General features: G+C 34.3%; 1 protein-coding gene, 1 non-coding gene and 3 pseudogenes across 2 annotated transcripts; all 5 read right to left on the reverse strand.

Moving 5' to 3' along the window:
• Window positions 1-2,322: 2,322 nt before the first annotated feature.
• On the reverse strand, window positions 2,323-8,063 carry LOC120588207 (60S ribosomal protein L34-like; annotated as a pseudogene).
• A 14,344-nt stretch (window positions 8,064-22,407) lies between these two features.
• Window positions 22,408-24,333, reverse strand: GK2 (glycerol kinase 2). Its single transcript, XM_039844969.1, has one exon. The coding sequence runs from the start codon at window positions 24,245-24,247 to the stop codon at window positions 22,583-22,585; it is 1,665 nt and encodes a 554-aa protein (XP_039700903.1). The 5' UTR covers window positions 24,248-24,333; the 3' UTR covers window positions 22,408-22,582.
• A 2,877-nt stretch (window positions 24,334-27,210) lies between these two features.
• Window positions 27,211-27,507, reverse strand: LOC120587968 (10 kDa heat shock protein, mitochondrial-like; annotated as a pseudogene).
• Window positions 27,508-35,567: 8,060 nt separating this feature from the next.
• On the reverse strand, window positions 35,568-35,686 carry LOC120588396 (5S ribosomal RNA). The gene has a single exon (XR_005649241.1). It is a non-coding gene; the product is annotated as a 5S ribosomal RNA (ribosomal RNA).
• A 24,211-nt stretch (window positions 35,687-59,897) lies between these two features.
• Window positions 59,898-60,016, reverse strand: LOC120588419 (uncharacterized; annotated as a pseudogene).
• Window positions 60,017-72,089: the final 12,073 nt, after the last annotated feature.

Here is a 72,089-nt window from a genome sequence, read left to right on the forward strand (position 1 = left end):
GATACCTCAGGATATTACATTTTCTTTTTTGCATGCACTATAAACTATTTTTTTTTCTTATAAACTACTTTTGAAGTTCTATGGTGTTGACTGGGTCAAAGTTATTATTTTTTCTTGTTTCTGTCATGTTTCTACCTTTATTATTATTATAATTATTATTCATTTATTTATACCCTAAAAATTATATTTGTATGATTCTGCAATAATCATCTAAAGAGCTATTAAAATGTAGGTTACTAGGTTTCAGTTTATACACAACTGATACCAACTGAATCAGAATCCTTGGGAATCTACATTTTTAATCATCATTATAGGTAATTCTATGTACCTTAAAGGTTTTTTAAAATTATTGGAGTGACATTAGTTTATAAAATCAAATAAGTTTCAACTGTATAATTCAATAATACATCATACATCTATTGCATTGTGTGTTTACCATCTAAAGTTAAATTTTCTTCCGCCACCAAATATTTGACCTCCCTTACTCCATCTACCTTCTCCTTCCCCTAAAGTTTGAGAAAAACTTCTCCAACCAAATAAATCAAAGATAAATGTATATTACCTTTCTTTGTTTATTTTATGCACTTCTGCTGTGTTATTGAAAAATATATGCAGTTGAGGATTAAATACGATAGCAATTATAAAGGACAGAAAAAAAGCTTGTTTGCCACTTCAAAAAGCAAAAGTATATGTATGTTTGCACTTATAAAAATAAAAATGTGATAGATTATAGGATGTATATTTCTAAAACTAAGTGCCTGAAAAGTGAAATTCTCAAAAAATAGGAATAATTCTTCCTAAAAGCAAAGAAAGTCTCTGTAGTTATTTTACTGTTATATACCAGCGACTAAAAAACAAAACAAAACAAAACTGGGATACAATTGCAGCAATAATTGTAGTAGCTTGTAGTATCCAAGTACACTTTGGAAGTACTTTTATGTACATTATAGAATTTTTTGGATTTTTTGCATTCGATCTAATTCCTTACTTGTATTCAGTTTAATTTCTTATAAAATCATTATTTTATAAAATTTTTGTTTCTACTAAATCTCTTTCTCTAGCTTAGACATTGTTAACCTATGACCAAATCTTCATTAAGAAAATGAGCCTTGAGTCAAGTGGATAAAGGTCACCATGATTTTTGCTTCTGACTCTTGGAAACTTTACTTTTTTCATGGTATCTGTGTTTGGCTGGAAAAGCCATATGTCCTATGAAATGTTCACAAGTCACCTAAAACTAATCCTCAGAAAACTGGAAAACTGTAACTTTGGACTGTAATGGCCACACACTGCCTTACATCAGCCAAGAAAACCACAATAGCCAAGCTTTTTATAATGATTATAAATCCATGATTATATCTTCTCAGAAAGTCCTGGTGGTAACACGTAAATCCTGAGGATAGGCCTCATTGACCCTCTAAAAACATACTAATGGGAAATTCTACCTTACCAACTTTTTCTTAAAAGAGTATTTTTCTTTTTGATTTAGGGAGTTGTTTTTAAGTGGTAGTTGAATCAGCCATGCAATCAGTCTTATGATTTAGTTGATTCTGCAACATTTGAGATTTCATTTAAAAGATCCCCAAGATTTTTGCTGTCTTCCAAATGTCTTCGCCTTGTTTTTGTTTCTCCCATTGTGGTCTATCTTGGTGAGAAAATCTTTCCCTTGTAGTAGTTATTCACTTAAAAAGCCTTCAAAATATTAACCAGTCGCTGAAGGTTCTTTGAAGAAAAATATGACTGCTCGTGTAAACAATTAATGGTTGTTAAGCATGGCAGTGTATATTATGACAAACAACACATGCTACATTATGCCAGCTGGTGTAATGATGTGATAATGGCTGACTCATTAACTCTGGCACACAGTTTACGATGCCCTTCTATGACAGGATTAATTGATTCACACATACATTAAAACAAAAATAACTACACTGAAATTCAGCTGGAAGCCTGGCTCCTCATTTGTCATAAACTCTGCTGTTGGTGATAGCTGACAAAGACCTGAATGCCGAATATGTTGAGGTTCCTGTATTGACTTCACCTTTGCTTCTGACTGAGAACAAGAGCCTAACAAAACAATTATTATTAAAGAGTGTCTTACCTTTGAGAAATATAGTTACCATGCTTTTCCAGAAAATTAGCTATTTAAAGAATTTCTTTCGAATAACTTATCAAATACTTCTCAGAGGGCTTTTTGGAACCATAACCAATTCTGACTAATATTAGGCACAATAATAAACAGCTCTCACCAGGGTGCTAACTTTTCTCTTTGGCCTCAGCTGCAATTTTATCTCTTTATTGAATTCTGAGAATTGGTAAAGCTTAAAGTTTGAGCTTAGGCAACTCTTCTTCACCTAAAACCTAGAAATGTAATAATAGTCGTATTAAATTTGAAGGCTTGCTCATTTTCATATAAAATCTATAATTTTTGTTATTCTAGAGCAAATTCAACTAAGAACTAAATTATTTCTTTACTAAATGTTCTTTATTTCAATTGAGAACATATATAGTATTTCAGAATTTCTAGTTGTTTCATTAAATAAAAACTGAATCATATGATATGATTTTCATTTCAAAAGTGCTTGAGATATACCATATTTATTATCATCATCATCATCATTATTATTATTATTTCTAGCAATTACGACATAACTTTTGGAGGATATAGAAAACCCAGCAGTTTACCTGAGTGTATTTTATTCAAAATACTAAAAGATAAAATGTACTAGAGGTAAAAAGTGCTCACTTTTAAAAAAATTATAGTTCTTTGATTATTTTCATAAATTTTATTCATTTTACCATTTTGAGTTTAGAATCCAAGGAGGCACACACATCTCTTTTTTATATTTAGACTGAACATTATTTTAAGCGGTCAAATACCCACATGATCAGCTAAGGTTAATGAGAGTTAAAGCCTAAAGAAAGGCTTAGGAGTCATCTTGGAAGAAAGAAATGAAATGATAAATTTACCTCTCCTTTTACCTTGCTTTCCATTTTAGCATTAAGGCAGTAGTTCCAAACTTTTTCATTACCAATGGCTATTTTCTATTTTTAGTTCTACAGATCACTTTTTAAAAAATTTTGTTTGTCCTTATTATAAAACCTATTTCTAATGGAGACAACTTAGAAGATTCTATGAAAACATCAAGAAGAAAATTAGAGATCATGCATAAATTTCATGACCCAGAGATAATCACAGTTAACAGACTAACATATTTCCTGTCATAGTTTATGTATATATTATATATTTTTTTCTAAAATTGAGATAATGTAAATGATTTTACATCCATTTTTCTTTCTTCTTATGATTATACCTTAAACTTTTTATGTTCTATTAAATGTTTCAAAAACATTATTTTTAATGGCTGTTTAACATTTTCTTCTATTCCTCAATATTGCTGGACATTTACATTGATTTTAAATTTTCATTTATTATAATAAGATATGATATAATGAATATGGGCCCCTGCTTTGAAAAGTTTGGTCTATAAAATAAATTGAATTTGTCAACAAATAATTCAGATGCCATACCACGTAAAAGTTAATCAAAATCATAGTAACTGCCATCCAGATTTTCAGATCAGTGTTAGAAATCAGTGTTGTCACCTCAAATTAGTAACATTTCATCCAAAGTGGAAAGGAAAGGTTATGTTTATTTGTTTCTATGCCATTTGTCAGGGGAACTCATGCTCTAACTTAGATCTGTCAACATATGAGAAACAGCTCTGAGACCTAAATATTGACAACTACTATACCAGAAGATAATTGGGATTAATGAGTGATATCACTTATTTTCCCTACTTTAAAAAAAAAAAAAAAATTTTCCAAAGAAGTGAGTGTGACTATGTAAACCACAGCAATGGGAAGAGAAGCAAAAAAAAATATATATATATGTATATATATATGATAGATAATATAGACAGATGATAGATAGATATACAGACAGACAGATAGATAGACAGATGATTAAGTATGCCTTCAGGATGGAGATATTTATTATGTGGGACGAATTGTGTCCTTCTTGGTCAGAAGTGTGATGTATTGCTCCTTTGCATACTGCTTCTGCTTCATAAAGCCTTCTTAGTGTTTGGTTGTGGTTAATAGTTTGTGGTTTAGCATTATAGTAAGTTCCTTCTTCACTGAGATTAGTGCATTGTCTCTGTTACTCATACTTCATTTAGTGTGTGTGTGTGTGTGTTAATGTGTGTATATGATATATTTTTTGGTTTGTAACTCAGTTGTTTTTAGTGTTTGACTAACGATATTGAGAAAAATGTCTCAGTATATGATCTTTAAAAGGTTGTATTTTTAATGTAAGAAATAGACTGGCTTATCAAAGCTGGTATACTTGTAATGTCATATATCTGATCCCTGTGGGCACTTGTATTTCAATTCTTGTTCTAAGATTGAGCTTGGTTGAGGAAAAAAATAGTGAATGGTGAATTTGATACTGCTAGAATAATAGAATGAAGGAGGAAGAAAAAATAGTAGGCCAGTTGCAATGGATATAGAGCATTTTTCTATGTGTAACACTGGCTGTAAGAATACTCAAGGAAAGCGTTCCAATGGTATGAGAAAATAATATATTTTGGGAGGAAGTGTTGGAGACAGCAAGCCCAAATGAGTTTGCTGACAACTTTGGCTTGCTCCACAATTCCCTCACGGCCACACTGCTTTATAATCTCCAGTATGTAGCTCATCTCATTGCTTCACATTTGACTAATAATTAGAAATGCGCAAAAAAAAAAAAAAAGTAAAATAACATATTCAAAGCAAATAAAGCACATATATTAAGATAATTAGCATAAAGTGTTTAGAACTTGATCTGAAATGTCTGCAAATAGCAAACACTCGGTGAGCGTTAGACATACATCACAAAAGTAATCATCCAAAGAGACACAGTAATTGTCTGACAAATAATTGTCCATACTATCAAAGAAATTACAGGGTTCTCTCTCTCTCTCTCTCTCTCTCTCTGTGTGTGTGTGTGTGTGTGTGTGTGTGTATGTGTGTATATGTGTATCCCAAACAATAAGAAAGATCTGTGGTGGTTATTGAGCTCTGCAATTATCACAGTAAATTAAGAGATGCCTTTAGAGTCAGACAAATACTCTGGCTGCCCCTTAATATTTGTGTAACTTCCCAGGCACTGTTTCTTAACAGTAAACTGGGGATACTGTAGTCCCCCCTTATCTACGGCTTCCCTTTGTTACCCATAGTCAACTGTGGTCTGACTATATTAAGTGGAAAATTCCAGAAATAAACAGTTCATAAGTTTTATATTACACGCAGTTCTGAGTATCATGATGACATCTCGTGCCATCCTGCTCCATCCCTTCTAGGATGTGCATTCATCTCTTTATCCAGCATACTCACATTGTACACACTCCCCATCTGTTAGTCACTCAGTAGCCCTCTTGGTTGTCAGATCTATCATTGTGATTTCACAATACTTGTGTTCAAGTAACCCTTATTTTACTGAATAATGGCTCCAAAGTGCAAGAGTAGTAATTCTGGCAATTTGGGTATGCCAAAGAGAAACAGTAAAGTACTTCCTTTAAGTGAAAAGTTATGTATGTGTAAGAAAAAACAGAATATATGCAAACATAATATATATAGGATTCAATACTATCTGAGGTTTCAGGCATCCACTGGAGGTCTTGGAACACATCTCCTGTAGGTAAGGGAGGACAATTCTAAGGCAGGTAAGAGATTAAGAGAAATAGCGTATATTAAATTCTTAATATGTTGTGTAGTTCAGAGTAGATATTAATCTTCCCCTAATTTCCCCTCTTCCACATTATTGAGTTTCTTTCTATCTACTGCATCATAGGATAGATTGACCAGATTAAATTACATCTCCCCGTTCAGAATCAATTCAGCAATCCCATTTAAAAAACAGCCTAAATCACACATTTATTTTAAAATTTGTTCTTTCAAAGAAATTGCTATTAAAGTTATTTTTACTGTCAAATGCATCTGTACCTTTCTCAGTCAAAATGCAAATGTTTCCATATGTATGAATTTATTATTTAACAACTTTATGTAAAGATATTTTCTATGAGTACAAATGAATGATATTTTAACTAATGCATATGATTAATAAATTAGTTTTTGTATTTCTAATCATAGTGCAGAAGCCTATCTCTATTATGGAAATCAAAGAAATATTGCTTTGAGTTGTTACTTGAGTTCTTTACATATTATGCAATGGTGCTGACCAGTGGCTTATTTATGAAGAAAACAAGTTAAAATATGTGTTTTGCATGGCAGAACAAGAGTTCTAGTACTACATATCTACCTAGTATAATGTTATCCTGCAGCATTATATTTATTCATTCATGCATTCATTCATCCATCATTCATCATTCATGCACATTCACCAGGATGTTTATTGCCCCAGGCTGTGCTAGCCATGGAATCAAACACACAGTTAAACACTATCGACAAATGCCATGTTTTAGAAGTTAGAGGAAAGTGGTGTGTCTAGAACATAGACAAGTAAGGGGGCTCTAGGTGGGAGGTGAGGGGGGACCAGACCATGTCTTGTTGAATGTTTTAGTATTTGACCTAAGAGTAGTGGGAAAAAGAAAAAAAGTAAGACATGATTAAATTTGCATTTTAACATGCAAATCACTCTGGTTTTAAAGTGAATATAGTCTGGAAAAGGCCTAGAAGGATGAGAAGACCAGAGTGAGGATGCTATTAAAGTAAATATCTGGTGAGAAACAATGGTAGTTGGAACTAGGGTATTGGTACCAATCAGCAGAGCTGGGTAAATGTGAATGGATTTAAGAAATGTTTATGACCTAAGATTGGCAGGAGTTTGTGAAAAGGTGGACATGGTCTAGACAACAATGAGATATATGATGAGAGGGAGAGAGATGTCAAACAGGATTGTCAGATTTCTGGATTCCAAGACTGGATAGTGATACCATTGACAGACAGAAAACACTGCAAAAGAATTGTGTTCAGGAATGAGATGGGTCTAACTGCTTTGTCTTTCTTTCTCATCTAAAGTTTGTAATATTTATTACTTCTATAATTTTTTGCTAGATTTTTGCCTTATTGTAAAAGTAGTCCAGTCCACTGCTTAAAAAAAAAAACTGCAGAAAAGATTAAAAAGTCATTTGTTATTTTATCAATTTTAATAAAACAATTTTAACAAAAATATTGGCTAGTTGGTATCTGAATATTTTACTTTACTTGATATTTAAGTCATTACAAGAATATATTTGTTTTCAGTCTAACTTTTTGAAAAGAGCCTAAAATGTAAATCCAGAATAAATTTGTTATAATTGCTAAAAGTTAGAAAAAGTTCTAGTTAACCTTAAAATTGGAAAATACTCATTATATTAGAATTTTCTAGCCATTGGAGAAAAGATGGACTACTTTGAATTATCTTCAAAACTCCCCCGTTTATTCAAATTTATTGTTCACATCATATATTAATGCAGTTGGCATTCTAAGAACTTGTCATGATTGCCTCAGGAGAGTGATGACATGTTCAGACACACGAAGATTTTTTTCTAGTTCATGTAATGAAAGAAATTATACTTTGGGATCTTAAATTGCAAACAAGACCCCTGCTAATGTTCCATTGTTCAATAGTTCCAACTTTGGCAATATTGATTTTTTTCAAATATGATATTTTTATACCATTTTTTTTTAACAGAACAAAAAATTTATTACTCAAAAAAGCTTCATTTTTTAAAAAATTTTACTTTCTGACTCTGTGCCTTCAAGACTTCCACAATGGTTTTCTGCTCCTTAATAAAGAAAGCATGCTTGATCCTATCACAGACACATTTAGCACACATGGATCTGCCATAGGCCCTGGTTGCCATGTTTTTCATTTTAGACAACCTTATGAGAACTTCAGGTCTCATAGCATAAAGTCCACAAAGTCAGCCTGGGCACATATCTCCTGAAGATTTTGGTGCTTTCCCGTCCTTCTTGGTAAAAAGGTAAACAGTTCAATTACCAGGGGATTGGGATGGACTAGTTTTATTAGAGGCTGTACTGTAGGACAGCCTTCAATGGTATGTCAAACGCTGGACCATTCTGAATGCTGGCACATACCGTCCCGGGAAGAATACACAGGGGTTCTTTCATGTAATCACAAAGTAAGTCATTAAGGAAATGTGGTACATATTGTATTAAAAAAATTCAGACAAAAATAAACACAAATGAAACAAAGTATATTATCAACTTTCTTCTGGTCTACAGCTGGCCATAGTTTGAGGAATTTTATGGACTCAAGTTTTAAATAAAGACTAACACAAAACATATTCAGTGATAGGTACAATTCTTCAAAACATGCAATGTTTAATGTCATTAAAATTCAAGACATTAAAATTTAATGTCTTCAGAATTGTAGGCTTAGATTTTGGGGGAGGGTTTGTTTCATACCTGATTTAAAATACCGCCAACTTTCTGACAGATATTGCGGTTCTAGAATGTGGTAAAGAGCATAGAGGAATAGGACGCCTAGGTGGTTTTTGAGATCCACTGTTGATGTGCTGAGCAATATTAATATTATTTTAAATTAATATTATTTTAAATTTTTAATTAAAACAGAGATTTTTCAGAATCGTTGAGTTCTGGGCATTATTTCTATTGAGGGAAGAATATAAGAACTTTCAATATGAGGATAATATTTATTTATTTTTTACTCATTCATCCATCATGTTTTTTTGTTTTGTTTTTCAACTGAACACATATTCTCTGCCAGACTTTACAAGGGAACAAAAAGGAAAAAAGGAAGAAGAGAACTCTTACCTTACAGAAGCTTGTAGTCTAGTAGATGAAAGAAACAAACACATAATTCAGATATAAGTTATTAATGGCTCTTAGAAGAGTGTATAACATTTTATGGAAACTCTGAACAGGTGGCCCAATTTTCAGCTTGGGAAGGAGGTTATATTGGCTAGGAGTCTTTTCAGTTGTATACGATAGAATTCCAACTTAGTGTTAGCCAAACTTGGATTTATTTGCTTATGTAACTGAGTAATTGCCATTACATCTAGTTGGGATGAACTGCTCTCATCAATTACTAGAAACTGTGATGAGATAGGGATAATGCCCTCCATTTTAGCAGACTTGAGTGATGATCAGGCTTTTCACCTCAGTCTCTTTTCTGCCCTATTGAGAAGAAATTTCAGAACCCAGAAAGAAGAGAAGTGAAGGCCCGGAACCAGGAGTCCTTTCAATGACTTCAGACCCAAAGGGCTGTGTTATTTATACTCTGGCTTGGTTGGTTGAGTCAAGGAATTTATCATAGTGAAGAGTCACCTAGGATAGCAGTTCTCAAACCTGGCTGCAGGTTAGAATCACTTCCATAATTAAAAATAAAGCCGAAGAATTAGATTAGAATTTTGGGTGGTGGGGCTCTGGCATGGATATTTTAAAATGTTCTTTGAATGTGGAAATAAAAAGAAACCTAGTGGTTGTTCTAGTCCCACATGGCACAGAGACTTCTTGTCTACATAGGAAAGGGGACAGGCAAGAATGTGTAAAGAACAAAGCAAATGGCATCCTTGTGAACAGGCACTCCTCGTTTTTGCTCCAAGATAGTGAATAACCTCAATGTGAATATTGGAGCAACCCCACAATGACCAGAGTCTAAGGGCTTGGGGAGATGGCATTTCATGAGACGCTTTCAAAGAAACACATTATTATCTTACCTTTGATTTTATTCCCAGTGTGATGTAGCCCAGGGGCATGGGGGAGATAGTGATCATATTTTTACATTATTTGTTTATTCCACAAAACAGTATATTCTTCACAGGTAAAATATTTTACTCATCTTTATATTCCCACTGCCAAGCAGACACAATACCTGGCATATACTGGACACTCAATAAATGACAACTGGATGAATAAATCTAGTATTGCTGTAGCTCTATTTCAAGTTTCCTGTAGTTATTTGTATTTATTGGAAAAAACTGTAAAATATTCTATTTGTGAAAATAGAAATACTTTTCAACAAAATGTACTTCTATAATATTTTGCTTTAAGAGGTAGCAACTCAGAGGCAAGTTATAATTCAAGATAGACCAGAAAATCTCTGGGAATGAAAACAATAAAATTCATGTCTATGCTTGTTCATTTAAAACAAACAAACCAAAAAATCTCCAGCTCAACAAATTTTCCATTACATTGTTTTTCATTGGCTATGTGATTACACCCTAGAGGAGAATAAACAGGAATTATGCCTTTTCATATAGTTCACATATTCTATTTAAAACATTCATGAAAAATAATAACCTCTGAAATACCATTAGGAATAGTCAAGTTTAAAATGCCACATTTGTTAGACATTGACACGTTTTGTTTTCTATTGCCTAGTATTCATCTTTAAAATTCATTTTGATAGCAGGTCTAATACCAAATACGTTTTTTCCTACTGAGTATTCCACATTACCTCTAGTAAAAAAGGTTCTGAATCTAGGCAAGGGCAATTCTTTTGAGGACACATAAGGCAATAGCTTGTAATTCAGTTTACTTGTCCAAAGAGTTCTTGGCTCTGTAGTGTTGACGGTAACAGATATGTGTTTGGAGATCCCAAACCCAGTCAGATATGACTGGAAAGACAATAAAAGGAACAGATGGATATCTTTACAAAGCAACAATTTCAGAGCCACTCTTGGGGTCATGCCCATTTTTTTTTCAGGAGATATGAGAAAGAGAACAGAAAAGAATGAGGGAGAAGGACTCACCACTCTTTGTGGTGAAAATCTCTCCTCAGAGTCCTAAAGATTCTAGAAACTAAGATGCATATTATTTGAAGTTCATTATGCAAAGAATACTGAAATTCAGAACTATTGTTTTATGGTTAATATACTAAGTTTAAAGGCAAATAAATTAACTAGCTTTACAGAGTGCATTTTAGCACATGAAATGCAAGTTCTTCATTATTAGAATATGTTTTCTTAGAAAAGAAGATATGAATGATTGAACTAGCAAGATGAACCCTATGTACTACAACTTCTTTGGGGACATTCTAGTGAGAATTCTGCCATGGATCATACAATCTCTCTCCTTTGTTATTCTCTGATTGTTCATAATCAGCCATACTTTCATATCAATGCAAGTAAACTAGTATGCCAATGTAATGTAGGAGTGGTAAGAGAATTTCACTTGGACTGTATTTTTTTGGGCTAAAGTTGTTTTTTTATTATGGTAAATATACACAACATGTGTATTTTTGATTTAAAATTTACCATTTTAACTGTGTGCTTCTGCGACGGTTAAGTACATTCACATTGTTATACAACTGTCACTACTGTCCATCTTCAGAACTTTTTCATAATCTCAAACTGAAACTCTAGCCGTTAAACAATGACTCTTTTTTTTTTTTTCTTTTTAACAATGACTCTACTAGTCCCTATTATCAGGCCCTGGTAACCACTATTTGGCTTCCTTGTCTCTATGAATTTGACTATTCTAGGTACCTCATAAAGTATGAGTCTGTGCTTCATTTCTTTTGGGTATATACCTAGAAGTGGCATTACTGGATCATGTGGTAATTCTATGTTTAATTTTTTGAGGAATTGTCATACTGTCTTCCACAGAACCTGAACCATTTTACATTCTCACTAGCAAAGCACGAGAGTCCCAATTTTCCACATCCTCGCCAACATTTACATTCTTTTCTTTTCTTTCTTTTTTTTTAAAAAACGATAGCAGTCCTAATGGATGTGAAATGGTATCTTTTTACGATGTTGATTTTCATTTCCCTAATGACTACCGATGTTGAGCATCTTTTTTTTTTTTTTTTGCATTTATGCGGAAATTTATTTTTTGAATTTAAAATTTTTTTAAAATGCCAGTTTATTTATTTATTTTATTGATGTTGAGCATCTTCATATGTGCCTATTGACCATTCTTATATCTTCTTTGGAGAAATGTCTATTAAACTCATTTTTTAATTGTTTTTGTTTTTGTTTTGTTTTGTTTTGTTTGTTTTTGTTGTTGAATGGTAAGATTTTTAAATATATTCTGAATAGTAATCCCTTATCAAATAAATTAATTGCAAATATTTTCGCCCAGTCTGTGTATTGTTTTTTCACTTTCTTGATAATGTCCTTTGAAGCATAAAAGCTTTTAATTTCGATAAATCCCAATTAATCTTTTAGTTGTTGTTGTTGCTGGTGCTTTTGGTGTTATGTGCAAGAAATCATTGTCAAATCCAATGTAAGATTTTTTTAAATGTGTTTTAATAGCCTAGAAATAAGTTGATTACATTAACTTCTCTCTCTTTTTTTTTTATTCTTTTGAGTTGTACTCTTCACATCCTCTTAATCACACAAAAGATAAATAGAACTATCATGTAGGTTGCCAAATATTGCCTTATTTTATAAAGCAATGTTTATCATATACATAATTAAACCTGTACTGGTCTATGACTATTCTTTCTTGTTTTTTTTTTTTTTTTTAGGAATCCTTCTGCTATTCTGTTTAAAAATATAGAAACCAAAGAATCACTCAACTCTTCTTCTGTCTTTATAACAATGACAGCAATAATAGCAAACTTTTACATGGAGCTTACCCATTTCAAAGAGTTGATCTAAGGACATTAACTCATTTACTCCTCAAACAATCCAGTTATTCCTTACAACTATCATTATCATCATTATCACCATCCATATCCTCATCTTCTTTTTATAGTGGAAGAAACTGAAACACAGAGAGGTTAAGTAACTTGACAAAGGTCACACAGTAAGTGGTAGGGTCCGGATCTGAAGCCAGTAGTCTATGCTCTTACTGCTACTTCATGCTCTCTTTCAATTATGAAAGCAGGCAGTCAAGGAGGCACAAACATGAGATTTTTATTATGTTACTTGCCTCAACATAAACCTTTCACGGAACTCTAGTCTTACAGAAAAAAATAAGATCTATATTCTTTGCTTGACATTCAAGATTCTTCAAAATCTGGTTCTAACTTTTATTATCAACTTTCTTCCAACATTATCTGCTCTGTTTAACAGATATAAACTCTAGAACTTGTCTCTGATGCTATCATTCATAGCATTTCCCACAACTAAGTTTATTTTCATCTCTTTATCCTTTGAATATCTATTGATATTCTCTCCATCTTAAAAGTCTAGTTCACATTTAGAAGTCTGGTTCTGCCATTAGAATATTTTCTTCTAATTCCTGGCCTTTCCTTTCTGTATTATTTATAGCATACGCAATCCACTCATTTGCACAGAGATTATTACCATGAGGATAAACCCTATTTCTTCAGAATAGGGTTTATCCTCATGGTAATAATCTCTTTGTTACGATCAATGAGAAACTAAGGACTAGAAAAGGAAACTCACATATGAATTGACTACTTTATACTGAAGTAGGCATCAAACTAATCAGAAGAAAAAAAGACAAAAGACAATGGAATCTTGACTTGGAATAAATGTGGGCATTGTGGACTGAATATAAGAACTTTTTCAAAAAATAAATTCAATTAATCTGACTTATATGGTTGAAATTATCTCTAGAATAATGTAGTAGGGCTAAGTGAAAAGAAATCATGAAAAGCCACATGTAGAACAGGTAATGTTAAAAACTGAAGTAACTTGGTATTGAGAAGAATTTTGAAAAATTATAATCCAATAACTGATTTCTAAGACATGTTATCAAACTTTTCAAATCTTTAAATCTCACCAAGAATCCCACTTATTCACTCCTAAATAATGAAGATGATGTCTACTTTTTAAGATGAAAGAATGAGATTCATCCTGTGAGAGGAAAAATACCATGAACAAAGTGTTATTTTATGTCTCTGATTTTGACTGCCCAGGAAATCTGCAGAGATTATCTTTGACAGCTTCCAGGAAGATCTGGCTGTGTGATTAAGTGAAACAATCACAAGATTCTCAGTCATGGGACCCAGTGAGACATGATTAGGCATTCAGTATTTATTAGAGGGCCAGAATACCTAGAAGGTGTAGTGGATGCCACATCATTGGTGGTGATGGTGGATGAAATAAACCTAGAAGAATAGATGGAAGGCTGACTATACATATATTCAGATATTAAAAACCATGCTAATTAGCTTATCTGGGGAATGACGAAATTAGCACAACCTTTAAAGCAGTAAGGTAAAAGGATCAGATTTCTGTATTCAAAAGATATGTGTGGCCATGTAGGGTACCTGAGCTGACAGGGTGATGCCTGTGAAAACATGTTGGTAGTGGAAGTCACCACATGGGGCCCGAGGGCTCAGGGCCACTGGGCAGCACTGAGCAGAGGACTTTGAGTTCCAGTGCGACTGAGGGACTGGTCCAGAGTCTGTTCTGCCCACACACCCAGCCAGAAGGATCGCTCTCCTCCTGCACTGCTCCAAGACCACCATTCCTCTGGAATGAGAGGATTAGAATGTTGGGAATAGACTCATTTTTGAAGATGCCAAAAGGAAAACATAGCTGAAAATCAGGCATGAGCAGTGGATGAACAAGATCACAACAGAGGTTCGAAGTGTTCCCTTGACCATCTATATCTGCAATTATTAAGAACCCATGTGCTAACCCCTTTTCTGATGATGAACAACAACCAGAGGAAGGAGATGCTCGAGAAATGCTTATAAGAACAACCAGGAGGATTTTGAGAGAATGAGGATCTTGAGATCGGGTCCTCCTTTCCTTCTTTGCCTCTGAACAGCTCCTGCAGCTGAGAGACCTAGAAGCTTTTGTCTGAAGTTAAGAAGGCCAGAGGAGTGGGGAGATTTCCAAGCCAGATCTAGGGCCCTGGAAAAAAACAATAAATTATGTTAAAGTCAGAGAGAGACAAAGATGGACAGGAGAGGAAACAGTAGGGGAAAGAGAATCATGGTGGAAATGCAGAGGATAAATCAGAGATATGGGACAGGAAAAGTTAGATTATTGTAGTGTATAAGATACCGTTATCAGGAGATAATGGTGATGCCTGAACTAAAAGAATGTGAAATAAGAGGAAGAAACAGAGATAGGAAACCTTTTATATTCAGTTATCTTAAAATAATTTCTCAGTGCTTGAAACAATTTTGAGTGTTTAGTGGAAAATCTTATGCAATTACCACTGCATTTCTAAATATCTTTTAATCTTATTTTAGAGAAAAACAGTAATTTTTAGTGTTAGAATTGAAATCTTTAAAGAAATTTGGCCCATGGTATAGAAGAAAGTTCCCCTAGGTTCTAATCCCAGTATTTTCAGGCACAAACCACCCCTGAAACCTTGGGCCATTACCTCTTCTGGACTTCAGTTTCTAATATTTAACATAAGGGACTGATGTATAAGATCTCCAATTTCTAGCTAAAATTCATGAGGGATCTATTTTAAATTTAAAGTTTTATCTTTCTAAATCTTAGGTTATCTTCTTATAGCCATCTCTAACATATCAAAAATGAAAAGTAAATTCCTGTTCTCCAGGGACAACTATCAATCATATGACAAAAATGAGATATTGTGAGATTCTGTAGAAACTGTTTTGTAAAAGATTTATGCACTGTTTATCTATATTCTTCTTATCCGTAGGCATTGCATGGTTCTTGTAATATGCACTGAGGCTGGTATAAGAAGGTAAAATGATAGCGAACCACAGAAACAAATGGGAGAGAAACACACACATAAACAGGCAAAGTATTGACAACAATAGAGCTGAAGAGCAGAGGCTGTGAGAGGATGAATGAAAGATAGATAAATGATCGTCCAAGTACTTACCAAGGCAAACATTTGGTATATAATTTGTTTTTGATACAATTGTAATGAATGTCATTCTTCTCTATGGAACAAAACGCCAGATCTTTAGCACATCACTGCTTGGTGCCCAGTAGGCAGCGAGTGCCCAATTGCCAATGCCACTTTTAGCTCATGTTCGTCTGCAGGATATTAAACAGACTGCCATCCTTTTGATGTTTGTGAATACGAGTAGTAAATACCATATGATATGACTCAATGAATTTGTTTCAGGAAAAAAAAAAGACAAAGAGGAGTATGAAGAAGGGAAGAAGGTGGAAATTTACATCCCTCTCTGATATGAAGGAATGAACTAGGTAAGATTCAAAGGATAACAGTGTTAGGATGGTGAGTAGTAAGCTTTGTATCAAGAAAAGAATGGTACATCTACCAGTTCACTTCTAAATTTCGAGCATGTTTCAGGATTAAGGAAATGGCTCCTCAAAGAGTCTGTAAACATTATTTTTTTCAGAAATAAAATATCACTGGAGATTAGAGAATGATTTTATCATAGTTAGGAATCTTTCAGAATGTATCTGGCTTAAGTGTCCATAAAAATTGTATGCATGTGTGAGTATGTGATTGTTCACCAAATATATGGTGGCCAAGACATAACTCTAACTTTCGTAAGAAATTCACAAGCATTATTACCTTTACTCTCATCTTGTAAAAAAGTCATAACAGAGTTCTTTGAGGCAGACAAAGTTCAAGAAAAGCCCTGTCAGTTGCATGGAGCTAAAGGAACATTAGATTCACAAGATAGAAACTTAGATTATAATCTTGCTCCCAACATCTTTGTGACATCAATTAAGTGATTTAAATTTTTCACTTCTTTGTATTTGAAGATATTAGACTAGATGGTCTCTTAAGCCCTATTCAACTCCAGGCTTTCCTGACATTGAAGGAAGTAGTCTTGCAGTTTTCTTTGAGAACATCTTTTTTGAAAATACTAAATTCTATGCAAATAATCATATTCCCCAGATCAATCATCTCTTGCATTCTAAAGCTATACTCTTTCTCAATTACGAAGGTGATTTTCTTATTCTTTTCCTCAATATTTTCAAATGTGGAACTGAACTAATCATAGATATCCATGGCTGATTTGAAATAGCTTTGGGAAGAAGCGATCAGTTTATTCAGAGAAATAAACTTGAGGCCACACAAACCTTATCTTATAACCAGAGAGGAGAGAGAGAGAGAGAAAGAGAGAGAGAGAGAGAGAGCGCTTTTTGCTCCAGGACGTCTACTCATTCCCTACTCTGGTCACTTTGCTAAGGCCATACAAAGGTGGAAACAGGGAGGTACTGTTAAACAGGTTGCCTATTTCAGTTCAGAGAAAACCTAGACAAATCAGAGTTATCCTTATTTGCAATCACTAGAACATTTTTGTCTTGGTTTTTGCCTAGCTCTCTTTTGAAGCTACTACGATAGACATATACTAAGACTCTCCTTACTATTTATTTTTGGCTTTGTAAATGTTTTCCAAATGTGGATTTCTTATTACACTTGAAAAACATACTTTAATAACCCAGTATAAGAAAGACTTGTGGAGTTTACAGTGAACTAAATTTCGTAGGTAGTTTAATATAAAATTATTAAGACAGTCTTATCACTCTTTACTTTTTTCCCACCAAAGGTCTGGGCTGCTGCTGCCTCCCCCTCCCACTCCCCCTCTTCCTTTTTTTGTAACATAAATCAGTTTGTTGAGGGCTGATATGATAATGAACTGTAATGTATGCTAAACACACAGAGGACAAGGATCACATGCAATTTCTCCAAGGCTCAGATAAATAGGGCTGTAAAGGTTGTTGATGGGAACTGTGAGGGAATATTTAAATATCAAATTTATTCATTTTGTTTTGATTGAAATAATCAGAATAGACTGTAGAGCTGTCATTTCTGTGGGAGGTTAAAGTAGGTAACTGACTGAGATGATCTGGAATTTACTCTAGACCTGCTGGAAGATTACCCTAGAGGATCTTATTAGTTCACATGATTTAAAAAAAAAAGCATGAAAACAAATTTTCCATACCTAATCGTCATTGAGTTGGTGCATAATGTTCCACCTAAATGATGATTGTTTAATGTAACATTTATATTTATGATAACAGGGCTTACCAGTGAATGAAACAATAGCTTCTCTGTGATATTATGGGTATTAATATCAAAATGATAATATAAGCACTAGAAATAGGCACACACATAATAATTTAAGATTCTTTATAGGGTGAGGAGGGAAAGATGTGTATCCCTCTAAAACCTATGTATATGGTTTCCATTCCTAGAGCTAAGCTAGAAAGGCCTTGGGTGTTTAGTGCTGCTTCTATGTGGATACTACAATAGGGTGTCTTTAATTAGATTTAATAGTACAGCTTGTTCCTATCTGGATACCTATAACATTCCTTTCCTTTCATGACCTTTGTTTCTTCTCTTTCTCTTCCTCCTATGCACCCTTTCCCCTCCCAGATACCACTTACTTGTTTTAATTCACAAACTGCATCTTTGGAAAATAGTGTCAGAATTAGATGCTTTTCATTCTCCCAGTTAGTGTTTGAGTTCATGCTCTCTCATACATACACCTGACATTAAACGATGACTTGCTGTTTTATAATATGTAGGCAATGAGACCCCATCATCATAATTTAACCATGTAGTTCTGCTTAGTGGCAATATAGAGAAATTATTAATTAGCTAATTTTATAATAGAATATACAGAAGCTCTTGTATAGCCTCTGGGCAAAGTACTGTAATTTACCAATATCATGTTAAGTTAAATTATGAAAATGAGACTTATAAAGGCATTTAAAAAAAAGAAAGCTGATAATCACAGGAGTGTAATATTGAAGGAGTGAGAATGAAATACAGAGTTTGAGGAATTTTAGTCTGATTTTCTCATATCTTTGTTTGTGACTCTTCATAAGGTCATTTGCAGCAAGTCTCAGACTGAGAGTTATGACCAAATAAATGAAATGGGAAATTAATTTGTTTTAAATGATACTAGATATTATCATGTACTTCTCCAGCCCTAATCACACAAATGACTTCAAGTAAAACTCATAGACATTTTAGAGAGAGTAACCGACACACCCCATCCTAGCTGACTGTAGAATCAACGAGAGTTTGAAGATAAAATTTTTTCTTTTTAAAAAAAGTTTTATTGAGGTATAATTTATCCTATAATAACTGCACATATTTGAAGTGTTCTATTTGATTAATTTTGACATAAATATTCACCCTTGAAACCATCACCATAATTAATATAATGAGCATATCCATTACCCCCCAATTTTTTTGTGCTCCTTTATGGTTATGCCTTCTACCCCTTCCTGCCTTCTCTTCATCCCCCTGCCTTACCTCTCCCCCCGCCCCCACCAGCCCTATTCCCAGGGAGCCACTGATCTGCTTTCTGTCATTACACAATAGTTTGCATTTACTAGAATTGAATATGAATGGGATCAAACACTATGTATATAGTCTGGCTTATTTCACTAGGCTTAGTTATTTTGAAAGCCATCTACATTGTAGTGTGTATTAATAGTTGCTGAGTAGTCTTCCATTGTATGAATATACATGGTTTGTTTATTTATTAACTTGTTCATGGACATTTGAATTGTGTCCAGTTTGGGGCTATAACTAATAAAGTGCTATGAACGAATCTTTGTACAGCCATGTTTTCATTTACCATGGGCAAATACCTAGAATGTTTATTTTTTAAGAAACTGTTAAACTGTTTTCTAATGTTTGTACCATTTTACATTTCCAGCAGAATCATATGAAATATTCAGTTCCCCACCTTTACCAACTCTTGGTATGACTAATTATCTTTTTAATTTTAGCCATTCTAGTCAGTGTGTGGTTATGTCTAATGTAGGCTTTCTTTCTTAGTCTGTTAATATGGTAAAATACATTGAGTTTTCCAGTTATACTTACTCATTATCCTATCTTTATGTCCCTCCACTTGTTTGTGATGTCTTATCTTTTTTATATATTGTCAGATTAATTTTGCTAAAATTTCGATGAGAATTTTTGCATTTAGATTTATAAAGGATATTGATCTGCAGTTTTTCTTGTAATATCCTTGTCTGGTGTTGGAATCAGAGTAATGTTGTAATCCTGTCCTCATAGAATTAGCTTGAAAATGTTCCTTCCTTTTCAGTTTTCTGGAAGAGTTGTGTAGAATGGTTATTATTTCTCCATTTGGGCTTGGAGTTTCTTTGTGGGGAGATTTTAAACTAGAAATTTAACTTATTTAATAGAGAGATAGGGCCATTTAAATTACATTTTTTTTTTTTTTTGAGTTTTGGTAGTTTGTGTTCCCCTTTCATCTAAGTTGTCAAATTTACTGGCATTAAGTTTTCTTATATTCTGGTATTATTGTTTTAATATCTTTAGAATCTATATCACTTTTATTTCTGATAATGATCGTTTTTGTCATCTTTTTTTCTAGTCAGTTTGGCTAAAAGTTTATCAATTTATTGTTATTCTAAAGAACTAACTTTTGGCTCTATTGATTTTTGCTATTATTTTTCTGTTTTCCATACCATTGATTATTGTTCTCATCTTTATTATTGCTTTTCTTCTATTTACTTTGTATTTAATGCCACTTTTATTTCGTTTTTTTATTTGAACCATTTTCTCTCTTCTTTAGTCTTATAAATTTCTCCCTAAGTACTGCTTTAGTAATATCTCATAAATTTTGATTTGTTGTTTTTATTTTCATTGTGTTCCAAATACTTTCTATTTTCCTTCTCTATCTCACTCGTGGATTATTTAAAAGTTTGTTATTTAATGTCCAAATATTTGGATATTTTCAAGAAATTTTTATTGATTTATAAGTCCAGGGTGCTCAGACAGCACACTTTGAATGAAATCCTTGCAAATATATTGAGGCTTGGTTAATGGTCTGTATGAGGTCTATCTTGGTAAGTGTTTTATATGCATTTGAAAAGAATGTGTTTTCTCCTATTATTGGGCAGCATGTTCTATTAATGTCAATTAAGTTGTTTGATAGTATTGTTCAAATCTTCTCTATTAAATTTGTCTACTTGTTTCATGAGATGTTGAGGAAGAGATGTTGAAATCTTCTACTATAATTGTAGATTTATCTACTGTTTTTTTAGTTCTATCAGATTTTGCTGTGTATATTTTAAAGCTCTGTTTTAGTTGTATAAGTATTTCAGATTATTTCTCTATATGAAGTGGCCCCTTTATTATTGCAAAATGTCTTCATTTATCACAGGTAATGTTCTTTGCTCCGAAATTTACTTTCTGATATTAATATAGCCACTCTAGCTTTCTATTAATATTAACAGCATATCTTTTTAATATCCTTTTTCTTTTAACTTTTTTTTTAGTATCTGAAATATATTTTTTGGAGGCAGTATATTTTTGAGTCTTGCTTTTTTATCTGATGACAATTTTACCTTTTAATCAAGATAATTAGACCATCTATATTTAATGTGGTTTATATGGGTAGGTTTAAATATATTTTTCTGCTGTTGTTTTCTATTGTCCTAGCTTTTTTTTTCTCCCTTTTCATCTCTTTTCTGCCTTCTTTTGGATCAATCAAATATTTTTATTGTTTTAGCTTATGTACTTAATTTCCTTATTAATTATAATTTTTGTTTTGTTATTTTAGGATTTAGAGTATGCATCTTGAACTATCAGTGTAACAACTTGAAATGATGTTGTACCACTTCTCATATAGTATATGAAATTCTTATATTATTGCACTTCCATTTATCCACTTCCAAATTTCTTGCTTTCTTTTTGTTTTCTTTTATATATGCTTAAACTCCATACTTGATTATTTTTGTTGGAGCAGTCAATTCTTTTTTTCTGCTTGAAAATAATGCTTACTGTAGTATTCCACATTTTTTTCAACATATGTTCATCTAATACAATTAAATCAAAAGGTAAAGCATAAGAAATAGAGTTGAAATTACATTTTTTTATAACAATATAAAACATGTGCTTAAATTTTAAATACTGTCTCTTTAAGAAAAAGTTTCTCCTGGTAAATAATATGTATACACATTGCCCCAAAATATATACAAATATTTACACTAAAATATTTATGTATATTGTGGTCTACTTAAGACTACTCTTTTTATAAACTTTATAAATGGGCTACTCTATATGAAATATATAAGCATATATGTTATACATACCAAGTAAAGTACATAAAATGGAGAGATAAAAAAAAAACTAAGAAAAAAGTGTCCTTTTCCCTTTAGGAACTATATAGCAAACTGTTGTAATTAGTGAGATCGTGTAAAATGAAGAATTTTAATTTGGCAAATATTTTCCAGGAATATATTTAAGCTATGGGAATATTAAATTTCTATTGTAAGAATGTATGTGTCCATTAAACATTCAGTAAAGATATTGTGGTCTCCTTCATAAGTACCAAAGAGGGTTTTGGGGGTCTATTAAAAACAACAAGTCCCTCAGTTTGGGCAGTTAGTTACACCTCTTAATCAAGTGCATGACACAGAGAACCAAATCCAGATTCATAGTGTTAGAAAATGTTTGGTGAAAGATTCCACAGACAGAATCCAAACATCCTATATTCTAGAGGGCATGGGGCAGAATTTTATGACAATGGAGGGGCTTAACATCTGAAATAGCTGGCCCAAACTTAACTGACAATATTAAAAGTACACCAAATGTTTCCACAGTGGTTTTTTTTTCTGTAATTTATTTATTTCAAGCCACAGATCCACTTGTAAGGTTCCCATAAGTCATGCAGGAAGCGGTTTATAAATAAATGAAGAGTCTATTATGGCATCTTCTATTAAAACACAGAATGGTTGGATTCTTTCATAATATAAAAAGGTCACATCTTGGAAATCCATTCTTGGTATTAATATGCTGTACCTGATATGTATCTTGCTCCAATTAATATCATCATGCTACTCACTATAAAAAAGCCCAAGGGCAGACTAGAGAAGATAGCAGAATCACTACTTTCAGGAGACTGAGTAGTAACCCAACTCATTGACTTCATCACGGCTTTCTTCCATGTGGAATAACGAATTTCACTTTCAGTGGCCTTGATCTGTGGATCAACCCGCTCCATCATGACGGCTGACAAATCCTCGGGTTTAAGACTCCAAATGCCCACACCTTCTGCAGCTCCTGCTGCCATGGCAGCTCCCAGTGCAGTTGTTTCAGGCATAGAGGGCTTTATTACTGGAATATGCAGAATGTCTGCTTGTAGTTGCATAAGAATTTGGTTGGTGGTCATTTTTCCATCTACCTGCAAATGACTGAGTGGAATTCCACAGTCACGGTTCATGGAATCCACTATCTCTCGGGTTTGGAAACAAATAGCTTCTAATGCAGCGAAAGCAATATGGCTTTTATTGGTGAACTGAGTGAGACCACAGATTATCCCTCTTGCACTGGGATCCCAATAAGGTGCATATAACCCTGAAAAGGCTGGGATGAAGTAGCAGCCATAGGAAGTACCTGCTTCTTCAGCAAGTTTTTCAACTTCTTCTGAGGTTTCTATAATTCCAAGATTGTCTTTTAGCCAGCGAATAACGGCACCTGCTATAGCAACAGAACCCTCCAGTGCATAAAATGCTGGCTTTTCTCTGCCTAATTTGTAAGCCACTGTGGTCAGAAGGCCATGTTCAGAAAATACACACTTACGGCCGGTATTACATAGTAAGAAACAACCTGTTCCATATGTATTTTTGGCTTGTCCTTCCTGGAAGCACATTTGCCCCACTAATGCAGCAGACTGGTCCCCCAAACACCCAGATATTGGCACACCTTCTAAGGCTCCAGCTTTCATTAAGCCATAGATCTCAGAAGAACTGCAGACATTTGGGAGAATGCTCATGGGAATTTCAAAAAAGTCACAGAGCTCTTTATCCCATTCCAAAGAATGAATGTTGAAAAGCATTGTCCTACTTGCGTTTGTTACATCTGTACAGTGGACACCTTCATTAACTCCTCCTGTCAAATTCCAGATAAGCCATGAATCCATGGTACCAAAAAGAGCTCTATCTTCTTCAATGGCTTTCTGAACTTCGCTCACATTGTCGAGAATCCAACGAAGTTTCACTGCACTGAAGTAAGTGCTAAGTGGAAGGCCTGTCTTGGACTTTACAAAGTTATTATTTCCTGGAATTTTTTTACTAAGATTCTCAACTGTAGACTGGGTTCTCAGATCCAGCCACGCCACAGCATTGTAGAGCGGCTCTCCAGTTAACTTGTCCCAGATAAGAGTGGTTTCTCTCTGATTGCTGACACCAATAGCTTTTATGTTGGATATATCAATATTCACTTCGTTAAGTTTCTCACACGTTCTCTCTATACACTCATAGACAGACTGAAGAATTTCCTTAGGGTCTTGTTCCACCCATCCTTCTTTTGGAAACTCTTGTGTTAATTGTACTTGATGGTGACTAAGTAGTTCTGCTGTTTTTGAATTGAAAACCAGAAATCTAGAAGAGTTAGTCCCTTGGACCACTGCGCCCACCAACGGCCCCACAACTGATTCCTTCGGGGCTGCCATGAAATCAATTGGTAGACTCAGCCAAACTGCTGCCGTTAACCAGGTGATGGAGGTGCGTATGGGGAGGGGGAGGGGCACGCTGCAGGAGTCTAAGGCGCAGGCGCAGTAGCTGCCTGGGCTGAAACTGAAGCTGCTCGAGGCAACCTTTGCCCTTCAACTGGCGCTACACCTTCTCACCCAGCTTTTCCGTCCCAAGCCCCGCCCCGCCCCAATCACTCTATTAGGAGGTGTTAGTTTTTGAAAAAATCATGTATTTACCCATGTAATTACTGTTACCATTACCTTCATTCTATTATGGGTCCATATTTCTGTTATCATTTTCTTTCTGCTTTTAAGATTTCTTTCAACATTTCTTGTAGTGTGGATCCACTGGAAATGAATTCTTCCCGCTTTTGAAGATCTGAGAAGTATTTCCTCTTACTATTTAAAATATTTTCTCTTGATGTAGAATTCTAAGTAACTTTTTTTGGGGACGGACCTTTAAACTTGCTTCACCATCTCTCTTGTGTTGTTGCAGGTATGAACATCGCTGTCATCCTTATTTTCAACGTCAATTTTTCTTTCACTGCTTGTAAAATTTTTTTAACTATCAGTGGTTTTGTTTAGTTTTGTAATGATGTTACTTGGTGTAATTTCTTATTTCCTGTGCTTGGGCCTCATGAAGCTACTTGGATCTTTGGATTTATAGATTTCATAAACTTTGGAAAACTTTAGACTGTTATTCCTACAAATAATTTTCTTTTCTCTTCTCTGCTTTAGGAACTCTGGTCACACATATTAGCATTATACCACAGATCACTAATGCTCTACTCATTATTATAATTTTCTTTCTATGGTTTATTTTAGACAGTTTCTATTGCTGTGTCTTCAAGTTTACTAATCTTTTCTTCTCCAATATCTAATATGCTAATTCATCCATTATATTTTTCACCTCACACGTTGTACTTTCTTTCAAAGAAGTTCTGAAGTTTTAAAAATATTTACTTAATTTTTTGAACACATGGAATATAGTTAGGATAACTTTTAATCTCATTTTCTGCTAATTGTAATGTCTGTGTCAGTTTGGGTTCAGTTTTGACTGATTGCATTATCTCTTCATTATGGCTTATGTTTCACGGCTTCTTTGTATGCCTGATAATTTTTGATTAGATGCCAAATATTTGAATTTTACCTGGTTGGGTTGCTGGATATTTTTGTAATCATATAAATCTTGAGTTCTGTTTTGGAATACAGTTAAGTTATTTGGAAATAGTTTGATTCTTTCGGGTCTTGAATTTAAGATTTGTTTGGAACAAGACAGTGCTCAGTCTGGAACTAATTATTTCCCTTTAGTGTGATGAGATCCTTCACTGTATTCTACCCAAGGCCCATGAGAATGAGGTTTTCCTGGTTGGTGGGAATAGGCCATGTTCTCAAACCTGGGTTAACACTGGATACTATTATCTTTAATTTTTCATGTGCATCTTTCCTCAGCCTCAAGTATTTTCCTCTCACACATGCACTGATCAATAATCAAATGACTATTCTAGGGATACTCTCTGGAGATCTCCAGAGTCTTCTTCCTGTGCAACTCTTTTCTTTCCAGTACCATGTCCTGCACATTCTAGCTGTCGTCATCTCTCTGGATCCTGAGCTCCCATCTCCTCAGCACAAGATCTCCACTGCACTTCACTTTCCTCTCCCAGTGCTGTGGCCTCAAAACTCTCTCAAGGCAATAAGTTGAGAAGTCATAATACTCATGCCATTTGTTTCTTGCCTCTTAGGGATCACTGCCCTTCATTGCCTAATAGCCAGTATCTTGTGAATTGTCGTTATATATTTTTAAATTATGCAAACTGTTTTATATATTTTTATTGCCAAGTATTTGGTAGACCCCAAATTTCTTTTCTACATCCCTTCACCCTTGCACATCAATATATACACATAAATGTTCCCAATCCTATTAATTTTTGAACCTAGGAATACTTTTAAGTATTTTGTGTTTAATACAAGTAACTTATTTATAAAATTATTAGTTCTAGTATTAGTTTATATATTAGTTTTACTGTTAATAAATTGTAGCTACTAAATAATCAGATAAATGTCTCAATTTAACTTTCTTAAAGTAATTACAAACTAAATGATGGATTTAACCAAAGCTGACTAATGTTTTCTTTTTTTTTTTAAATGAGGAAGCTTAAATTAGCTCCACTATTTTTTTCATTTCGAGAAAAATTTAAAAATCTTTTGCTTGTTAGTCTATAACAGCTTTCCTGTATTCTAATTAAAGCACCTCTGTAATAAGGACTGGCACTATCTTATTCGTGAATACATTTAACTTTATAAGAAATTGTTATTTCATTTGTATTATATTCCATACAAATGCAAATGCTTTAATGGTGGACATACCATTCATAATAGTCCCCCTCAAATCAGATATTTCTTCAAAAAGTCTTTTACTATAGAATTGTTAAGATTAGAGTTCTTAAATAAATTGACTTTCTATTATTATTTATTTACCTTTAAATCTCCTCTAATTTTAGAGTGCAGTTACTTCTTAATGTACTATCGTTTAAGTGATGTCCACACTGTAAGGTTTAAAATGCATTAATTCATTTAGTAATTTGGAGGATATGTTTTGAGAAGTTGCTACATATGGGCTTTATTATAGTGGTGCATGAACATTTTTCTCCCCTATATTACATCTAAGTTAACAGTCCCAACTAAATTTACTTGCGTATAGTGACATATCTTCCTTTGCACATCATGTTTTAGAGAGCCATCCATTTTTTTTTTTAATTTATACATTTTTATTTGGCAATGTTTATATTAGTACAGTGAAACTAAATTTTAAGAGGCACTGGATATCATTAGTTTTGGATATAGTTAATTTATTACAAAAGAGAGACGTGGAAATTATTTACATGATGAGATTGCAGAACTTCAGTGGAATGGGCAGGATGCCATTTCAGTAGTGATTTATTTTAGTCTACATGCTTTCCAAGAATGTCGCCATCTCTAAATAAAAAATAATCCTTGTCGTCTAGAACCACTTTGGTGCTGCCATATTCTAGAAGAACTTTATCTCTTATTTTCATGCTGACTGGTTGAATCTCTCCACCCTTTCTTTTAGAGCTCCATCCAGCAGCTACTTTACAAAAAGTTTTGCAGTTGCTTGCAAAACTTTTCCTTGACATTTTTCTGGCAGTTTCCGCAGCATTCCTTTCAATTAATATTAGGTCAAAGAGGGGAAGAAACTTTCTACATGCCTGTCCTGCCATGACTTCTGTAGCCACAGTTCTTGCTCTGCTCTCTGCGCTGCGGTCACAAGGAGAGACCTGCAGTCCGGCCGTCTGGGCATGTGAACTCGAGAGCCACTCATTTAATAATTGCTTTTCCCCTGTAAAACTCACTAAATTATAAGTTCAATGGGGGCAGATATCTTGGCTGTTTTATTCAATTTTGTGTCTTTCGCAGTTAGAACAGTGTCTGACCCAAAGCAGAAATTCAAGAAATATTTGTTGAATGAGTTAATGAACACCACTATATATAACTCTCACTTTATTAAGTAATTATCATAAAGTCAAGATAATTTTAATTTCTGGATGAGCTATTGGTTATTCATTTTACAATCTAATAAGGTAGGTTGATGATGAGATGACAGAATGGAGAAATAAAAAGATATATGATAAAATTAGTATAGTAAAATATTGTAGAATTGATGTGGTAGATACAATGGTGTTGGTAAAGTTCTTTCACCTTTTTTATGTTTTCAAATTTTTATAACGAAATATTGGGAAAATGTAGTGCAAATAAAAAGCTGGTCAAGCTGGAAAATACAGTGAATAAAGATATATTTCATACAGGTCCGTTTGTTTGAAGGCGCAGTTGAAAGGAATAAAAGAGTCACTGCCAGTTTACGTTAATGTGAGAGATTCTGTGGTGGAATAATCTAGTTATAATTCATCTCAAGAAAACCATTAATTGTGAATTCTTTTCATTAAGATATTTGCACTTTTATTATAGAAATTTTCTTCTGCCTTTGTAATCCTTGTGAATCCTAGGAAGCCAATATGTTTAACTCCTTGGCTTTTAACAAGAAATATCAGGCATTCAAGGATGCTGCTACTTTTTCCAGTCTCTAAAGAGTGAGAATCAATTTTGAAAGTTTCAATTTTATCAAATTTGGACTTAGCCTTTAATTTAACAGTGTGTGCCCTGATGGTGAGGACATTGAATTATATAGTTTGTGGCTAGGAAATTTAACTTTTTTTTTTAGATTGTGTCATAGCCAATGCATCATCACAGTTGGTAATCTTCAAAACACTGACGCATTTCTCTACATGCTGTTCCCAAATGTGCTGGACCAGCTGTTGAGAGCCATGCCATCCAATCGCCTTGAAGACCTCTTCTTGGACCACAAATCACCTAACATACTATCCCTCTTTGTTTTAATAAAGAATGGAAAAATTAAAGCAAGCTACCATGGTTTATTACTCATGTTTTCTCTGTTAAGCATGGGCTGTGGGAGTCACTGAATCCACATTAGGAAGCCTTGGCATTCTAGGTAAGCACTTATAACAGACAAGTCAATAAGTTTAATATTCACCACTATGAAAGTGATTTTATGAATGTTTGAATCTTGAAATTTTTGATTGTGTGTATGTGTGCGTGCGTGCGTGCGTGTTCTTTGTCATTTTCCCAGTGAAAATTGCCCTGACACTGATCTCAATGTTAATGTATTCCTGCTTACATTTGACTTTGGAATATGTTACGGCTAATTATCATTACACAGGATGAAAGATCAGAGCCCTGAGTGGGGTGCTTGGGTTTGGAAACAAAGGGAGACCAATTCAGCATCTTGGCTCTAGGCCCAACAATTGTAATGGAACATCTTGAATCTGGTGGGGGTCTTTGCATCTATTTCTTTTTCTTTTTCTCCCTCACTTTTTGAAAGGGGTTAGGAGGAAGGGGGTTAGGGGTTTGAAGGGGCTGAAATTTCCCCTTGAACATGATGTCAATATGTTGGCATGTCTCCTTTTATTAAGATGCCATCCAACTGATAACAAGTCCTGCTGTGTTTTACCAACATAAAAAATTAGACTGGAGACCGAGGAGCGGCAGGTGGCTTTTGGCACCAAGAAATAATCACACTTGATGTGGAAAGTAAAGTAAAAGGAGCCATCTGTTCACTGCAGAGGACGTGAAAAATCACATTAACATATTGTCACTAACATCATGAAATACACAGTTAATAATAAATTTAGTTATCATGGCAAGTCGCGTTGGATACTTACTCTGAAAATGCAGAATGTGAAAGATGCTCTTTCTTGCCCACTCCATCTTTTTTTTCCCTTGGAAAAAAGAATACAGACTTTAAATTTCTCCTTGGTGTGTGTGTGTGTGTGTGTGTGTGTGTGTGTGTGGTGTGTGTGGCGTGTGTGTGGTGTGGTTGAGGGGAAGAAAGTGTTTCATTTTAAAGCCTTGCTGTGGTTCATTGTTGCTAAGTGAACGACATGGAATGAATGAGTTCTTTGATTTTGTCCACTTATTATCCACCATGTTACCTATAGCTTCTTACCTTGATGGAGAAAAAGAGATTCAGGAGAGAAAATGTTTGTTTGAATGATGTCCCTATATAAGACTCAGAGCATTCAAACCCTTCTAGGAAAGGCGTGGGATGGCAGAATGCTGCCATAGAAGAGAATCACTGGCTGTAGCCTTTTCTTAGTCTGCAGTGTTCTTGCTATGTATTTTCCTAGTGGCTTTTGTGTGAGATGCCTGCATATACTTCACAAGAGAACAAACATATTTAAACAATGTGATGGGAAGGTTTTATTGCACTATTTTTTTGCATGTGTTGTTTACATGTGTCAGCAAAATAAATAAACAAACTACAGAGGCTGCAGGTCAAACTGAACTTGGAAAAATTGGAATTATTGTCACTGAGTCATTAGTAGAGCCATGTTAATACACTTTTTTGCTGTAACAATATGCTTTCTAGTTTCTTATAGTCATTGCTTATTGTTACTGCAAATTTATGACTTAAACCCACATTATTGTTAGTATTATTAATATCAAGGTCTCAGTCTCACTATTTACAAAATTATAGTTGTCATGTAATAGAATTTTAATAACTTGACCAATAGTTATTCCCTGTTTATGATTGTTGGTCTATGTACAGTCATTATCACATTTGTTAGAGAATAGCAATATACAAATAACTTAAAAATATCTGTATACGATCATGTAAATTTCTAAAGAAATTTTCCTCCACTAACATTTAATGATTAAAAAAAAGTGTCCAGTGAAGCTTTATTTTTATTTTAAGTTAATGGAAGAACAATGGTGTACAAGAGGCAGCCATTTTTGGTAGTATTAACTCATAAAACCTGAATGACCCTTTAAAGTAAAGTGTGAATTAGGATTTCCAACTTTTATTCAGGCAATGACTAGACAAGTTGTGGTGACATTTGGAGAGAGATCTGTTTTGTTGGGTGTTGGTAGATTTTTCTACCAAGGTGTTGGTAGATTTTTCTTCTGTTACAAGGATATGGCATTCTATTACTAAGTGTGAATGTTACCATGTATTCCTGACTTAGGTATAGAATCTGCTACCTTAGTCCAGTCATTACTAGGTCTTATGAACAAAGACTTACATTTTTATTCTTTAGAATTTTTTTTAAGTGATATAATTTTTGTTTTCTCAGACGATCTGGACACAGAACTCACTGTCTACTGATGAACAGCTACAGACCTGTTAATTTTCTCCTTTCTTCTTGGGTCATATGCTGGTTCACCTTCTGGAACATTCTTCCTTTTCTCCTATACCATCTCTTTTCCAAGGTAACTTCAGATCATTTTCTTTCTTCTGGAAACCTTTTCTGACTGCTTAACCTAGTTAGATGACCTTAGCCGGTCCTGGGGCTGATCCAATAGTCTGAATCTACCAAAGCTTTTGGTCATACTTGAATAAACTATACCTGAATAAACTATATTTCAGTAGATTAGAGTTCATCATTTCACCAAGTTTTATTCAGCTTGGGTCAACATATGAGCTTAATTTTGCAGAGATGAAAACTAGCAAAGAAATATGTTTTATAATTTCAAGTGGAACTATATATTTCTTCATGTGTAACCTTGCTCTGTTTAGAATGAAATGAATTGGCCAAGTGATTAAGTATGATTTGAAATGATGAAATGAGTTAATGGTGTCCTCCCAAAAGTTATTGTTATATAGACAGTCACATATATTATACAGAAATATACATGCTTAATTCATTGTATATTTAATATTTTAATACTTATGTACTGAAATGTTTTTAATAATAAGTAATCTCAATACTAGGTGACATACTTATAGCCCTGTTTTTATAAACTAAATATCTAGTAAAAAACAGCCACCAGGACCGAAAATGTCTGTGATAATCATCTAAAAAGGTAAGTAAAACCAGAAAATGATCGTCATAAATGATACTCAGTTATATTCTGTAGGAAATTATCAAATGTTTATAGACTTAAGCTGGGAGTATTTTGCCACAATGCATCATAAAAATTACTTCAGACTCTTAGAGGTAGTTGTACAAACTGATAAGCATTTTCAGAATTGACAGTCCCCCTTACCCAGTATATATTTCATTCCCTACATGCTGGGCTTCTTTGCAGTTGTTGAAAACAAAGGCAGATGGGCACTCTAGTCAGCCCTAGGGGACAGGAGTAACATACTTCAGAGCACCTGGTGCCACGAGAGTCCTTCTTTTCATCAGATGAGCTAATAGACCTAGAGAAGCCAGGAATTCAGTGATATCCTAGAGGGTCATCACTGAAGTGCCTAGTAGATTTCCTGCTGACCCCTAGCTTCACAGAGAGTGTTGAAAGTGTAACTTTCACTGTGACAGCCAGGCTTTTACGTGAAATAACATATTAGAGAGAATGATGATTTTCAGTATGGAAAACATTCTGAGGTTGACGCTGATGAAGAATTATAGTGTTTTCCTTTTCCTATTTTTTTTTTAAATTGTGGTAAGAACATAACATGAGAGCTACTTTCATAACAGACATTTAAATATATAATACAATATGGTTATCTATAGGCACGATGTTGTACCTTAGATCACAAGAAGTTATTCATCTTGCATAACTGAAATTTTATAGATGTAGATTAGCAACTCCTCATTTCCTCTCCCCACCCCCGTTCCTGGCAACAACCATTCTATTTATTTATTTACTTTTGGCTTCTATGAGTTTGACTATATTTAATACCTCATGTAAGTGGAATCATGCAGTATTTGTCCTTCTGTGACTTATTTCTTTTCTCTTTTTTTGGTTATTTCTAAATATCTTCGGTAATTCTACCTATCAGTAAGTACCCTTTACTTTTCTTCCTTTGAACTTTTGAGGCATGCAATGGCTTCTCATTCAGCACTATCAATTCCTTTTTAGTATCCATTATTCTCTTTTTTTCTGATTTCAGTGTAAGATACTGAGGAAAGAAGATTACTATAGGTGTTTCATAGTCCTAGTAGTGCCTTGCGGATAGGAATAATAGCCTATACTTTTGCTTTTCTCCTGTTCCTTTCCCTCATTTGTTCAGGAAGTATTTACCAAGAATCAACTATTTTGTAGTTGCTGGCATAGCTTCTGGGAGACAATTGTGAACAAGACTGACACAATCCTTGTCCTTATGAGGGCCTAGTGGGTAAATCAGACAAAAACTGAATAAACAGAGGTAAACTCATTACAAATTATAATATGAGAATAAATGGCTAAGACTGGGTATAACTGGGATGGGAGAAGTGATTGGCTTTCCTCTGTTTTTTGTGCTATTTTTCTTGTCCATTTTTATCTTAGTTATCTCCTCTTCCAACTCAAATATTCCAAATGTCTTCTTTCAGTTTGGGTATATGTCCACAGAATAAGAACAATGAAAAGCTAACCACTTCTGTCATTTTTCTCTTTCTACTACACTTCTCCTGGGTGTGCATAAGCAGACGCCCTCAACAAAGGAGAGGCCATGGCTTTTCAATGGCCATAAAATAGTATGCCTTACAGAATACCACACATTCAACAGGTTATGTATAGAATAATTCTGATTAAATTAGAATGCAGATAATACACTTTGCTAACACTAAAAAGTTAGACATGTTTTCAGATACTTAATGGTACTCTATCGTTAATATCCTCATAATATGCAGTTTTTATGAGCTAAGCCATGCTTATAAATCCCACAGAAGGTTCATGATGTGTATGTATAAAAGAGCAGAATGATAGACTCTAGGTGAAAATTATTATTATTCCTTAATTGATTATCCTAGTTCAAGATTGGTTATATATGCCATTGGACATCCTCCTGGGTTTGTAGTAATGGTCACTATATATCTTCATATAGTTGTTTTAGGATAAGAATAAACAGATACACAGCCTTATTATGTGAATTCAGCTGAAAACCACACACATTACAATCGATAAGAAATAAAATATGGAATATGGGCTCATGACTAAATAAAGGAACATGATTCTTGATTGCACATAAATACCAGTAAATCTATCAAATAATCTGCTTTTACATTCTGCAAAAGGTAGACCCTCAAGGATACTGTGCTTTCAAATTGAATTTTAAAAATTGAGAGGGATGAAGAACTTGTAAAGAAATCATAGCTATAAGTTTAGAAAATAGAATATCTATAGAGATACTATATTTTCTTGGGCTGCCATAACAAAGTACCACAGACTGGGTGGCTTAAACAACAGAAATTTATTTTCTCACAGTTCTGCAGGTCAGAAGTCTTATATCAAGGTGTCCGCAAGGTTATTTCCTCTGAGGCCTTTCTCTTTGGCCTGTAGAGGACCATGTTCTCCTTGTCTTCACAAGGATTTCCCTCTGTGTGTGTCTGTCTGTGTCCTAATTTCTCTTCTTAGAAGGACACCAGTCATATTGAATTAGGCCACACCTATATGACTTAATTGTACCTAATTACCTCTTTTAAAATCCTGTCTCCAAATACTGTCACATTCTGATGTTCTGCTGGTTAGTACTTCAACATATGAATTTGGGGGTGGGTGGACACAGTTAAACCCATAACAGATGCTAAAATAACAATTATTAAATAAGTCAGGGTCAGGATCTAACCAGGAAATTAGAAACCACTTCAATTATTTGCAACAGAGAGAATTTAAAACAACAAAAAAATGATTTCATAGGTGATAGAAGAGTTGCAAATCTAAATGCGGTAGTGAGGCAACACAGGGATTAAAATTAGGAAATTCTTTATAAGCCTAGAATAGAGAGACCAAGTACTAACAGAGACAGGGATAGGATTACCTGGTGGGAGCTGGAAACACGTAGGCCCATCTAAGGGGGCCAGAAACACTAAAGCCAAAAGAAGGAACACGACTGCTACCAGAGATAGTGCCCAAGGTAGAGAGAGAATGGAGAATACCCTGGTTTCTCACTTTCTCCTACTCTCTATTTTCCTGCCAATATCCCTTAATGGCCAAATCCGACATAGGAGTCTGACAATTAAACCTGCTTGGTCTGCCCTTCTGCTTTACAGACAGAACAGGAGAGAGGCAAGGAGTGAATCTGAGGGCAAACAAGTCAAAGACTGGCACAAGTACTGATAAAAGAGAACATCATCAAGTGATTCAAAATGGTCCTTTAAGTAAGTGAAAGATTTACATATTGATGGTTAGAGATTGTTATTATATAAATCTAACTGGCTTTATTACTGGCTAACCAAGACTTATTTTAGTCTTATAATTTCTTTAAAAATATTTCTCCTCTTCTTTGCCTACAAGGTCCATATCCCTTCCCACCCCACAATCTGTGCAATTCTAAATTATAAACATTGTTTAAAACCTTGCTTAAATTCTCCTTGAAATTTTTCAAATTCTTTTTTCCTCTGTCTTGTTAATCCCCATTACACTCTGTCTATATTGGTCTCAAGGCACTAAGAACTTTCCCATCCAAATTAGCAGCTACTTATATGCACAATTATGCACTTTTCGAGATCAGGGCCTGGGGTTTTTATATTTCACATTTTTTAATCCTGCAGCTTTCACATTATTGATGATCAATAAGTACGTCTAGTGAGTAATTGTGCTTAAGAAAACTCTTACAATATTGGCAGTATTTTCATTTAATATCTTTAATCTTAGTACCTTTTCTACAATTTTTCCATCATCTTTACCATTCTGGATAATAAAACTAGTAGAACACAAGAATTTTTCTTTTTGATTTCTTTTTAAAGGAAGATATAGTTCATTTAATGATTGTGTAGATGAGACTCCTTAGCCTGGCATTCAAAGAACTGCCATAAAATTTTGAGTAAGTATTTTTTAATGTCTACAGCACCTGGTGTTCCTAGGTGGTCTCCCATCCAAGTACTAACCAGGTCTGACCCTGCTTAGCTTCCAAGATCAGATGAGATTGGGCATGTTCAGGGTGGTATGGCTGTAGACTAAGTATTTTAAGCAAACAGATCTTTTCTATTATTTTCTCGCCTTTTAATAATCACATTTGTAGATCTTGAAATAAATCTGTTCCTTCCACTACCATTTATTATATAGTATGGGCCAGGCATCTCTAGGCATTTGAAATATATCAAGAATCAAAACATACTCATTTTTTTCTTATATTCTAGTAAGAATAACAATAAATCTAAAAAATAATTGTAAGTTCACTTGAGGTGAAGTATAATATGAGGCAAAAATAGAATGAGGTTAATAAGATCAGAAGTACCAGGATAGAGATAGTGGGCTGATTGTCATTTACATAGGGTGGAGAGAGTCAGCCTCTTGTGAAGGTGACATCCAAACAGACTTAAAGGAGGTGATGAAGTTAGCAATACAGGTGTCTGGAAGAGTTTTCCAGGCAGAGAAAAGAAAATGTAAAAGCTCTAAGGTGGTAGAATGCCTAGAACAGATGTTCTCAAACTTTTTAGTTTCATAGAGCTCACAGTGTCTAAGTAATTTTTTTTAGTGTTTCTAGACCTGAAGAAACACTTAATAGTGCTGTTCATTAAGTAGTTTGTCACAAGCAACTTAATAAGTATTTTTGTTCAAACAATAGTTATTTGCAACAGTAAAACACACACATTACAGAAAGCTATTACTTTTTTCATTCTTAAATGAATGAACTGTGTGTGCCTTCTGGGGACTCACCTTGGTTGAGGTACTAGGATTAGTAAAATTTTGGATATATTTTTAAGATAGAGCTAGTGAAATATGTTGATGGATTAGATGTGAAATACGAAGAAAAGAGAAGAGTCAAGGGTGATTGAGGTTTTGGGGCTGAGAGACTGGAAGGAAAAAGTTGTTGTTATTAAGAGAGGTAAGATAGCCTGTAGATAAGCAAATGTGGGAACTCCATTCTAGACATGTTCAACTTCAGATGTCAGTTAGACATGTAAGTAGAGATGTCAGCTAGGCAGCCGGGTATATGAGTGTGATGTGCAGAAGGGAGGCATGGGATTGAGATGTGCTTTGGGATGATGAGGATATATAGATAGTATGTGAAGCCATAGCACGAAAGGGATCTTCTAGAGAATGAATATAAATAGGAGAGAGAAAAGGTTTAAAGGCTGAACCTTGGGACACTTCAATATGAATGAGTTTGGAAAAAGAGAAAGAGCTAGAAAGTAAAAGTTAGGGGATGTGGAATACAGCATAGGGAATATAATCAATAATATTGTAACAACTATGTATAGTGCCAGGTGGATACTAGACTTATCAAGGGGATCACATTATAAATTATATAAATGTCAAACCACAATGCTGTACACTTGAAACCAATATAAAATAATATCGAATGTTAACTCTAATTGAAAAATTAAAATTAAAGTTAGGGCAAAAACCAAGAGAGTGTGGTACTCTGCAAGATCAGTGAAAAGCAGGTCATCTACTTTATCTAATACTGACAAAGAGGTCAATAAAGATAAATAAATAAAATGCAGTTGGTCAGACACTTCAATAAACTCAGAAATAGATTTTTTTTTAAACAAAATAACTAGCATTACTGTATCACCTGTCAATCGATGCAGAATTGTTACAAGTCTTTTAAAGAATGAGAAAATCAGGACATCTATAGTTCTAATTTTATAATTTATTATCAGTATCTAGTGATATCTTATAATGAATTTAAAAACAAAATGGATAATTTTTAAATCTTCAGAAAGTTAATTAAAAATAATCATAGTAATCTTGATAGACAAAATTTGCTTTTAATTAAAAAAAAATTGGCAAGAGAAATATGTTTGAGTTCCTGTGCTGCTTTTGCACAGTGACTTAATACGTATCAAGTAATGCTGAATATTTGCAGAACATCTGGTAAGAGCAGGTAGCAGTTTCCTTTTCAATATGTTTTAAATGGCAATTTGATAAAGCTGGAAAATAACAATTTTAATCTTCATTTAAAATTGAATTTGCAAAGAGGCAATTTTATTCCTATTTGCTCTGCTTGAGTTGATTTCCTCACTTCAAAATAAAATGTCCTTAAATAAGTTTAAAAGAAAATATATTAAATTTTATTTTATCATTCTAAAACAAAACTTCAACTATTTCACTTTCTTATTGAAACTTTCTATTGTCAGTAGTTTATTTATTCCTCAGGTGCCGTAATTTGACCCCATGAAGATTGTTATTATTGTGATTTCTGTAAGTTATTATCATCAGATAGATCTCTTTTTGTTTCTCTCTTTCTGACCCAGCCTGAATCTCATGATTGAGTGTCTAAACTATACTTTTACTGCCTGTATCAGTATGGGTTCAGTTAAGAAAACAGGGCCACATTAGATATTGAAAACACATGAAATTTAATATTAAGAATTAATGATGTGTGATGAATGAGCTGAAAAACCTCATAGGGGATGGTGAGAAAATTCAGAGATTAACAAAATAGAAAGTTGCTACCCTCCCAGGGATGAAGAGAAAGCATGAAAGGGTAACATTCTCACAGTCCAGAAGCCAGGGGTACTAAAGGGAACTAGAACTATGAGGAGGGTCGTTTGGCAGAAGATGGTATCATGAAGTGAGAGTACGTGCAAAGAAATTTGGAGGAATACAGCTGCTTCCAGAAGGACCAGTCAAAGTAGAACAGAGGGGTTAAATAGCCCTTATTCATCTATCACTGAATCAAGTCAGAAAAAGAGAAACCATACCAATTATTATTGTTGTTGTTTTTGTTGTTATTTAACAGCTACCCAATATTCATTGAATGAATGAGCAGGGTGTATGGTAAGACAAGGCTTTATATAACTGATAAAGTGAGAAAGGTTCACTGAGCCATAAGCAGAGCTGTGAATGAGGATTCTGAAAGTCTTCAAATTTCAGTGTTGCATGAGAATAAGATCAATGAAAGCCCAAGAGGGAAGGAGATAATCCCCCACAGAAGGGTGAGACACAGACCCATGAGACAATTGGCCTCACTTGTGAATAATTTAGGTCACCAGTTTCCTGAAATTGATAATGTCATTCCAAAGCCACCATCCCCCTTTTAAGAAACCTTTTGCTTTGATCAAGAGACATTCTGTATAACATTCTCTGAAATGGGGAAATTGTCTTTTTTTTCAGCCTCATTTCCTGCTGCTCTAGAATTATATTTTACATTTTTGCAACACTGAACTGAGAGTTAAGAAATAAGGATCGTCAAACTCCTTTTCCTTTCTGGGCTTTGTTCCTGCTACTTCTATAACATCCTCCAGTCCTCTACATATCCAGATGCTTTGGCATCAGTTAGAATCAGATAAAGAGCTTTCTCCCTGCAGCTCTCCCCAGTCTAGATTAGGTGCTTTTCCCCCTCTATTTCCTTCTATTATAACCATTGCATTTTCCGTTGTATTATCATTATATAGCATAGTGTTTGAAAATAAGTTGGCATTTCGTACGCCTTAATTTTTCTGCGGGGTGGGAGGGTGGGGTAGAGTGGAAAGAATTATCCAAGGCTTTCTTCGACATTTAATTTGTGTAGTGTTATTTGTGTTACTTACACGGTAGAGTGTTAAGTGTTGGAATTTACAAGGATAACTAAAACATAAATTTGCCTTTCAAGGGCAGACGGTCACATAGGAATGATGTGGCAAACAGAGAGTCACTAGTTTATAAACTAGAGAAAGGTGAAAAGTGTTAATGGCAGAAAAGCAGTAAAGATTAAGTACTGAAAAAGTTAATTTGAGATAGATAGACATTGCTTCCATACAGCCTATTTTGCCAGATATTCAAAGCACTATTTTGACATTATATCAATTTGATTCAAGACTATGATTTGTAATTATATCGTAACTAAAACTTCATTGCAAATATGGCTCATGTTATACACCCCCAGACTCATTGTTAGACCAGTTGTATCTCTGACTGAATTTCTTTGCCATCACAATGGCCTCCCACTCCATAACCTCTCGCCCAGTATTCATTTATAAACCTTTAAAAAAAAACATTTTTTTCATCTTTTCATATTTACATTTTCCTCCAAGAATTTGAGAAGAATAAGAAAACAAAAACATAAATGCAATTTTCATCAAGAAGGTAGGAAAGTGACAGAATGAGAAAAGTGAAGATAACTGGCAGTAGAAAATGTACCTAAATGAAGAAAAAATGGGAATAATAATATAGCTTCATGAAATATGTATGTAGACCTGATTATCTTCATTTTATGAAAGAGGAAATTAAGGCTCAGAGTTGTAAAATAACTGATCTAAGTTCATACATCTCTTATCTTTAGAGCTGAACTTAGGGTCACAAAACAGAAAAAGAAAAGGAGGAAGAGAAAAATATGTAACAAAAGATTCATCGCTGTCTATAGTCTTAAGAAATACTTATGTAAAATGTTGAGAAAGTTTATAGTGGTGTTTAAAATAATTAACTTTACATTTGATATGTGTGTGTGCACATAAAATCAGAAACTGAAAATATAAAGGCAGTCTTAATTTAGTTAGAGTTTGGTAAAATTTCTAAGATTGATATTCAACCACTCTCCCCTAACACGCCCAGTCTCCCACTCTCCCTTACCTCAATCCCGACCCAGTCTACCTTTCTTGTCATAAATAACACTACCTTGAGCAAAAGCTCTCCAAGTCAGGCAGTTTGGGCTCCCTGTTTGTAGAACACACAGTAATTTCCCATCTCCATTCCTTTGGCCTGAAATGCTATCCCGTACACATTTAGATTACATTTCAACTTCTATAGAGGGACTTCCTGATCTTTTTCCTCTATACCTGGACCATGATAACAACAACTAACACTAAACACTGTAAATACCATAAACTTAGATAGTGCTCTCAGAAATACCACCCTATCTTAGGCCCACAAACCATCTTGTGAAAAGACATTATAAGATCCACTTTATTTTGAAGAAATGAGAGTCAAACTGATTGACCTATTGACCACAACAGTACTTCCTGGGACATGGACAAGAGATGTGCCTGTTATGGGCTCCAGTCTGGCCTTCATCTGGCTATGTCCTTCCCAAGGGGTGAGGAATCTTCTAGGTTAGAAGAGTCTGTGCCCATCCCCCATCCTTTTCTCTTCCAGGGACTCTGAAATTTCTTGCCTGTATAGCCATAAGCTCACTCTCAAGGCCAGCTTGGGCCTTCTTTCCTGGCTCTTTCCTCCTCAGGGCAGACAGGACAGCTGGTGTTTGCACCCCATGCCAGGTGCGGCCAAGGACGGCTGTTTTCAAAGAAGGTGAACTGAACTTAGACATGAGACAGGAGTCCATACCTGTGCCTTGAGGCCCCTCACATTGGACAGGAACTGAGAATGAGATGAGAAGGGGCCAATGGGCTGGGGTCCAGAAGTCAATCTTCCCCATATCTCCATGCACCAGAGGGAAATCTGAGGAGTCTGAGAATCTAAATTTGGACTTGGCCTTCTGGGTTGTTATAATGTGTTTCTGTCAAAGTGGAATAGGGTAAGCAATTTTTTATTTGATAACTTGTAAATTTGAATTATAATTTTAAATATTTAGACATGTGGTACAGGCCTCCATTTATTCTTTTGCCTTTGGTTCCATAATCATAAGGACGGAGCTGTGCCTCAGGTTACCACGTCATCCAGGGACAGAACCAAGACTCTATCCACTTGTTTTATGTTTTACCATTATGTTTTCACTACAGGAGTAGTTCTCAAATGTGACTGATCATAAGAATCATTAGCATGTTTGGGGGGTGGCTAAAGTGTAGGTTTCTGTTCCTTCTCTAGAGATTCCAACTCAGTGGTTTGGGTTAGTGTCAAAGAATTAAACAAAGATTCCAGGAGAATTTTATATACAGACAAGCCTGGGAAACACCATCCTTCTCAATCATAATCATGAAATGTTTATGAAAAAATGAAATGTTTTCTATACCTGGCACACAAATATACTGTCAAGATCTCTCTTTAATTAAGGACTGTTTCCCCATTTATTGACTGGTCACAGTTGGGGCATAAATGTATGATGATTTCAGCTCATGGTGAAACAATGTTCATGGGTTGTGTACACTTCGGAACGCCCGGTGACACTGGCCAAGGCTTTGCTGGGCCTGCACTAAAGTTCAGCTTCTTCCTCCACCCAATTCTGTTTCTTCCTCCTTCTTTCCAGCTATGTCGAGTCCTAGTAAATATCTGACACACCAGACACTGTCTCAGTATCTGTCTCCAGAGAATCTTGCCTGTGGCATTTAGCCTTTTGGAGACTCAATAAATATTTATTGAATATTTATTATGTTATCACATAATAACAATGATAGCCAACATGTAAAATGTCTGCTATGTGCCAGACTCTAAGTACCTTTTACATATTATACATATAATAATAACATACATTATATAACATATTGTATATTTATATTATTATTTATATATAATTATATTGTTATAACAATAACAATATAATAACATTATTGAGGCAAGACTTATTATTATCCCCACTTTACAGATGAGAAAACCAAGGCGTGAAGAGGTTATATAACTTGTTCCGAGTTCATATTTGGTAAGTAGAGCTGGTGTTGGAGTCCAGGCAATTTGGTTCCAGAACCTGTATTCTTAGTCATCAGACTAAAGTGACTCTCCAAAGATGTTAATGTCCACTGGATAAATGAATAAAAATACATTTCTGTGATAGTCAATTAACATGCTATTGATTAATTTATGCTTTCAGTATCTGAAAATATAGATGTCATTACTAGATTCTAGTAAACTTATTATTATTATTATTTTAGAATAAAGTTTAGAAAAATGAATGAGAAATTTCTAAATTTCCTTATTAGGAGACATTTATTCTTGATTTTTTTCTCTCCTGTATTCGAGAGAAAGCTCATGATTATTTTCCTGTTCTGGACTCATTATTCTATCATGATAGTAACCAGCCTTTTGTACAAGTTCTTTTTAAAATTATTTGGGAAAGACTATGTTGTGGCCTACTATTCTCAGCCTGTAGGCTCACTAACTCTCCTCTGTGGTCCTTGCTTCTTCTTGGCCCAAGGCTCTACCCTGGCCTGCATTAAAAGGATATAATAAGGTGGTCTTGGCAGTGGTGCATCGGCCAGTTCAGTTTGAGTCAGTTCAGTTCCGTTTGTTCCTACTTTCCTCATGTAGGTTGCTACCTTGGGCCTCATTTAGTGACTTACTTCTGGCATACTCTCACTTCTTCAGTCACTTGGCTCCTGTCTGTCCCCAGTTCTTACAGAAATTATATTTCCTGGCCAGGACATCTGGTTACCACTTTCCATTTTTATTCTATTGCTGCCATCTACTTGAGTGATCACAGCTAGGGGAGCCTATAATGAAATCACCAGCTACCTACCCTACTTGGCAGATATTCTGGCTAGTTTTTACTGTATTTTGGAATATTTGTTAAAGGTACTCAACTAACTGCCTTTTGCCCCTCTGTCTGTGAATTGATCTCCTAATTCTCCTTCTTCCTTTATGTTTTCATGCATCTGACACTAGAATGACTGATCACAGTCTTGCTTCTTTGTTTGTTTACTGATTCTATAGTCCCTTGAGATAGACTAATTCTGGCCTTTTTTATCTTACCCAATTTCTCATTGTTTGAGTCTCAGTTATATTGATCTTACAGTCACTGGAAAAAGTCAAGTGGCTTGTCAAGTTATTGCAAATGAAATCCATGCAGAAAATGGATCCCAAAATAGAAAACTTCTTTTGTGGATAATAGTTCACTTTTAGGCCTTCATTATTTAAATAATTGCCCCGCTGTTCCATTGACTTTGCTAAAATATCAGATAGCATAACATAGATGTAACTTCGCTTCATTTTTCTCAAGTCTTAGTAGTAAATTACCTATCAGCAAATATTCGTTGAGATGCTACCATGTGCCATGCAATGGTCTAGGTGTGAAGCCTACTTCCAGGTGCAAGAAATGAAATGTTTTCTATACCTGCATTTCTTACTTTTCACACATCTGTATTTTTTAGCCAAAACTCATGATTACTATATGAAGATGCTGAGGAAGGCTTTATTACTCCTATTGCAAAGATGAATCAACAAGAGCTTAGAGAAGTTCTAGTTACTTTTTCAAGTTTATACTGCAGAATAGCACTGAGAATAAGACTCCAGACATCCTATGCTGGTCTTCTTTCTACTAAACACATTAAAGATTATACATGAAGAGATTAAAACACATAGGGAAATGCATATTAGACTTTTCTCGTATGGAATCACCTACCTTAAATAAATCTGTTAAAAAGGAACTCTAATACATCCACAAAACAAGTGAATGTTCAGAGTGCTTTTTTAAAAAAGAGATATTCTAAATTAATTAATTTTTTCTGAAAATGTGAAGAAATTTCTCAGTTCCATCATGCATCCATTAGTAGTTGTGCTATCATTCAACTCATTTGAATGATCTTTTTTCTATAATGCTCTCCTTGAAGTACCTTGACAAGAAAAAAATATGAGCTATTTAGAGATGTACAGCTGGGAGAATCTAGCCCACTGGTATTTCTGGGATACTAACTTGCATGATACAGTAAATACAGTCAATGCATGGAGAGACACAATGTAAACTGTTACTTTGAAATGCTTGCTTTTGGCACAACTTCATCACAGGCGTTTTACAATTTACAAAGCAGTATGGAGTAATGTTGACAACTTCTGTGTTTACAAATTCACTGGTTCCTCTTTACTCAAGGCAGGATTTTTGGTTTTGGCACCTTTTCAGATGTTCGTCATATCTTCCCAATGTTTTTGCATCTATAACTCCTTTGTCTATTAGAATAGACATTATTTTATTACAAGCTGAATGGGCCTCATTGAGGCTACATGACCTCCAAGAGGCAATATTATCCAGCTGGGTCTGATATAAGGCCCTAGCAAATGCCTAGCTTTATTGCATTAATACATCAAAAGGAGTATTTTATTTCACCATGACTGAAGAGTGTGACAGTATGAATCATGATTTCAAATAATAATCTTTATCTTTTCCAGTGAGAGGTACTTAAAGACATGTTGAAAACAGTTATTTAGTCACCTTTAAGAAAGTAAGACATAAGGAAAACAGATCTTAAGCTGTTATCACTGCAGTATTAAGGAACACCTTCTTTGGTAAAGTTTAAGATTAATAAATATCTTTAGGATAGTTAAACTGTTGCCACACCTATAAGCTGAGAGGAGGATTTAGTTAGCAAACAGTAAGAATAAAAATATTAGCAAGAATAACAGGTAACATTTACTGTGGGCTTAATCTATGTCAAATAATATTCTAAGAGCTTCATGTGCATTCTCTCATTTAATTCTCACAACTTTATGAGAGTTTATTATCCCCATTTTGCAGATATGAAAACTAAAACACAGAAAGATTAAGTAGTTTTCTCAAATAGATACAGCTAATAAGTCGCAGAGCTTGGAATTTAACCCAGGAGTTAGGGGTTATTGTTCTCAGAGGTTTTATATCTCTCAGTGGAAAAAAAAAAAGGCAGAAGGAAAAATATAGCAATGTTCATTGTACGACATTCTCTATTTGGTTTCTAAAGAGGTGGAGAAATGTATCCCATTTATGGATTGCATGGTTCAATATTGTTATTTCTCCTAAATTTATATATAAAATTCTGTAGGTTATTTTGAATAGACAAGCTATTCTAAATTTATACGGAGATGCAAAGTATGTAGAATAACGAGTCTTACAAATTAAAGAAGAAGACTTTCACTGCTTAATTTCAGATTTAATATAAAGCTAGAAGAAAGAATATAGTGTGATTTTGGAATACAAGACAGATAAATAAGTAAATGGATCAAAATAGAGGATTTCAAAATAGACTCACATATATAGGATCAATCAATCTTTCAAAAAAAGCAAAGGAGATTTCAATTGGGAAATAAAGGTCTTTTTGAGAAATGCTGCTGGAACAACGAAACATCTGTATGGAAAATTCTTATGTCACTCTTTATATAAAATAATCATTTGCAATGGACCTAGACTTAAGTGTAAAATTTAGAATCATAAATCTCCTAGAAGAAAACATAATGTAATATATTCACAACCCCAGAGTAGGCAAAACTTTCTTGGAGAAGATAGACAAAGAACTAATCGTGAAAGAAAAAAAATTAAATTGAGCTTCATCACAATTAAAAATTTCTCTTCATCAAAATATTCTAGAAGAAAAATAAATATAAAAGGTTTTATATTCAGAATGTATAAAGAACTTCTCTAAGTCTACAATAAAAAATTTGAATAAGCTAACTTAAAAATGGCAGAGGACTTGAACACACACTTTACAAAGAAGATGTACAAGTAGCCAATAAGTGCAAAAGTGCTTAACATCATCATTCTCAACGAGATACCACTTCACATCCATTAGAATACCAACACTAAATACTGTTATGGATGTGGGGCAACTGGAATTTTCATACATTGATGGCGAGAGTGTAAAATGGTATAACACATCTGCCCTATGACATTGGAAGAGATATAAAAACATATGTCTACAAAAGATTTGTACATGAACATTTTAATTCATAAAGTCTAAACATGAGAAATAACACAAATATTCATCAATAGGTGACTTAATAAACAATTGTGGTATATACATCATTATTTAGCAATAAAAATGAGTGAATTACTGATACATGCATCAGATTGCCTAATTCAGGCCCTGGTATCATTACCTATTTGTGAAATTCTTCTGTGATTGGAACTAATGCATTAACCAACCATTCTTAAATTTTAGTAGAAATACAAGATAACTTAAAAATGAACTACATTAGTTTAGACACATAGTTGTTTGGGCTAAATGAAAACATGCTCAATGACGTTATAGAAAATGCAATTTTTACAGCTGCATATATTAAAATAGTCTTCAGATACATTATTTTAACAGCAACTACTAATTATTAATGCTTTTCACTAGATTTGTTTCTTATTGTTTTCATGGTCAGTAACATTACATGGCTCCTATGGTGGGTGAAAAATGTCAACAACTTTTGGTAAAAGTTGCATGTTACTCATTAACTTTCCTTAGAAAGAGAAATATAGTTCTTAACTTTTCAGTACAATGCACTTCGATTTTATTGAGTCTATTACTGTCATAGAGTTTATTACAAAATACAAGTGCTTTTACCCAAAAGTAAAGTGAATACTTGTGGATTTAAACATACGATAAATTATAAAACTAGCAAAAGAGAATACACTATATCAACCTCGTTCAATAGAAATTTGGGCAAAAATGATGGAAATGTTCTATATTTACACTGTTCAATACTGTAGCCCATTAGCCAAGTGTGGCTGTTATGCACTGGGAATGGGGCTAGTAGGATTGAGAAACTAAATTTTAAATTTTATTTTAATTTAAATTTTAATACATTTAAGTTTAAATAATCGTGGCTAGTGACTACCTGTTGGACAGCACAACTCTATATACTCAACGACAGGCTTACTCAGCATCTAGTTCCTACACACATTTTAGTTACAAGCTAGTTGCACGTATAGCTAACCTGTACCTTTCCTCTGACCTCACCTATTCATGACCTGATAGCTTCATGCATCTTCCAGGCTGTGGTGTGGGCCTCAAAACAATTGGATAGGACCCTCAGTGGACATCTGGTGCAGCCATGTCAAATACTTTCTCTATTACCATCGAAGACCAGAAGGTATTGGCTGTCTTTAGCTGTTAAGAGTTTCAATGCAAACTCTGTTTTTTTGTGAGTGCTCAGTATGTTGTCCTTGAAAGGTTGTTGTTTGCTATATGGCATGTAGAAAATATTGCGGATTATGATTTCAGTTGATCACCTTTTAGACTTAACCACAATGTTGCTGTGCATGCTTCTCACAAACGTCTAGGTGAGATCATGGCAAGAGCTAGAACTAGGAAGAAATATAAGCCACCTTGCTTTATTTTATGCATCTATTAATAACGATAATTATTTTTTAAAATATAAAATTTAGAAAAAAACGTTAATGTGGATAGATGCCTGGACAATAGATATACCCCAGGACTGTCTCAGAAAATTGAGATATATGGCCACCTAAAGGATAAGATATTATCTTGCTTCAAACAAAAATTCAATTACAGGGATGAATAAATAAACGCATAAGTAAGTTATAATTGGAATAAAAATTCTAGAAAATTAAAAAAGCATGAAAGAGGTGAAATGTACTTAAAATCACTGCATTTTGGGAAGAAATCTGCTAAATTATATCTGTTCACTCAAAACAAAGTGAAAAATTAAATTTACGTGAAATTCACAGTTGAAAATAGTTTATTTCTAGTAAGAAAACAGTTTCTATTAAAAGTGCAGCCAAATTTACTTCAACTGTGATTAAAGGCAAATTTTTGCAGTTTCTGGAAACCAGAATAAAAAAGAAAGGATAAGAAATATTTCTTCTTATGAATTCATAGTTTATTCCTTAAAAGTGTATAAATTTCTACATTAAATATTTTGAATAATAAAGAAAGGAGATCAGTGTATCCCCAGCTTATTCAGTAGTATGTAATGACACAAGCAACTGATGCTGCAATAAAATAATAGCTGTCACATAAAACTGTCAATTAAATTGATATTTTTGAGTTTTATTGACATTTTTTACATATCTCAGTCCAATTTACAGAGTTATAAAATGCATCTTCAGCAAATATATCTGCATAAATTCATCTGCCTAAAGTGAAAGCTCTAGCTTATAATGGTACTACCAAGTCACAGGAAAATTTAATAGAATTAAAACAAAAATCAAAATGAAAGTGAATGAGCATTACATATATTTGGTCATTCACATCTTTCAGAATTAGTAGTGATAAGATTTGCAAGGAATTGAAAAGTCTGAAGTGCTGTCACTATTGTTATGTAAGTCACTAGTCATGTATTTCTGGAAAAATAGGCAGATTTATGAAATATGTAGATGAGTAAAGGCATTCGATGCACAAATCTTCACTTGTCCCAGATGTGTTGTACCCATTATGCATTATGGGTGGAGATGGAGGAGATCTCAGAGATTATGAGCACCTGAGCAATTATATTGGAAGCTCCTCAAATGCTCAGGAGGCCAGAGAATCAGGGGTGTGTGAATATTGATTTCTAAATATGAATTTATCTTAATTTAAAATTTCTTTATATTAAAAAAAGTGTTTTGGAAGTCTTTGCAAAAATATTCAAAGTAAAGCAATATGTTTATCTTTTGTGTTCCAAAGTTGCTTTTTTTTTGACAATCTGAAGGAAAACTTTCTTATCTGGCATCTAGAAGAACAAATGACAAATTCAAAACTATTTTTCTTTCTGAAAAGAAAAAAAACCAAAATAGTAACAGGTTAAAAAGCAACTTTAAATCTGTTTTTATTAAAGAAACAAAACAGTTGTTATATTTAAATTGTATTCTACTAATTTAATATATATAAAATATTATGGCAAAATGAAATGCATTTTTTAAGTATTGTTTAATTGGGGGGAAAAAAACCTGTAAATGACTTTTGGGTAAGTATGTACAAGAATTTTACAGACTTAATAAGACTTAATATGATCCCATAATCTTAATTTTATCATATCTATGGATATCTTAAATTCATCAAAGCCATTTAATCATCTTAGTACTGTGTTCATTCTACAAAGCTTTCAAAGTCATACTCTTTTCACCATTAAATTATTATATATTGCTTAGATTTGTCCAATCACTTGCCTCACCTTCATTTCAGTCTTGCTTCATTGCATTTATATTATAAAATATGAGACTAAAGTTAAAGTGTCTTCTACTCTTAAGATGCCTTAGAATATTAACATTTGTTATTTTTGTTTGAAACTTGAAACTGATAATAGTTTTGTTTAATTGCAGAACCTAGTATTTCAAAGAAGAGTTTTACATTTAAATTATTTTTCGATTAATTGAAATATGAAATGTGGTTGTTTTACATCATTTATTTTATTTTATTTTACTCTTTTTTCTCTTTCAAGGGCATTGTCTTTTTTTTTAAGTTTATCGAGGTAACATTGGTTAATACAATTATATAATTTTCAGTTGTACATTATAATTTGACATCTATATAGTCTATTGTCTGATTACCACCCAGAGTCCAGTTTCCTTCAGCTACCATATATTTGATCCCCTTTATCCACTTTGCCCTCCCCCAACCCCCTTATATTTGACCCCTTTTACTTACCTGTCTACCTCTTCCCTCCTCCCCTACCCCCTACCCTCTGGTAACCACTAGTCCATTGTCCATGTCCCTGAATCTCTGTCCTGTTCATTTGTTGCTTTTAGGTTTATATACCACATAAAAGCGATATCATGTGATTTTCGACTTTTTCTGTTTTACATCATTTAAATTGAATAGATACAGGGCCATCAGACCTTCCCTTAAATGAAAACTTTTGTAAATTATTTTGATATGTACTTAGCACTTTTTAAAATCTCTAAAGCTAATATCCTCATCCCTTTTTTATAGATAGATGGTAGATGATAGATAGATAGATAGATAGATAGATAGATTTGTATATTGTTTCTCTCATTTCTTTACAAACATCCATTTCTTCTTCACTAAAATTACCATCCAGTTCATGATATGGAGAGTGGTCACCCTTTAATATTTTCATGAAATGAGAACTGGCTATTTCATAAAGAAGGTTGTCATGGGACTTCCTGGAATAACGTATCACTCCTACAATATTCTCTGAAATGTTTTATATCCCAGCACCTATTAGAATGTCTGTTGATAGTAAGACATCTGTTTTTTGAACGAAAGATGTTTCATGGCTTCACTGACTCAAATGCAAGATTCCAGCAATTTCACTTCTGGTTATTTATCTGAAGAAATCCAAAACACTAATTCAAAAAGATATATGCACCCCTATATTCACTGCAGCACTATTTACAATAGCCAAGATATGGAAGCAACCTAAGTGCCCATCAAGAGACGAATGGATAAAGAAGCTGTGGTACACATATACAATGGAATATTATTTGGTCATAAAAACAAACAAACAAACAAACAAACAAAATCTTACCATTTGTGATAACATGGATGGACCTGGAAGGTATTATGCTAAGTGAAGTCAGTCTTTCTCTAAAGACAAATTCAATATAATCTCACTTATATGTGGAATCTGAAGAACAAAATAAACTAGCAAATAGAAACAGACTCATAGATACAGAGAACAAACTGATATGGTTGCCAGATAGAAGAGGGTTAGGGGACTGGGTAAAAAAGGTGAAGGGATTAAGAGGTACCAATTGGCAGTTACAAAATAGTCACAAGGATGTGAAGTAGAGGGAATATAGACAATAATATTTTAATAACTGACTAATTGGGGGATTACTTTGTAAATTATATAACTATCTAAGCACTGTGTTGTGCACCTGAAACTAATATAAAAGAATATTGAATGTCAACGCAAACTGAAAAATAAATATAAAATAAAAATTTAAAAATTTAAAAAAGGTTCTGATTGGTCATTGCCCTTATAAATCTGTTCTCATCCTTAACACATTCTTAATATAATTTTTATAAGTTTATTCAATCTACATTTCACTTTTAGTTTCCTGGATGAACTTATTTTGTCATCAAGTGACAATATTGGTAACGTTATCTAGTGTTTGGCCAATAGAGGATATGTTTACGTCTAGTTCTATCCAAGTGCTTAGTGTTTCTGAAACTCCAGGTAATGCTGTGAAAGTAGAGTCTAGATAGACATTTATATTATATTTTTATTTAAAGGAAAGTTATTCTCTATATTCTGAGTTATAATACTCTTTGATGAAAAAACGTTAAGAGATTTATTTGATTATCCTAAGATTTAAATGTTTTACCAGGCTGGTAGCTAGGAGAATTTGCTCTTTATAATTTAGCTCAAGAAGGAGCATACTCTCAATGCATGTTCCCATGCTCTCAAAACATCCTGTCAAAAGACCTCACTGAAATTAATGGCTCAGAACCGATGCTAAGCTTTCAAGGATGCTGCCGTGATTTATTGAGTGGTGCCAGTCTCCATCGTTGTTGGGTGGAGTGCACTTGTCTTCATGTAACAGGGCTAATATTACTTCAAGCTGTTGTCAGTTGACTTGGTAAAATTGCTTAGATACACTCCCCATGCAGTTAGCTGGTGATGATTACCCTTAAATATTCACAGCGCAGAAGCCCTGGGGAAACACTAATTAACCACCCGCAAGGAAGATGTTCCAGCCACACAAACAATCTCCTAAAGTCTCTGGGCTGTAATGAGGACTAAGCCCCAGTCACAAGGCCTGCTCTGCTCTGTGCTACTGCATCAAGGTTCAGCAATTTTCAAGGAGAAAGTGATTGGAGTCAGGCCCGGGGCTGCACGGAATCTCCTAATCACCACACAGAGATTCAGGTGCTCCGGAGCCGCGGGAGGGATGGCTCTTATGAGCTAAAGGAGACACTGGCATATGCTGAAGAGTCAGAGAGAGGGAATCTGCTTAAATATTTATTTATAGATTTAAGGTATATTGAGGTCCCTTTGGTCTTTGCATAATTAATACCTTGTTCTCTACTCTTAATTAAAAACAACTGTAACAACAAAAACTATAGCTTCATCCAACCTAGTGACTTTATCAATGTCTTTTAGAGTTTTTCTCTTCCTTTCCATTAAAAAAGCTGTAATCAGGTTGACAATAGAGAAAGAATGGAACATGATGTGTGTGTGTTTGATGTGTAGGTCCATTTGTTGTGGCTTCACAGTGCGAATGCGACTGGCTCTATCTCAGAGATAAGTACGATTTATCAGGTCTCCGCGGTGAATAAATTTGAAGGATCAAAAGTTAATGGGAGCAGAACAGATAACTCTCTCCTGCTCCCTAATAACCATAAAATGTAGAAGATAAAAAGTATGGATTCTGACAATGATTACCAGAGGAGAGTTGGGACTTAATCAATGTCTCAGTTCTTGGTAGGGGAGGAAAGCAATTGGGGCTGCTTCTGGCTCAAATATGAAACAGTGAAACTGAGACCCATGAGAAGTGACAGGGTAGGTGGGTAGTTATGAGCCAGAGGGAGAGGGACAATGAAGGGTTAACAAGGCCCCGAGACCAGCTCAGCAGAAGAATATATACAATCAGGTGTTTGGCAGGCTTCTGGAGCCTCTCTTACCCCACCCCCTCCCCAAGGTCAGAAGCGAGACAGGCAGAAAAGAGACCCATTTGTGGTTCCCAGTGCCTTCTTCACCCCCATCCCCTGCGGAGTGCCCCTTTCCCCCCCATCCCTGTCAGTTAACTGCAGATGACCATTATATGACCTTACTCTGGGGGCGCTCGACTAGTACCGGCAAAATTAGTTAACTGGGCAGGGGCCTACCCTCTAAATTCCCACAGGACAGGCTTATTTATGTCTTCCCATCTACGGGCACCCACTGCGCATACCCAGGCCAGGAGTAGGCTCATCTCAGGGAGGAACAGGAAATTTGCACAATTCGAGATGCGAGGGGCAGAAAGAGAACAAAGAAACGATGGTCCTCAAAAAGTCAACACCCCAATTTCTCAGCACACTCAATTTTTATTGAGCTGCCCGCTTGAACTTTCAAGTGTACTTTACTTTGCTTGCATTGCTTAAAATCACTTCTGTTTGCTACTCTTTGCTCTTTCTTCTCCAAGCGTCAGACCTTCACACAAATCTTTCATGGGGGATCCAAGGTCTGAGCCTCTAACTTCCACAATACAGGCACCTGATGGCCGGTAACCCAAGGACCATGACTACCCATTAATGTCTAAAATAAATTTGGATCCTTGATTTACAGTAAGCAGAGGAACACAGTCACATCCACATGGGGAAACAATGATTTTCAACTACTTGGAAGATAGTGACATTCATCTATTGATAGCAATTTCTAAAACTGAGTTTTTGTTGGCCCCACAGCAAATATGTCTTAATTGTTAATTTGATATTAAATCTCAGGAAATTTGGTATATGAGGACTAAATATGAGGATTTTTTTTTTTTTTTGGTTTCACAAATTTTGGGGATTAAACATAAATTCCATTACAATCTATGTCAAACATTGAGAATGAACATATTTGGGGTAATATGTTAGAATAGCTATATTATACGTGAAGTGTTGATGATATATTTAAAGGATCTTGGTTGTAGTTGCTACTTTAACCTTTTAATTTAAAGGGAAAATATAACAAAAAGCAGAATAACAGGCAAAGAAAGAGAGCACTGACTTTGTTAATGAAAAAGCAAAGAAGAGAAAATGATTTCTAGATAGATATTTACCTATAAATATTAATATGTACTATGTGATATAGTACATATTAATATTTTTGTAAGTGAAATACTTTCATGTCAATAAAATGAATCAAAAACTTCAGGTATCCTTTGTTGTAGCTTTGCAGGATATCAAATGCTTGAGTGTGTTTGAAAATTTAAACAAAGCATATGGGATGAATTTTCATAATGCCAAAATCTTAGGATATCTTATTGTCACCTACATTTTTTTGATTTTGCTGTCTTGATTTTTAAATTTTTATATAATGCAAACATTCATGGGTGAAATATTTTTTCATTTAATGAAATACATTTTATAACAAAATCCAACAGATTTTACTCAAATAGAGCATTAAAACTGGTTTTATCGCACCTCAGCAAAATATAGTTTGAAAGAAGCTCTTCAGGGCACTTCGAAAGAAAAATTACACTGCACAGATTTAAACAGGCAAGGAAGACTTTAAGACTATTGCAATAGGAATCAAGACTACAGGAATAGGAAAGAGAAACTGAACTTGACTCTATTGAAACAACAGGCAGAAGAGTTGTTAAGCACTCGGGTAAGCTAGTGGGAAAGTCCTGAAGGATGTCAGAGGAGAGGATGGTCAATTTGATTAGGTCATCTGTGTTTGTTAATTAGTGCTTATCAAACTTAGGTTCCTACCCTCCCACAGAAACTGGGAGATTGGAGCCCTATCTTTTTTTATGAGCACATTTCAAAGAGATGGCTCCCAAATCCTTGAGAAGGACATTCTTGGGTTGTAAACCTGGCAAGAGGCCGAGATAAGATCTCCATCTTAAAGAGAAAAAGAAAGAATTTATAATGGCAAGTTATCTAAATGCTCTAAGAGAGGCCAGGGGCCTATATTAAGGAAGAAACCTGAGAGGAAAGTTAAGGCCGCCTACTGTCACTTGCTAATTCTACATGATATCATTTAGTTTAGTATTTTCTCTAAACTTTTGCCTCAAGATCATGAAAGTTTTCACTTTCCAATTCTTCTAATCATCAGATAATATGAAACAAATAAAAGTAGACTTAAATATTCAGAGGAATAACTTCTGAGAGATGTAACAAAAGTTATTAACAAATTAACATTTACTATTACCAATTAATATTAGTAGTAAATAATACCAAAATAATAATTTAAATTACTCTTAAATAATTACTACCAATTTTTTGTTGAGCTATAACAGGCCATGTGTTAAATCCTTTTCTTATATGACCTCATTTTGTCCTCACACTAATCCCATTGGCTGGGTATATTATGATCATCATTTTGATGAGGAGAATAAAATTTCCAGAGGTTGTAACTTCCTTTGAGTCCCACGGGCAATGAGAGTAGAGTGAAAGTTGATTTTGGACTTTTCACCAGAATGTGTGGCCACATATATTTTGTATAAAACATACATTTACAATTTTTATGCAGTTTTATTATGACTGTGAACTCAAACTGTGAAAAGTCTACTTTTTGCATCTAATGTAGATCTACAGACATTTCAAGAAGGCTCGATAAACTCTGTGGTTTATGAAGGTAGTTTGAAGGACTCTACAACAGCAGCTGAGGAATACTGGGTAATGTTTCCAGAAGGCTTTTAATAGATAGATGTACATCCCCGGGGTGACTTAGGTGGATTCCTACATGAACCAAAGGGAAAGATCTCTCTGAGTGCATTTCCTTCCAAACCTGCCATTTAATAATTCCACATCAACATTGGTTTTTATTTTATTTGGTGAGTAGAAGTAGATATAATATTAACTCTAACAATAAGCTTTCATTTCAAATGTTTGTCCACTTTTTCTATCAATAGTGCTGAGTTAAAAGTATCATTTATAACTGACTGTGATGACGTGCATATATTTTCAGAAGAGTGCACATAATTTAGGTTTATTATGTCAAAATATTCGTAGTGGCTTCATTCGATGGGAAACCATAGTTAATAAAAGAATGATTTATAAAAGCAGAAGTTTGTGACTCATTTCACTTGTATATATAATAAGATTATATACTATTGAAAATTTTTGATATCCAGTATCAAAATTTTAAGAGATACAATGGTGAATAAGATAGACATATTTCCTGCTCTGACAAAGATTATAGTCCAGTGATGGAGCAGGGCAGGCTTAAACTTCTAGTTCCTACTTGTTTTCTGTTTCGAGTAGAAATCTGCTTCTTTTATTTTAAAATAAAATTGGGAATTAATTTTTAAAAATGATACCAAGACCAATTATTTAGTTAGACTTTTATACAAAGGTAATTATCAAGAAAAGCCTATTTAACATTAACTTCTATCCTTGATCCTGATTTTCTAACCATAGCATAGCCATATCAGATAGTGAAAATAACTGAAGGAAAGCCAACGAAGTGTTTTCAAAATAGGTGGGGGAAGAATCTGAGAGTCTTTTAACCATCTTAATACTTTACTCTTCAGGACCAGGGAAGCTATTAGTTACCAATAGCACTTTCAGTCTTCATGTGGTCTGTTAGGAAGAAACAGGACTACACCCTAGTTACAACATATGAAATCACTGGGCTGTAGTCAGAGTTTCTCTCTCAATCCAGTATTTTCCTACAATTCTTGCTCAAGTATAGATCTTAGATATTGGATTGCAATATGCTTGACACTATTATTATTTATCCTTCTACTATCCCAGTTTTTCATCCACATTATACCATTTTAATTACAACTAAAGGTAAACCAAAAAGAGGTTACATAATTTTTCTCAAGGCTTCTTTTTTGTAAGGAGTTTCCAGTCAGCTACAGTTGCAATACTTCTTACTCTTTCACCAAAGCTCATGAGAGTAGCAGAGATTTAACATATCACTAATAACTGTACTGCGTTATATTCAAAGTAGCTTCTTTTCTGTCTTGTGTTAACATTTAATAACAACAACAGCTGATGGTATACATCAAAGTTCCGTTTTCCTAGATATTGTTATTGTTTCTGAAGATGCTAAAACATCTTACATTTTATATAGATCTTATTTAAGGCTTACAAGTCTGTGTGGTGTCAGTGAGGCTTCCTTCACATGGTCTTTAGACTTGACTATATTTAATTAAGTGCTTTAATAACCTGTTGTTACTGTGGTGTGTGTGTGTATTTAATAATACAGGTCAGATTTACTTTCACTTTAGTTTAATTGATCAATTGATGGCTTTTCAGTACAGATAAGAAAGTCTTGGGAACAAAACTTTTGCTTATGTCATAGCAAAATGCTTAGCTAAGGATCTTTACCTTTATTTTTATTGTTAATACTGCCTTATTATAGTAGCCTACTGGTATGTATTGTGTGATTATTAATAAAAATGAGTAAAAGCACTTATTAAAATATTTAGAAAGCAGAGAAGTTTTTCAAGGCACTATATTGAACATCAAATACCTAGTCACATAAACTGTTTTAAAATGAAAAGAAAAATAGTAAGAATTTAGTTGGCACATGCTTTTTAAAAGTATTCTAGTACAATAGACAATGGTGTCAGGCTATATGTCATCTATTATAACAGAGAGCTACAGGTAAAACTGAATTTTTTTCAAAGCAAGAGATACCACCCACATGGAGTGCTTCTCTCCCATGAAGTACAGAATGTTGTTGTATGCTTGCTATTAATTTCCTATGTCCTGCCATAAGTGGGTGAATTGAGTTAGTGAATCAGTGCTGATGCTCAAAGACTTTCCAGCCTAAGAAGTTCTTAGGCTTTTAACACGTTCCATGTAATCCATTTAATTGCACGCATAAGCTTGTCAGGAGAACTTCCAGCTAAAACGAATCAATAATGTAGTCAAAGCACAGTTGGAAGACATTGATAATGGAGTTTTCAGCTTTCCAGAGTATGCTGACTGATTTATTTGGGAGTCTTGGTGGCCCGATTAATAATGAGGCCAATAGCTTCTGGAACTTGATAGTTAGGATTTGAGATACGGGTTCTGATTCACAGTGTGAGTGAATTAGGCATCTGGCTGCCATATATTAGAACCCAAATAATAATTAGGGGAACTCTTAGTCTTCTCAATTCATTACAAAGCCCATTGCTTTAATTCTAGAAATACTCATTAATATCCAAATACATGACCTAAAAACATACGTGACTTTTTACATTTTGTACCATATATGTATGACTACTGAACAAATTTCCAAAAGAAAATTAGGCCAGATATCACTTTATTGCACTTATTGAGACTACTTTTTATGCTTTTTTATTCTTGCCATTTAAAAATGAGAGTCATCAGTGGTGGTGGACTGCTCTCTTTCTCTCTATTACTCTCTTACTCTTTCTGTATTTCTCTAATACATCTAATTCTAATGGTTTTGGTATAAAGAAGAACATTTTACCTCTATGTTGGGTTATATTGAAATTTCCTCACTTTTTCTAGAAATGTTTATGAAAATATCGCACAAAAATAGTTATGATAGTATTATGAATATACAATGCCAATTTAATATAAATTTTATTTTTATGTGGTCCTAATAATAATAGTATATATCGAAATTCTCAAGGTGGGGCAATGAATTAGACAGTTACTAGATACTCTAGATAATTTTGTGTAAAGAAACAAAACTCACAAAGATTGCCTTATCATTATTGAAGTTTTACTTCTACTTACATACATGTTAATTTCAATTGATTTGGGTTTCAATTACCAAAAGGAACTGATCTAATCTTGAAATACTTATGGAGTATACAAAACATTCAAGATTGCCGTCCACAAGTGTCACATGCTAGTGGGGTGAGGTGCAGGAAAAATACATATGTCCATGGATACGTGCATATGTACCTACAAAAATAAACAAGAGAATTTCAGATTATGAAACATGTTAAGATCATAAGGAATGGGGGTGGGTGGGCGTGGGATTGACTCTTGATAGTAAAGTCAGAGAAACCCTTTCTAAAGAGCTGATACTGTGACCTGAGAATTCGGAGGTGAGAAGCAGCTATCCATGAAAAGATGCAAAGGAAGAGGAAGTTCCAATACAAAGACTCTGAGGAGGGAGCAAGCTGACCGTAAAGATGATAGGAAAGAGAGGTGAGATTACAAGGTCAGAAATATAGACCAGTTTCCCATTTTAAATAAGCTCAGAATTTTCTCTCATGAATTTACTTTGCCGAACAACAACAGTGCTGGTACATAGTAGGGATTCAATATTAAATGCATAAATGGACAAGAAATAAGTCTCATAAAAGAAAATGATATTGTAGTTCTGATGTTTCTGATGGACTTACATTGTTAATACCTGGTCAAGAGAAGAATCACAATGAAAGTCTCTCATTACGATACTATAATGCATTTTTCTGAAGTCTAATCTACTAAGTAAGAATTAGATTAGAGAAAATTTGTTATTTGTTTGAAAATTAAATTTTAATAAAATGATATAATGCAAATAAATAAAAGAATTATGAAATCAACAAATTAGAAACCTCATAGAGACATCAGAAATCATCTAAACTGTGTAGCTACTTAAAATTTGGGCCAAGGACCAGCACTATTGGCATCACCCTGAAACTGTAGAAATGCAGAATCTCAACTTCCAACCCCACCTTACAAATGAGAATTTACATTTGAACCAGATCCTCAGGCGATTCTTAGGTACATTAAAGTGTGAGTAGTACCGCTCTGGAACAGGGACCTCAAAACACTAGATTTTCTCTTCCTTATGCGGAACCACTTGGAGTAGGGATTTTTTACTTTTATATTACTAGCCCCCAAAGCCTGAGAGTGGAATTCTGGAGTGGATGCATGAGTGTTAAACAAACAAAAATTGTCTAGTTGATTCCGATGTATCCTAATTCCTTTATTTGTAGGATTACTGGATTTAGCAAGTAATGCACCATACTTACATTAAAAATATTCACTGTTTATCTGAAATTCAAATTTAACCGGGCATCCTATATTTCATCTGACACTTCTATTCGACAATACTATTCATTTGACATGTCAACAGAGTTTCAGTTTTTGTTTTTTTTTTAGGTGAGGCAACCCTTGGGTGACTTCGCGGATTCCAAGGCCCTTGTCAGTTTACAATCTCTTATTTTTTTATCTTTTAACGCCTACAGCTTCTGGTCTTCCTATGTGGTATCCCATCCAAGTACTAACCAGACCCGACCCTGCTTAGCTTCTGAGATCAGATTGGATCAGGCTTGTTCAGGGCAGCATGGCCATAGACCAGAGTTTCAGTTTAAATGCCTTTTTTAAAAATCTCGTAACTAAACATATCAGAGGTAGGATTCAAGCTGAGATCTCCTGAGTACAAGAGTTCTTTATAAAATATGAATGTCTAAAAAGTAAGACATATTTTTCTTCATATTCTTCATGTGTTGATTTTCTTATGCAGCTCAGTTTTGTAAATCAGTTATTATAGATAGTACATAGAAAATTGTGTGTTTCTAAATACAAGAAAACCAAATAAAATTTATTACAATACAGTTATTTCCTCCTACATAACCCAATATGCCCATTTAAAGAGAAAAGCCAAGAACTGGAGGTTTTTTGCTTTTAACCCTTCTTTGATAATACCTTGCAACTGGAGATTTTCTGTTTACTCAACTGTGGATAAATTTGAACATATATTTAAAAAACGTTAAAAAGCTATATAATAACTATTTAAATGAAGAATATCCCTCAGTAAAATAAAGCCTGAAGACTTAAATCTTCTCATACAATAATAGTATACAGTTCTTTGAAAATAAAGGGGTTTTCTTTATTATATAGCTCATAAGTATTCTTCACACTGGAAAATACAGAAATATAAAAGAAAAACAAAATTACCCATAACCATATTACCAGAAGATAAAAGTGAGTGTATTATTTGCCAAATGTTTTTCCCTGAAAACATTTTTTTATAGCTGTAATAATGTTGTACCATAACGTTATGTTGTGCTTTGAACTTGACATATTGTAAGTACTTCCCTTATTATTACAAGTAATAAATTCATTCATTGTAGATATTATATCCCGTCAAGTAGATAAACCCAAGTTTTATTTTTTCCCTTATTTCTTTTGAGTTTAGGAAGTATTGTACAAATTTTAGTTTTTCATTAATTGCACTGTAGAGGACTACAGCAGAACAGAAGAAATATGACCCCACTTTCCAGCTTAGCCCTTATAAACTCCTACAATCTCAGAAGAACCAAAGGAAGTGCCCCTTTGGGAAGCGGTAGGGCCTCAGTTGCTGAGCAGTTACCCACGTTTCCTATGATTTGAAAAATAACAGACATTTAAGCTGATCCTACATACAAGTGCTCTGAAAACTCAGTGAAATTGAACCACAGCTGTCACTCCAATGTGAGTAAGACAAAATCTAATTTGTTGGGTGGAAAGAGTTAAATGAACTTTAACTGAAAGGCTCTATTTCTCTCCCTCTCAGGGAAGAAAATAGCCAAGGGCAACAGCGGATGACTAATGTGTAGAATATTGCAATTAGTATAGCAAGGTACTTACAGGGATCAAATTAAAAAATTCATTAACGTACGCACTTAATTAAGAAACACTTTTCGGTTTACATGATAAATTATGACACCTATTAAATCTTCCAGTACAAGCTGTAATGGCTTCTTTGCTCCCGGGTAGAGAACTATCGCCTTTGAGGTCCTTTGAAACTCCCCAAGGACCAGCGGCATTAGTTACAAGTGTATTAAAAACAATGCTTTTACCCTGCAAGGTGCAAGAGCATCTTTATTGGAAACTAATTTAAACTTAAAAAAGCATCAGGAAGCAGGAGGCTATCATGCTCCAAGCCAGTGATAACAAACATGAAATGACCTTGACAAAGAAATAGAGGTCTTTTCTCCCCAACATTCCCCAAAGGGAGGTGGCAGTGTCGATATCTGTTTGCTTGCTTTTGTGTCCTTTATTTTGTCTCTGTCCTTCCCCTCTCCCCTTAGGTTTAAATGTTACCAATGGAGAGAGGATATATTGTAAATGAATTATATATTTATTTAGGTTAGTGGTAAATATGCTTTTTTTGTTTGTTTTTTTTTTTGTTTTCAGTCAATGGGAAGAATTAAGAGGGAGAGAAGGAAGGAAGAGAATAAGAAAGGATGAAAGGGATGAAAGAGTAAAATAAAAGTCGAGAATAAATGCATAAGGAAATCAGATACATCCCTCAGAATCTGGTAGATCTGAGGCCTTTTTGCACTGTGGAAAGTGTGGCTCCATAGTGATAATAAAACTTTACATTTCTATTATTTTCAGAGTTTCTTTAATGTCTCCTTTAATATTCCTTATAACCCTGAAATTAACAGAGTGGGTAAGGAAAGCTAGAGAATCATATTGGTTTCCCAGAGTCTAACATATTCGTGATCTCGGACCCAATTCTCTTTTCTAAGGACTACAGAGTTTTTACAATTAAGGCCAATGCTTTAATGGACCAATACACCATTTGATAGTTCAGAAACATTTGCCTTTCTGCTCTGTATGATCTCATTGTGCCAGGGCTATAATTATTATTCTAGCCTACAAATCACAGAAGTAGCTCATACTGCTAGTTGTGCTAAATAGAAAACTCCAACCATCTACTTACCTTTCTGGTTTCTGTGAGGTATCTATCTTATCCATTATGTAAAAATTACAGGAAGGAAGTTGTGAAGCAGGAGTTATAAGAATCTGTGGCAGATGTGGCAGAGTAGACAGAGCAATGCCTGTCCTAGCTCATTTCTCCCTGAATCTGTTATAGGGTCACGTCTTTAATTGCATATAGCAACCCTATCTTCTAATTTATCATATGTAGACTATACTACCTTTATGTCTTCTCTTTCAGCACTGTTGGTCATTCTTCCTTTTTTATTTTTTTGTCCCTATCCCTATTATAGAAGCAATTTGAAAACCACCTTGAAGAACATTTTGAAAAAAAATTAAAAAATAAAGTCTAGCACAATTATTTTCATTTCTACTTTTTAACCAAAGCTACATAAGTCTGCAATAATCACAAACTACAATTATCCTGAGCTGCAGCCAGAATCTTAGTGGGTGAGTATAGCTTCCTTTTTTTGGTTGAGAACCCATGTGCAACAGATGAATGGCTTTCAAACTTTTGAAACTGCAACCCAGAGTAAAGATAAACAAATCAACAAAAATTTACATCGACCCGACCACGTTCATACATAAGTACATATTGCTGTATTCTGAATGAGAGACAAGTGTGTGTTTGTAAATCAAAGGATGGAGGTCAACCTCCTTAGCCTGACCCTTGGTCTGTAATTGTGGCAGGAGTGACAACCATCTGGTCCCAATGACTGTGGGAATAATATGAACTGTTCTTAGGAATGTGTTACCTAGAATGCCAGGCTAGACTTTGAAGGACTGAATTTGGTACAATCTATTTCCTGAGTCACTCAGGTCTGCTTGTCCTCTAATGATATCTGAGTCTTGCCTGGAATCAAGATGACCACCCTTCTTCCCTGTGTGTGGTAAATTCCCAAGAAAGTGGCAATTTCCTGTCTCCTCATAATATTTAAAAAGAGTTAGCAAGTCAAGTTATAATTTCCACTGTTGCTTCTGATCCTGAATACATAATTAATATTATTATCTCCTTCTTTCAAATGCCCATTAAAGATTTCCTCACCCCACGCCAGCACTTCAGTGGGCTAAAGTTGCTTGCCTGGTGGGATAAACCCGAATCTTCATTCTCAGAGGTCTGACCTCTCAGTTGCATTGTCCTTGTCTGTCTATGGTTGCTACAGTTACTCGTTTACTGTTATTACTGGGCAATGAAGCAAAAAATGGTTTTAAAACTACTTAGGTTTTACTCTTACCCTTCCTTGTCTCTGTTATGTATTAGCAATCCTAGCTTCTTATGATAACCAGGGCTGGTCATTTCTACCAATACAGTAATTCTTTTGTCTGCTGGGCTGCTACCAACAATGGAGCCCAGAATGGTGACAGTATTTGAAGCATCCATTTCCATGGAACCCTTACTGTGACTCTTAGTAGAAGGAATACTATTCAGAAACAAAATCTCTAAGCAGACAATGCTTAAGCTTTGGGGTCAAGAAACACAAATTCTACAAGTGGGACATTGGGAGTAATAATGAGATGAGACCAAGCCTACTTTCATTCCCTGTTTTCTGGACTCAATACTTTTTAGTATTTCATATATATTGGTCATTAGCAAAACACACTGGTCATTACCAAATCCTAGGGCAAAATCTTAAATGGCAGCATGTTGTCCCTGAACTAGTATCTTAGCCGAGCCTTTAGTAGGCTGTTCCACTAGTATGTCAGATTGGCATATTCTAGATGATAGACAATGGTGGGGCAGTGAATACCATTATCTTATATCCCTTAGTTTAAAACGAGTCCCTTGGTCCAAGGGATTATTGTGTGAGATATGATATTCTTTATCAAGTATTCTATATGCCTTTGGATGGCAGTTATGGGTGAAGCAATATGAACAGGAAAGGCAAACATATATGAGTACTGATTTCAATGAAGACAAATTATTACACCTTTCTGGGTGGTAGAGGTCTTATATAATTGACTTGACAGTTGGTTGGCTTGTTTCTCCAAGGAATGGTCCATATAAGATTTAGCAATAGTCTCTGTGATGAAAGGTTGGGCTTTCAGTAGTAACTGAATAGTGTTCTAGCCAATTCTATCTTCATATGAAGTAAATAATTAAATGTACTGCCCACAGCTCTGACAAAGGAGATAATGGCAGAATTTCCTTCTTCTTTGGACTTTGGGCCACCTCCGTGTGAGGTTTTAATGAGGTATAATGAGGTTTTCAGCTAGTGAAAATATATGCTGTTAATGGTGAACCAGGCTTTCCTCCATCACAGAAACATTGAATGATAGCAAAGGTATAAGTTTAGGAAGAGATTTGCCACAACAGAGGCAGAGTGGGGAACTTAGTTATGTAAGTTACTTATGCTATCTGAATTGCCTAGGTTTAATCATGAATGTATCAGTTTCATTATACAATGAATTCCTGCTATGACTTGGTAAAACTGATAATACTCAGCTCATGATGGGCAACTCTACTTTGATATCCCATTTTCAGGTTCTCAGGTTCTATTTAGATCCATTAGCAAGCCAGAATTACTTATAGAATGAATTTTCTGCATGGAAATGAAGTCATGGTCTTCCTCTAGAACCCTCTATGTCTATACTGTAGCTTTCCTATAGGGGTTTGCCAGAGATTTAAGCTTCCTATTCGCAGATTGCTCCAGCATGATTAATATGCTAAATCACATGGTCTGACAATAGTGCAGCTTGCAACAAAACCTACATAGACTAAACCCTCTCTCACATTTGAAACTGACAGCTTTTCAAGTTATCTAGTAAATGGGTTGGATCAGTTTCCCTATGTGTGGTTTACACTAACATTGAATGTCAAAGAAGCTCACTGTGTCTTTAATACTGTTATGATGATTAAGAGTTTAGATATTAGGGAGCCTAATTCCATGACATCATCCCAATCAACTCCAGCCTGAAAAAGACAAGCAATCGTAGATGGCCTCAGGCTTTCTCAATGTGTCTTAACTGATAGCTGGTTTATGTATATATTTTTTTCCCACAAAGCATTCAATGCCATCAGAAGCAGTCAGCCTACATCACGTTCCTTATGATCATTATTTCCCCCAAACTGATTATCTTATCTTGGATTCTCCCAGAAGCAAACCCTGAGACCAGGATTGAGTGAAAGAATCCTGTTTAGGAGCACGTGTTATACCAGTAGCAAAGGAAATATATAAAATAAAGGGTGTATTATTAAGTCAACTACCACAGTAGGCATTTGGAGCTTAATCTCATAGGTAGCTTCTGGGAAACTGCAGAATCCATGCCTCCAGATTAGTCCATCCAAAGACCAGGAAACTGAGGTAATTATATAATAGCTTCCAAGAGTCTTTGTTTGAAAGCTGCTGGTGGGAGTGTTCATTCCTTGACATGTCTGATCTGCCGCACACAAAAGCATCGAGGCTTCCCATCATTCTCGGAAAAATTGCATCTAGACTCATAAATGCAAATATTGTCACTTGGAAGACAACAGAGCACACTGAAAACCTGAAGATGGGACAGTGACAATATTTGCCACACCCGTCAAGTACAAGTATGGCATCCTCTGCATATCCCATAAACTCAACTTCTCATTCCAATTACCCACAACTTAATGACAAATGTTATTACCACCTCACCTACTGTTAGTGACGAGGTATATTAATCCTTCAGTCTAGTGGGAGAGTCAAATCCAAAATATTTGACTATCTGTTTTCTAGGGACAGTCTTGCTCTCCACTGTCTTAACCTGGGTTTCTTAAAACTAGAACCTGAGTCAAAAGTTTTATAGTAACACTTCATTAGTCAGCACAATCCCAGGTAAAGGTGTGAGAGCAAATGGAAATGATATAGGAAGGAGAAAGAACAAATATATGTGTAGTACCAAGATGTGTATAACTTCATGATTAACTGACTGCTCAGTCTTAGAGAAACTCTTCTGAGATATTTATCAAGGTCCTGCATCCACATATTCAGTGGGAGGAAGGAAAGAAAATTTGTCCACCTGCTTCCATCTCCCATCAGTCAGTTTGCTTCACTGGACATTACATTTCTATCTTTTGTATGTGCTCAGAGTGAAATCTCAATATCTCCTATAACCTGTCAAGCTTTAGTGTCGACAAACCTAAGAATAAAAGCCAGGTGTCATGGGTTTGAAGCAATGTACTGTGGAAGAATGCCCACAAGCTTCAATAAGATCTCCAAGATTAAATTAACCACACGTATTGAAAACAACATTCTTCGCTCTGGTGTCTTCTTTGCAGTTATCTATTTCATTTGCACTTATTTCTATGCTGTTTTGCATAAACTTTTAGCCAGTAACCTCCTAGAAGACAAACACAAACTAACCCTGTTTATTTTCAACCCACAGTACCTAATTATAATGATCAACATTTATTATATGTAAAAAATGCTGATATTATTTAGTTCTCACTACAAATATAAATTTGGAACTATTAAGTGACTTTCCCAAAGCTCCTGAGTTGCTAATTGTTGGAGAAGGGTTTTGAATCACATAGTTTGATGCCGGAGGAGAGTGCTTCAACTTCTTTAGCATAGTCACTGAAGTCATTTCAGGAACTGATGGGCTTTATTGAGAAGAAGGTAAAGATGAAAGGAAGATGGGGGAAATGGCCTCATTTTAGAGGCAACTATGTTTCTAATAGTGCAGTTGTAGAAATAAAAAAAATATATATATTCATTTCCATTTTAAATAAAGTATTTTGAAATTAAATGATTATTTTTTTTGTTACACTATAATCCCCTCCATATATTTTACTGGACTGGTTTAATGTTATTCCCAATAGCACTATTGCTTGTACAGTCAGGCTGTACAGAAGGATATATAAGTGAGATTTGCTCGTTTGTTACTAAATTTTACTAACTTTATTTTGGTGCAGAGTGGAAATTCCAAATAGAATTATGCAATTTCAAAGTCAGATTTTTAAAATGCAGTCTTTCTTCCAATGGTATTTGGTGTTTTGAAACACAAATAAAATAAATAGGATTTAAAGGATCTTGAAACTTTTTAATAAATCATTGAATGGAAATGTCAGCATGAGGCTATTTTTTGTCAGGTGACAAGGTCTTCAGCAATAGATCATCTTTATTAGTGATTTTCTTTGCAGATTGTTTCGTGTGAGATAAGATCCCTGTGAATGCTCCAAAACAGCCTGTAATGGCTGCTAATCACCCAAGTGTCAGAGCTTATAGCTTCAATATATCTTTCTCAGACTACATCAGAAGACAGTAACAATTTCAAGAACTAGTGCTTAACACCACTATCAAATAAATTCTCAGTCCCATTTTACCTAAATGTACCTTTCTACTTATGACAGAGCGCCGTTGTCCTTAGTCATGACAAAATTCTCTTTCAAATCTTACTTTCCATTTTTTCTAAAATTAAACAAAAAAAGGGGTTTTTATTGGGAGAGCATTATTCAGGTAAGATGGGGTGATCTATGGGATAGAATACTGAAAGTTTTCTTCTCAGCTTTAGTGAGCATGTTGTGTCACCTTGGGCAGAATGTTTTTCTGAGCCTATGCTACCTTTTCTTCCCTAGTTAACAGAGTCAGTGTTTTGTGCTCCAACCTGTCAGTTCCTACTTCTGCCTGGAGCTCACTCTGTTGTCCCTGGCTCATTCTCACTCTAGCTATAGTCTTCCACTTACATGGTTGATTCAAGTTAGTTATTTTCTTTACAGAAGTAAATAAAATCTCTTGGACTGAGCTTTCATTGTATGTCTTACCAGTGCCTTAATCTTAATGCTTGATTAGTCCTGTTCTGATATACTTGAATGAGTGATTTTCCTCATTGTTCTGCCAGATGTTATTTAGAGCATTTGGTTGTTGTAAGGTGTTGTGTACACCTTAATTTATGAGCTTCTAATTTCTCTAATCTGCACCCTTGCATATCGTTGGACTCTGACTTGCCCACCTTGTTTTGACAAGTAATTTGAGTTTGGCTCTTGTTCTCTTATGTTTTGCGAAAGAATCCTGAGTGTTCTTTCCTCTCTAGTTGCCTGATAATTCTGCCTTTATATGATGCTGACTAATTTATATGTTGTTGTGTATATGCATATGTTTCCATGAATTCTCATCTAAAATTTTACATGTTTCCTTTAGAGTGTATAACTTTGTGTCTGTCTTACATAATTTTGTGTATTCTATAAATTAATACAAATAGAAAAAGTCAGATATCTGTGGAGCAAGATGCAGAATGGATATAGACTTCAGTTACTATCTCAGAGTGCAGTTCCTATTCCTAGATTATATGTTCGAAAGAAGTTTCTTTCAAGCAGAAAAAAAAAGGAATATAAGGAAACCTATGGAAATCTGAGCTGGCACCTTGATGAAATCTGGCCCTCCAAATCTTTGAAAACCTGATGTAAATTGTAGAAGCTAAGAAATGTATTTTTCTGGCCAATAGACATATGAAAAGATGCTCAGTGTCACTAATTATCAGAAAAATGCAAATTAAAACCACAATGAGATATCACTTCACACCTGTCAGAATGGCTATCATCAATAAATCAAAAAACAACAAGTGTTGGCGAGGATGTGGAGAAAAGAAAACCCTCGTGCACTGCTGGTGGGATTGCAAATTGGTGCAGCCACTATGGAAAACAGTATGGAAGTTCCTCAAAAAATTAAAAATAGAACTACCATATGACCCAGCAATCTTATTTCTTGGTATTTATCCGAACAAATGCAAAACATTAATTTGAAAAGATAGATGCAGCATTATTTACAATAGACAAAATTATTTACAATAGGCAACCTAAGTGTCCATCAATATATGATTGGTTAAAGAAGAGATGGTACATATATATAATGAAATATTATTCAGCCATAAAAATAATAAAATCTTACTATTTGCAAGAACATGAATGCACCTAGAGAGTATTATCCTAAGTGAAATAAGTAAGACAGAGAAAGACAAATACCATATGATTTTACTTATATATGGAATCTAAAAAACAAAATAAAACAGAAAGAAACTCATAGATACAGAGAAATAACTGGTGATTGCCAGATGGGATGGGGGTTAGGGGGCTTGATGAAAAAGGTGGGGGATTAAGAAGTACAAATTGGCAGTTACAAAATAGTCACGGGGATATAAAGTACAGCGCAGGGAATATAGTCAATAATATTGAAATAACAATGTATGGTGTCAGGTAGGTACTAGACTAATTGGGGGAGATCACTTTATAAATTATATAAATGTTCAACCACTATGTTTGTAAACCTGAAACTAATATAATATTAAATGTCAACTGTAAGTGAAAAATAAAGAAATAAAAGAAAATAATAAAAAGAAAGAAAAAATGAAATATATTTTTCTGAAACTGCAAACTATTCTCTATGTTGTGAGAAATAGGTGACTTAAATATACTTTTAGATCAGATTGTGTGTGTGTGTGTGATGAGAAAATCACCTGTATAGAGCATTTAGTTACATGTATATAAAGTAAAGGACATCTTCTGATGATAAAATATAATTGTCAGAAAAATACATTGCACTTTAATTTGTCTTTCATTCATAGAGCATTATTAATTTCACTTTCTTATTGTACAGTGAAGCACAAACTGCCTTTTGTCTAAATAAGCACTTCTAGCTTTCATTCTTTCATATTTATTTAGCATCTATTATATGATAAAAACTATGAAATTACTGGGGACACATTTTCTCTTCTTTTAAGAAATTTTCAGTCTAGTGGAGGAGTCTGTAACATTTCTTAAGTTCCTTTTTGGAATAGGTTACTGATAATAGAAAATTACTTATTCTTGTTTCTTATTAAAAATAAGTTGCAGCATGCATAAATAAATCATCTTTATGTTAATTTCTATATAATTATAATGGGTAGAATATAAAAGTTTTCCTTATAATTATACCCATTCATATATCTTCTCTAGGTTTCATTCTAGAGTAACTTGGATTTAGAGGCCAGAGTTGTTGAATTATTTCTGGTTTCCAGTGACTTTATTAAAATGAAATGCCTTTCAAAATACCAAGGGAGCATTTGGATGTAAAGGCACTGGTAAAAATGATAAAATGGCTCTGGTAAATCATAAACAGTGCAAGTGAACAATACTGCTCTCTAAGAATAAAAGGACATGATGATATAGGAAGGGGAATAGACAAAATGAACCACTTTAGTCTTTTTCCCCCAGGTATACACTAGATAAAAGCAAAGTGCTATACCATTTTTATCCAAAACTTCCATTATAACAAAAATGAATTACGACTCAAAGGGTGGTCAACCCCATAGTATAATGGTTCCCAATGTTCGTTTATCTTGAATGGAAAATTGACACATATATCACTTTAAAAAATTATGATTTATGTCACTAGCTTATTTCTTTCCTTCCACTACCATCACCCAAGTTTACCTTCTGTTTGAGGGCAAACCCAGTACCAAACACCTGTGTAGCAGCTACGGTCTCTGCTTTCCTTTCAGATGATGTTAGCCTGATCCATCTGCAAGATCAGTCTGTGTGCCAGTTCTGATTACTCAGGTGGGACTAGACTCTTTAGAAATTTGTAAGATTCTAAAGAACATTAAAGAAATAGCTTTTCTTCTACCACAGCTTTCCTTGATCTAAGTGTCTTATTCTCCGCTCCCCCCCATCTTCTCTCTGATAAGAGTGGCTTTGCATATTAATAAGGCTTTACTTGATCCAAGGCCAACCAGCCCTTTTAGGATAATTAATTGGCATACTGATTGGCAAAAACCCAGCCAAAATTTTTGTAGGTGATTTTTGGCACAGGTAATTTTCTACTTGTGAATAATTTCTAAAATTGTGGTTAGCAGAAGGTAAGTGATATTTTGATTCTGAAGCAGCTTACAAACAAATTACTACATAAATTTATAAATGCCAAGGAATTCAATTATAATTTTAAAATATTTTGACCAATCTAGATTCTGGGACATAGGAAAATTATTTTTGACTATTCAAGATAATTTTCCTTGTATGCTGTAACAACGCTTGCAATTTTTACTTCAGTTATAGAAGTAGTTTTATTATTTCTTTTACTTTGTGAAAAGTGAAGTAATAGTATGAAAATATTTTTGTTGGCTTGTTTATTTATTAAAAATATTGAGCCCCTGCAATGTACAAACATCCATGTGTGTGGTTGAGCCTTACTCTTTTATGCATAGACTATTATCTATGAAATAATAGATGACAAATGATTGCAAAATTAATGTAATCAAGGAGCAACTAAACTCATTGAATTGTACAATTAAATTATGTGCATTTTATTGTATGTAAATTTTATTTTACTGTATATAAATTATACCTTCATAAACCTGACTTTACATAAAAGAAGAAGCAATTATTGGGCACCTATAAAATTACCAAAATCATGCTGATTGCTGGAGCTACAGGGATAATTCAGATTTAGTCCTAACATTTGAAAGTTCAGAATCAAATAAAGAATATAGTAATTAAAACAAAAGGTATCCACTTAATAGTACAAAACACAACAATGAAAGTACGTTAAAGGAGGATATAGTACATAAGGAGTATTCAACTAATTCTTAGAAGATGAGAGAGAGAGACACGTAGGGATAAATGATTTAAATACTAAACTTCTTCTAGTATATAAATCATCCCACTCATTCATGACTTACTTTTGACTGATGACAAACTCCTTCCAGAAGATCTTCCTTGAATTCCCTATCTGGGTTAATGGCCTTTCTCACATAATTCTTGGCATGGTACTGCCGTGGAAGTTTTAATT

Source organism: Pteropus medius, unplaced genomic scaffold (assembly GCF_902729225.1).
Source record: "Pteropus medius unplaced genomic scaffold, Ma_sr-lr_union100, whole genome shotgun sequence".
NCBI lineage: Eukaryota > Metazoa > Chordata > Mammalia > Chiroptera > Pteropodidae > Pteropus > Pteropus medius.

Bases quoted from the DNA above. Each gene is read 5' to 3' on its own strand.
- GK2 (XM_039844969.1), bottom strand. From the start codon at position 24,247: ATGGCAGCCCCGAAGGAATCAGTTGTGGGGCCGTTGGTGGGCGCAGTG.